The 72,089-nt window shown below is 34.7% G+C and overlaps 1 protein-coding gene, 1 non-coding gene and 2 pseudogenes across 3 annotated transcripts; 1 reads left to right on the forward strand and 3 right to left on the reverse strand.

Annotated features, from left to right (window-relative positions):
- Positions 1–13,159: 13,159 nt before the first annotated feature.
- LOC143624943 (Golgi SNAP receptor complex member 1-1-like) lies at positions 13,160–27,442 on the reverse strand (annotated as a pseudogene).
- A 1,864-nt stretch (positions 27,443–29,306) lies between these two features.
- LOC143624982 (putative CCR4-associated factor 1 homolog 10 pseudogene) lies at positions 29,307–30,489 on the reverse strand (annotated as a pseudogene). The gene is made up of 2 exons (XR_013152201.1): positions 30,433–30,489; positions 29,307–30,291 (listed from the first exon to the last, which is right to left on the reverse strand). The product of XR_013152201.1 is annotated as a putative CCR4-associated factor 1 homolog 10 pseudogene (transcript).
- A 7,277-nt stretch (positions 30,490–37,766) lies between these two features.
- On the forward strand, positions 37,767–37,848 carry TRNAS-AGA (transfer RNA serine (anticodon AGA)). The gene has a single exon. It is a non-coding gene; the product is annotated as a tRNA-Ser (tRNA).
- Positions 37,849–65,751: 27,903 nt separating this feature from the next.
- On the reverse strand, positions 65,752–68,646 carry LOC143624969 (protein DEHYDRATION-INDUCED 19 homolog 4-like). Its single transcript, XM_077095454.1, has 5 exons — positions 68,425–68,646; positions 66,634–66,773; positions 66,457–66,534; positions 66,098–66,357; positions 65,752–66,011 (listed from the first exon to the last, which is right to left on the reverse strand). Exons 1-5 carry the CDS (start codon positions 68,492–68,494, stop codon positions 65,897–65,899), a joined length of 663 nt encoding a protein of 220 aa, XP_076951569.1. The 5' UTR covers positions 68,495–68,646; the 3' UTR covers positions 65,752–65,896.
- Positions 68,647–72,089: the final 3,443 nt, after the last annotated feature.

Genomic DNA, 72,089 nt, shown 5'->3' on the forward strand with positions numbered 1-72,089 from the left:
ACTATTATACAGTAGAGATCAAATTCTAAAGTTGGGGATTGTCAGTGGCGAAGCTTGAACAAGAAGACTGGCGGCTGGACTTAAAATGCATAACAAGATTTCATAAACGAGGTTGGGGGGGTCACTTTTTTGTTCGAAAAACAGGTAAATTTACACTATGTATAAAAATTTTCGGACGAAAAATGACCAAATTTGCATGGTTGCGCAAAAAACAGGGGGGCCAGGGCCACCCCTAGCCCTCAATATACTTCGCCCCTGGGGATTGCTTAACAGAGGGGTATTTAGAGAAGATTGGTGAATATATTTAAAGGCCATGTTAAAATGGGGGCATACATGGTGACGAGAACACAACAATTTTTTCATGAAACTGTAAACAGTAACATTAAGCATTATACATGATTTAATTTATTTAAATTACCTTCATGTAAAACCTACAATACATGTTGTACAAGTACAGCATTTCGATGCATAAAAACCACCCATGTACGAATGGCGCTCGCCTTAGCTTCATCTTAGGCCGCTTTTTGCCTAAAAATTGCCCCTCGTTCTCACCTTTTGAACAATATTGGTCTCGCCTTGTAGGCAAACACAATGAGGATCTTGCCTCAGGTGTGCTTTTTTAAACCAAGATTTAAAGGAGATTGGGGCTTGGAAATAAAACCAAAATTTTGAGAGATTGGTAGCTTGGTACATATCCTCTGGTCAAGGATATGTTCCCGGACTTGTACGAGAGTGAAACCTGGATTTAGTTTCAGATAGGGCGTGGAAAGATCTTGCATGGGTTGTGTTTACAAAGTGGTGATGGGGGGTCAAAGATATTAGGAGAACGTTTAATATGGAACGGGAGGATCTTGAAAGCATGGTGAAAACTTTTTAGATATCTTAAAGGTGATAATAGTTGGATATGAAGTATAGAGGAATCAGGTAGGTTTACTGCCAAGTCTCCTAGGAAGATGCTAAATAATTGTGTCTTTCGGAATCACAATTAAAAAATTTTGAATGGGTAAAATGGGTGCCTATAAAACCCGCTTGATTTGTACGGAGGCTTGTTCAAGATCTTATACTGGTAGCTAACAATTTGAGACATAGGGGGTGTTTCGGTAAATTTTGTTGCGTTCGATTATATCTGGAAGAAGAAATTGTTGAGCATGTGTTTGGTAGATGTCTGGCGGCATCTGTCGTTTGGGATGGAATGGATAGCCAATGTGGTTTATTAGAGTCGGATTATGGGTCAAATGCTAATTCAGTAAAAGAAATAATGGAGTTGGGGTTTTCAGGCAAAGGAAAAGGGTTTAGTTAACGGTTGTAGCATGTGCTAGGCATTATGGAAAAATATAGATGAAATGCACTCATGAGATTCAAAACACCGGGTGAAAAGATTGTTGATGGCTGGTCACGCTTAATTATGTAAAAATTCGCTCAAAGTGAAAGTCAATCTCTTGGCTCTCACAAGGATCTTAAGTCAATGGCAGTTTAGTGTAATGACACCATTAATTTGATTAGATTAAAGTAGTTGAGGGTACCTTTGAAGTGGCAAAATTCATTGGTTGAATCTTAGGATAGTGAAAGGAACACCCCTTCCACCTTAAAACAACTCACTCGCACCTGACAAGGCTTGTTGAGGCTCATCAATTTACAGTTAGTCATACTCATACACATGTATTTAACTCCAAATTGACATGTTCTAACTTAAACCAATCCACTAACACATGACAAGCCCAATGTATATCCGTCAATTTATAATTAATCGTACACATGCCTTTAACGCAAAAGTAACTTGCTATGATATAATATGGTTTCGTTTAACCTTAACCAACCCACTAGTCCGTGACAATGCCCATTAAGACCCACATTATACGATTAATCATACACAAGTTTTTTATATTAAAGTAACTTATTACGCACTAATATGATTTGGTGTAAAGCAAAAGATATTTCTTTTTCTTTTGTACATTCAGATATAGGAAAAAAAAGTATAGTCGAGTAACAAAACCTTTTATGTTCAAAAATAAGTCAGGAAACCTTTGTGTCGTGTTGTTTTATTCTGTTAACATTTGGTAAAATCTTATTTTTCTTAATAATGTTGTATAAAACATTTTTCAAACAAAGTTCAAAAGAATTTGTAAAATTATTATGTAAGTTAAGTGGTTAAATTAAGCCACCGACTTTAATTTAAAATGATGTTTTGGATCTAAGTCTCACATGTGACAAAAAGTTAAAAGGTTTTAGATTGGGCCAGGGTTTTATCCATTTGTGGTGAGCTTACTCCCAAGAGTAAACCGAAAATAATCGGGTAAATGAGTAATCCGTCAATGATTAAAACAACCGTTAAAAAATGTTAATTTATGTAGAGAAACCTTTTGTTAGATAAGTTAGGCAATGAAGCATACGTGGAAGTGTGATGTAGGGTATGCCATTTTTGGTAAACTAAGAAATGGCCGACAATTACATGGTGGATGCTGATGTGGATACAAGTGTAATCATAGACTTTAAAGTTATAAAATGTGGCTTATTTTTCTAATAGACTAATACATTATTTTAAAATTAAAGTTACATCGGCAAATCTTCAAAGTAAAACCTAAGGATAAGTGTAATGTTGGCTTTTAATTAGTTTAAATTTCTTCAAACTTCCATCCTTTTCGTCAACTTTCACTTACATGGGTCTAGCTATATCGGGTACACCATACATCAGACACCCAAAATACTTTTTATTTTCGGTGTTTATGTTTATATGTCAATGTATACACGGGTTTTTAAGTGACTATTATTTTCTGCACAGTGAATCTATTAGTTTTTTTTTTAATCCCTTCACAACTTAAAGCCTATATTTCCACTTAATGTGTTAATTTTTTTTTTTTTTTTTTTTGTAAAATCCCTTCGTAACTAATAGCCCACCACTATAACCGGTTTCGGGTATAACCCAACCGGTTAACAGAAAAAAACGGTTTTTATAATAAATAATTTAAAAATCTAAAACCGGTTTCAGTTAACCTGGGGGCAAATGAAAAACCAGTTAATAATCGCCGATTTTTTTGGGATAGAAACCGGTTAAAGAAGGGCTGGTTAACCGGTTTGGATGTGCACCTCTACAACTCTACCCACCACTCCCACTAAGTAGTATATACCTGATTTACAAACCCAATACCCAGTACCCACTAAGTTAAAGAATATACCAAGGGAAGTTAAATGATGGATCATCAAAGCCAAGGCCGCGAAATAGAAGGAAATTGAGGCATTAAATAGAGTTAATTGCACTTATGGTGTCTGTGATGAAACTCAAAAAACAGCTTTTAACCCTGTGGTTAGAGGTGCACAAAAAACACGAACCCGGAACCGGACCCAAAAGGAAAACTCGGAACCGGTTTTTTTTTAACCCGGGTTTTTAATACCCGAACCCGTACGCGACCTACCCGTAAGGTACGGATAGGGCATGGCTTTTGATGCTAAAACCCGAACCCGAACCCGTACCCGATATAAACCCGACAATACCCGAAACCCGATTCTAGTTATACCCGAAACCCGGTATTAGTTATACACGAAACCGGGTTTTTTGCATACCCGAACCGGGTTTTTTGCATACCCGGATATTAGTGTTTGTGCATATGTGTCTATGTGGTACTTGGTAATGATTGTGTGGCTACCCACAGATCTATAGCCGTTCTCCAACGTATCTTTTTTGAAGCAGATATTTTATATAAATACTTATTTAGAGCAGCGTCTTTTGATATATAAAACAACAATTTAAAACACATAAAATATATGTTTTTTATATCATGTTTAGTAGTTCGCATATGTTTGAATGAACTTTAAAGTTTGTATGCAAAAAAATAGTGTTAGAATAAAAAAAACGAAGCAGACCTGTTAACAGAAGAACGCTACAGAAAAATGGTTTTTTTAGTACCCGAAAATAGGGTATTCAAATACCCGAAAAACGGGTTTTTTCAATACCCGAAAATAGGGTATTCCAATACCCGGGTATTGGAGACCCGGTTCAATACCCGACCCGGACCCGGTACATAGGGTACGGGTTTTCAAGCCAATACCCGGACCCGAACCCTACCCGGGTATTACTAATACCCGATTTTTCAATACCCGATCATACCCGAACCCGGTTCGATACCCATACCCAAGTTTTTTTAATACCATATTTGCACACCTCTACCTGTGGTGACCATCTCGCAGATAAGGCCCATGTGGTGGTTCTTTTTTTTTTTTTTTGCAATTTTGGTTTTCCATCAGCTTTCTTAGTTTGTTCTGTTAAATAGAGGGGCAAATCCTTTTTTTTGGTCAATCTTCTTTCCCCGTCGATATTAAATCCCAACCCCCCCCCCCCCAAAAAAAAAGTTAATTGTTTACAACCATAGTTGTCATCCCCCTGACCACCATCTCCAGTTCCGTCACCCCCCGTCGATCATCATCATCAACTCAATGGCATGGATACTGGAGTTGTTTGCGGATACCGCCACTCTCTCAGGTGACTGTCATTTTCATAATTGTTGGTTGATTCTTGAATCAGAAGTTGTTAATCGAATACTCTGATTATTAATCCTAGCTAAATTAGTTCTGCTTGTCATTTTGTAATGGCGATGTGGTTAACGCTTCCTGGACCGGATTCAGGGTGGATTTGGTTGTGTTAATCAAGTGATACCCACCGGATCTACGCCATCCACTTTGCTGCAGGAGGCCTTGATCAATTAGCATAGCTTTTAATTTGTTTTAAGTTGCTTTTTAGTATTAGGAATAACTAGGTATTTGCATATAGGTCTTATAAAAACTTAATAACTACTAATTAGGTGTTCTGTATTATGTTAACTAGTATTTTGGAAATATATGAACTAGTAATTGTGTAAATATACGTTTTTGGGTATAAATATTAAGCTACTTTATGATGTATATATAACTGCAATTGTTTGAATAACAATGTGTTATATATATATGTGTAAAGGTAAATGGTTATGAATCTAAATGATATGTTAGACTTTTGTAATATAAAACACTTAGTTATACATACACATAGTATGTATAAGCTAGTGTTCATACTTAGAATGAAATTCTATGAATAATTAGTAAGTATTTGTGCAGAGGAAAAAGTGTCATTTCACATTAATATGTATGTCCATGTATGCATTTGTATCTGTGTATGTATGTGTGTGTGTGTCTGTGCATATATGTATATATTTATGTATATATGTATGCATGTGTTTATGTGTATGTATCTGTGTATCTATGTCTATGTATATGTGTATGCACATATGTATGTGTCTATATGTATATCTTCGTATGCATATATGCATGTATCTGTGTATATTAGTACTTATAATCTATAATAAGTAGAAATTAGGTTTTTTGATGAACTAAGTGCAATGTCTAGTTATCTTTATAAGTGAAATGTCAATCTTTATGTTTAAGGAACAATGTTTGTGTGTGTGTGTGTGTTTATATGTGTTAAATAATCAAATGTTTGGGCATAATGGTCTGTTATGTATGTGTTTATATGTATGCATATATGTATGTATTTGTGCGTTTGCATATATGAATGCATATGTGTGTATATGTATGCATGTATGTAATATGTGTGTGTGTGTGTTAGGTGCGTGTGCGTGTGTCTATATGTTGGTATGTATTTGCGTATGTGTATGTGTTGTATGCATTTTAGTATATTCAGCTGCATTTCTTGAAAGGTATAGCTTGACTTAGGAAAGTTAAGCGTTGTGTTTCAATTGGTTAATGTTGTGCAAAAGCACATTTTAACTTAGGAAAGTCAAACCTTGTGTTTCAATTGGTTAAAGGTGTGCAAAGTCATAGTTTGACATATGAAAGTCATACCTTGTGTTTCAATTGATTAATGTTGTGCAAAGTCATAGTTTGACTTAGGAAAGTCAAACTTTGTTTTTCAATTGACTAACCATATACATAATCAAGATTAGGGGTCAAGCATTGTGTCTGAATTTGAGTCATCGGGTCACAGATGGTCAACCATAAAAAGTCAACATTCGGTTGGTTTAAACTGTTGGAGGGAAAATATTTTATCAAACCGAGGGGTCCCAATTTAATGTATTTAAAACCACAGGATTGCAAATTTCAAGGTTATAATGGTCTTTTTGTAGAAAAACAAACTTTGGGTTCACGGTGGGGTCCCGATTGAAAAAATAAAGACCACCACAAGGGCCGTATCTTCGAAATGGTCCACAGGGTTGAAAGCTGTGTTTTGAGTTTCACCACAGCTCTATTAAATATTTAGTTTTGTGTTTATTTATTTTTTTAATTATCATTATTACTATAATTTTATTTTTATTATTACTATTACCATCATCAATATTAATATTACGTTGGTTTTGTTTTAAATTTAGTGGAAGGTTGAAAGTCTTTACATCATAAGTGTAACATCTCGGATTTTTCATATTTGTATTCGTTTATGTTTAAACGGATTTGGGAATGTAATTCAAATCTTTCGAACTATTTAAAACTTGTATTTATTGGTATTTAACTTGGTTTAACTTATTTTATAATTTCATAACTTTCAGTTATGCCAAATAGTCCTTAGAAACTCTTAAAATTGCTTAAAATGGCTAAAAATGCATTTTCAGAAACTACATGGACTAATTTTGCCAATTCTTTCCTATTTTTGATTAAATTAACGAAACTTAAACTCCAAGAAATGTTATTGCAGATCCCAAGTCGTTTTCTTGTTGTCCAAGTCGAATTATTTAAGTTATTGTACCCGATTTTCTCATTAATAGCTTATTTTGTTTCCTAATCGAATAGTCTAGACTTCACTGTAGCTTAGCATAATTACATCACATGCATACATACATGAATGCATAAACGTTCTTGCATACATACATGTGTATATACAATCTATGATTGTTGTACACAAACTGATTTGTTGAAACTCGTGAAACTCACCAACTATTTATAGTTGACATGTTTTAACCTGCTTTTCAGGTGTACCAAATTTGGAATTTGAATGATGGTGTGCTACATGTTCTGGAATGCGATCGATGTTGTGTGAATAGATACGAGTATACTAATAATGTAACACCCCAGCTAAAGTGGAAATGCCTAAGTGTGACGTACAGATTGCTCAAACACACGTGACACTATTAGGTGACCATAATAACATTATTTCATTTAAATCGTCGTGTAACACAAGTTTATCAAATAATACAAGATGTAACAAATAAATAAACAAAATGATAAATTTTCTTCGAATATCCTATAAGCATGCTATGTGTCTTCTAACTTTCATCCTCGTATATCTACACCTATAACATATGTATAAAATAAAGTCAGCTACGAACATAGCTGGTGAGATTCCCACAGTTTGATATAATACGTAAAAATCATACAATTCATGGACAAGTGAGAAACGAGCAAGTAAAGTCATTTCCAGTTGGTATCAACCAATGTGCTCGGGTAATCGCGCAAGTAAGGTCCTTTCCAGTTGGTAACAACTAACGTACTCGGATAATGAGGCCCTTTTCCACTCGATACAATGGACCTGAGTGCAAAAGGGAGCGTATGATCATACTTATTGAGGGTACCACGTGCAAGTAAATATCCGAGCAAGTAATCAAGTAACACACAAGTCCATATAGTGAATTGTAGTTTGTAATCGAAATCATAATACTTGAATTTGTAATAGATACATATGTTACCCCAAAATATGAAACGTTTAAAAGGGGCTGTGAGAAACTCACCTCGAAATCAAAGATAAATATTGCAATATAAACCGAATGTGCGATAACGAAACCGAAGCAACCAAAAATGCATTAAAGAATCCGAAACGATTGAACTTCTCGAACTATAATTAAAACAAAAGGCAAAGTCTAACTATCGGGATTGAAAAAGTTATAAATATTTGGTTAACGGGGTATTACATTATTTTAATGTATTTTATTAGCATTTTATGGTATTATAGTGTTTAAGTTTTGACGGATTTTAATTGGTAATCATATCTCGAATAATATTTATGTTAACGAATTAAGGTGAAAGAAATTAAAAGCTGATGAATCATAAAGCTACCTTTAATGGTTTAATGAATTATAAGCTAATGAATTAATGTTTGATGAATTAACGAATTAATATTACTAAACTAAAGTTTAACGGGCGAAATAATATTAACGAGTTTTAAAGTTATGATGATTTATTCTAATGACCAAAGTAATGAAGTTCAAAACATTTATTAACTGAGATTTGGAAGATAAAAGCTTATTTTAACGATGCAAAGTTCACTAATTATTAATATAATATTAATCGAGTTTATAACGAAAAGAGTAAATTAATTAAAGTTTACTAACGGATTTAAGATTTACGAACTAAGGTTTAACGAAAATACAAACTAGTAAATTTTAGAGTTAGTAGGTTATGTTTGACGAAATATAAGTTAACGGATTGAAACAAAAGAGTTTAACGATGTAACGGTTTAACAAACTAATTTAAATTAACGGGTTAACGATTATAAAAGTTTGGTTTTTTTTAGATGGGAAATGAAAAATATATTTTATACTAAATTTATATAAGTTTTATTTAATTTAAACTGATTTCTATAATTTAATTATGATTTTAAAAATGATTATTAGATTTAAGATATATATATATATATATATATATATATATATAAGGAGAGAATCAAGAGAAAACTCACATTTAGAGAGAAAACTCCGAAAAACTTCTAAATAATTATTTTTAATTAAAAATAAAAAAATATTTTCAAAATTCTGTTTTAGCCATTATTCTTATATTTTCTTATATTTCACTCAAAAAATAATTAAAAAAATAAAAAAAAAACAGCTGTAATGCACATACGTATTACTGTGCGATACCGTTGTATTACACATGTGTATTACTATGTATTTTTGAGTTTAATAGTGTTTTATTGCATATATTCAATATTGTGTATTGTATATGTGTAGTAGTGTTGTATTATATGGAAAAAAAATAATAATAAAATAAAAGTCGATGTGGTGCACATGTGCGTTAATGTTGTATTACAAATACGTACTAATGTGTATTCGATGTGTGTATTGGTCTTATATTGCATATATACAATAGTGTGTATCAAATATGTGCAATAGTGTTGTATTCTATGCAATACAAACACTTTTGCATATATGCAATGCACACTATTACACATGCGCACTATACCGACGAGGTTACCGACAAGTTTTTTTTTTTTGAACCAATAACAACATATAAGATAATGGAAAAAAAACTTCAAAAAAGTTTTTTAAAAAAAGTTAAAAATAGTTTTATAGAAGTTTTTAAGTTTTCTCTTTAAGAGAAGTTTTAACTATAACCCACCCCTATATATATATATAAGATTAATTAAAAACATTTAAAAAAATAAAGGGGTTGACCCAGGGTTTCGAACCCGGGTCTGGTTGCTATAAGTCAGATGCATTAACTAGTTGAGCTAAGCTTTAAGTTTGATTAAGAACATGAAGTTAATTTATAAATATAAATATAAGACAGAAATACAAAATTTGTCCTTTAAACATAGTTAATTTATGGATCAGGTTCTTTAAAAAGTTTACTTTCATGCGGTGTCCTTTATATGACAACTTTCTTTGCTTTTCGTCCTTTACACTAACGAACGTTAAGTTTTTCTGTTAAATCACCGCATGTGCAGAGCATATGAGGGCATTTTAGTCTTTTTACTCCTATAGTATATCTATTTATTTTTAATCATAAATAAATTAATAGAGGTAAAAAGACTAAAATGCCCTCTGCACATGAGTTGATTTAACAGAAACACTTAACGTTCGTTAGTGTAAAGGACGAAAAGCAAAGAAAAGTTATCATATAAAGGACACAGCCTGAAAATAAACTTTTTAACGGATCTCATCCATAAATCAGCTATGTTTAAAGGACAAAATTTGTATTTCTGCCTAAATATAAATATATAAGCTCATCTTCATCCCTAAACAAACCCTAGATCTTTAATATTCTTAATCCGTTCTAAGTTCGATTAAATTGGTTTAGGGCTTATGCAAAGCGTAGGAAAACGATTTAAAAACATATAACAGTTACCTCTAAGGTTGCCGGAAAGAGTGAGGACGACGTGGTAGCCGGAAAACGGTCGGAAATTTCATGATTATGGCTACTGAGTGTATTAAGATGTTAATTGGTGTTTGGTGTAAGTTTAGGCTTACGGGATAATCTATTTATACTATCAATTGAGCGTTTAGGTGTTAATTACATAGTTAATGATAATTCCAGAAAATCCAGCGGGTCATACGGCTAAATCTACGGTTATTGGTTGTTAAATCACAATTAATACATTGATTATATTATAATATCAGCGGTTAAAGAAGTTATGATAATTATTTTGATTGATTAACGAGATTAACGGCCAAACTATATTATCCGGCGCCAGATTCCGGCGACCGGAACACCACCGGAAAAACGAGGGTGACGTGGGAGGGGGGTGCTGGGATGGATTTTAAGTAATATATTATATTTTGAAATACTTACAGTTTCAGCCCTTGAACTTCTAATCAGTTTATGCTTTGATTTAATAAAATAATAACGGATTATACCCTTGCACTTTATAATAATATTCAAACTGATTTAAAAGATTTTACTTTCAGTTTTACCCCTAAACTTTGAGAATATTGTAATTATGTTTTACTATTATGAGCTTTGGATAATTACGTATTTGGCCCGAAAGTTGATTAATGATAAAGCTCGAGATTTTTGTAAACGAATAAACGTACTAACCATCGAATGAACATTGAACATCGGGAATATCATATTAATAGTAGGTGATGAACTAAAATACATTGAACGATAAACCGAGTCGGAAAACATTGATGAATGCCAAACGAAACTTGGGGATTTAATTATATATGTGTGTGTGTGTGTGTGTGTGTGTGTGTGTGTGTGTGTGTGTGTAAATACTTGAAACAAAAATCCGAAAATTCAAAACGGGTCGGATTTTCGGGTTTGAAAAGTAACAAATGTTACAAATAAGGAGTGGGACAGTTAATGAATTGATTTTGTTTTGTATCACCTAGATTGTAAACGAAGATAGAACAATGTAATATAATGTAAATTAGTTTGTAGCGTTGCTTTATAAACAATGTGATTAATACCAGAGGTGTCTGTTATATTTCTGTTTTACGCTTCTGCATTTACTAGTCGGGGTGTGACATGTACGTAGAAAAATTACAACGTGTTTTACGCACCTAATCGACTTTTTACATAGGTGTAACGGACGTTTAAATTAGTGTAATCACTGTACATCTTTATTCTCTCTCCTACTTAATTTTTTTAATCAGATTTAATCTCAGCTTCATAATCTAACCTATTTAATTAAATGTGTGGTTAAGAATGAGGTTCTTAAACTCTTAAAATTCAACAAGGTTCTTAAAGTTTTGGTATTAAAATGCATACCTATCCGTACCCTACGGGTAGAGTCGGGTACAAGTTTGGGTATTAAAAACCCGGGTATAAAAAACCCAGTTCCAGTTTTTTTTTTCAACTCTACTCACCCTTTTAAATACTCTTTACTTGTTTCTTAATACTCATAAATTTTGGGACGTTACTGGTAATCCATTATTAGGGCTACAAACCTCATTCGAAACTTGTAACCTGTATTCTAGGTGGTGATAAGCGTAAGCCTAGGTGAAGATGGCCCATGCCAAAGTTTCCTTACTTTGGTGCAATGACGGCCACAGATTATTTCCATGGCCAAAAATACGAACCAGGGAGACAAGATTGAGACACAACCTTGTTCAATGTGTGGGGACAAAGGGCGATTGGTAAATTAAATGACTGGTTTAACAAATATTAATGCTAGAACCCAAGCTTGTTACAAAACAAAAAACACAAATGAAATATGCAACTTGTAAAACTTCCACTTCAAAGGTGTGACTGCTATGGGATATTTGTTTAATTCATTCAAGAAATAATTATTTAATTAGATATGAAAAAGAAAATGATTAGAAAGGAAGAAGTGTGTGGCAGGGGAGGAGTAGTTACTAAACATGGCATATGATTCCACATGATTCCATACATGTCTAATCTAATCAAAAAGTGGGTCAAATCTCTTTACAAGATTTCCATGTCCTAAAAAACAAGCCCCTGTTGTTTTCCAAAAACAGAACATAATACATATTACACCAACATCCCTCTCATCATTCTCATGCCTTAATTTCAGGGTCACATCCATTAACAACTAATCAGCCTTCTTCTTCTTTAAATTTGCACCTTCAAATAGTGTTAATTCATTATAAACACAATACCTAATTCACCTCAAGGTTAAAGTAAAATCCTTGATTATCTCCATGCTGTCAACTTGATTATACAACCTTCTTTTATTAAACACACTTTATTTTAAAACAACACGACACAAAAATATCAACTTAAAATAGAGTATAAATGACTAAACGGTTTCAAGTCATAAGTGGGTTGACCACATAGCCATCTTTATAAGTGCGCCATGTTTGGGTAGAGTTATAGAGAATCGGGTCGACCGACCAGCATGTTTTAAGATTAGAATAAAAAATATTCTAAATGATATGTGCAACCAGACAATCGATTTAACCCATTGATAACTTATTACAACGGTTGTAAACTGGTTAGCCCGCCTAGCAAGTTTATTAAGCGTGTCATGTTTTGGTTGGGTGATAAATAAACGGGTGGACCACCAACATGTTTAAAATAAGAATAAAGAATTATAGATAAATAAGTGCATCCCCCATGTAACCCGTTTAATACTTGATTATAATAATAAATTACCATAATAAACATGGCATGTTTGGGTTGGGTTATATATAAACACCTCGACCCACCAATATGTTTTTTTATTAAAATAAACAAATTGCAAAACTACAAATGCAACCTGACAGTCCGTTTAAAACTTGGTTACAACTAGGCCCGTAAACGAACCGAATAAACACGAACAAGGGCATGCTCGTGTTCGTTCAGTTAACTTTAAACGTGTAGGACATGGGTCACAATTTATTTAAAAATTAAAATAAAAGTTAACGATACTCTCGTTAGTAATGGGTAATATTCTAGTACGATACCGTTTACACAATTGAATCAAAAGAATATAAAATACGATTTTTCATATTCTAAAATTAATTGGAGCCGGTGTCTTTAGCAGGTTCTTTGACGGGTCTTCAAATAATATGTTCGTCTTGAGATTTCATCACAGTTGGTCTTCGACTAAGCTCGAATCACGTATTCTTGAACAATCTTTTATATAGTCTTCAACGAGATCTTGATCCACATCTTCTTGTATGACGAGTGCTTGAGCCGTGCCTCCTTCTTGTATGATTCGTTGCTACAAGAACGAACAAACTAATGTTGACGATAGTGACTGAGGATTCGTGTTCAACACGGGTCCCTTAAAACAGATTTCGGGCCTCTACTAAAGAACTCATCTGTCTCCCAGGATACAACAACCGCAACAGTATGTACTGCCGGGGAAGGCCATGGCCCGATGCTACACCAGATAGTTTAGTGTGTTAGAACTTGAAAATATAACGATGAAGTTTAGAGAGCACTCATTTTCAATATTTCTTGAAAAAGAAATATACTAAGGTTTCTTTTTTATGATCATCCTTTTGTTCAAAACTTTTCTTCTTTTTCTTATCCTTAACCAAGGCACAAAGCCTCTATTTATACATAAACATTAGGACACATGAAGAGTCTACAATAAAGCTCACTTATGTACATTAATTGTAACTTACTTCTCATTATGGACATAATTAAGAACATGTACATGAAAAGTCTTGCATTGATCTCACATTCATTAAAATATTTTCCAACAAAACGAACGCGAACACAAGCACGAACAAAATCGAACACATATTTTGTGTTTGTGTTCGTTTATTTAAAAAATAAACATGTTCGTGTTCGTTTATGTTCGTTTGTTTAAATTTTAAACGAACAGTTCACGAACATAAATAAACATAATTGAACAAAGATAGACAAACAAAAATAAACATATATGAACAAATGTAAATAAGCACAAGCAAACATAAGCGAACATAAATGAACAAATTTAAATGAAGAAATATAAAACCATTAACTAGATGACTCTTCAAGATAATATTTAATTGTATTCTATTAATATGTATAAACGAACATAAATAAACGAACGTAAATGAACATATATACACGAATGTTCACAAACATAAATGAACAAACGGAGCATGTGCTTATGTTCGTTTGTTTAATTAAACAAACACAAATATTTTGTTCATGCTCGTCCGTTTATTAAATAGACGAACAGCCTGCCGAACGATTCACGAACAGTTCACCGATATTTTTGGAAGTAATAATAAAAAATAAGCCTTAAATTACAAGTGATCAAGAAATATGATATGTTTACAAGAATTGATTTAGATAGTTTACTTACAGTTGAAAGGCGACTGCTAGCATTGCTAAGTTTTGAATTAACGCCTCTAAATGTTGAGCGTTGAAACACAAGTGATCCAAGGGTTTCTTGTGCTTGAGATATTACACTGTCCATCTGCATCAACATAGAAGCTTAGATGACATAATGAGGTTATTTTATAAACTATTTATATTAGAAGTTAGACAAAACTGGTAATTTTAATATAGAAGGTTAGCCTCTTTGTGACAGTTTTAGGTTTTAACCTTTGTCCAACTTTTTTAATGTAAAAAGTTGGATTTCTTTAATCCATCAACAATTTAGATTTAAAAAGCCATATGATTTACTATTTACAGGACAAAAAACTGCATCTCAATCTTTGGGCTATGATCATATTTATCACCTATTTATTTTTTACAAATGCAACAAAAATGATGTCTGTATGTGTGTGATTAGAGAAAACAAAATTTTTGTTCTATCCAAGAATATCAAAACCTGTATAATTTTAAGTCTGATTTTATTTAAAGCGAAGAATCCAATCCTAAAACCAAAACCAAAAATATCTTTAAAACAAAATTATCATCAACTCTAACAACCTTCAGATGAAGCAAACTGAATGGACTGCAACTGAATGAAAATGAAAATGAATATGGACACAAAATCGATTTACAATGATAAGAGATCGATAAAGGTATGAAAAATGCAACCAACTGATGTTGAATGACTTGAATCAAGTCATGTTGTCTCCAATCGAACAAATTAAGACACCGAGACAACCAGTAGCGAAGCTTGGACGAAAACACCATTGGGACCGAACGAAAATACTTATAAGAGAATTCATAGACTGGGGGGGGGGGGGGGGGGGGGCTTAAACTACGCATAAAAATTTTCGGACGAACACGGGTAAATTTACACTACTAAGCAAAAAAAAAATGACGGGGTGGGGCCAGCCCTGGCCCTTGATGTGCTAAAAGTAGTTAATAAATATTAACTAAAAATAAACACTAAGTAATACTCTAGACTCTCTAAAACTCGACTAAACTACTAACCGGCAAGTGAACCGATCGACTCTAGTAAAGCTAAGTAAGTCCGGATATCGAACCCACGAGAACTCTCTAAATTACGTTTATTAGCTAATTAGACTCGACTACAAACACGACTTATTAATTTATATTTATTTGAGGGGGGTTTGTTTAATGAAAACTAATTAAGAAAAACAATTAAAATAAACAAAAGGCAATTAAAGTGATTTGAAATCAGATGACGATGAAAAACCACCTAGGCTAGAATCCCCAAAGTTTCAATTATCAATTAATTGGAAAAATGCTTTGTTATGGAACCAGGATCATAAAATAATCATTTAAAAGAAAACCCGAACAGGACCCCTGACCCTTCTCAAGAATGCACCTATGGATTTCTAGTAAATTCTTAAGAACACCGGTTTTAATATTAAACTTCCTTACGGTTATCTAATTAATTATGAACGAGTACCTTTATACGAAATCCTACCTTACAGCGCAGAAATCAAAGGCAGTTTAATAAATTCATTCGACATTAATAGACAAAGTTGAAAATTCAAACCTAGACGGACTCTTTACGAAGAACTAAATATAGCAATCTTAGTCAACCAAGACCTATCAAATAACCTATCGCCTTACAGCTTTTTAGATTAGCAGCACACTTTTATTTATTTGATTAATAATATTGTTTCTATGATCTTATTATAAATCAATCACAAACTAGTCAAGAACACACAGTAAATGACCTAACAGAATCCTATTATATGACAGGCAATCACCAAAGACTTTGTGAAACAATAAAATTCACCAAATAAAACCAAGCACATATATGCATCAAATAAATAATATTAAACTCTTTACTGATTCATAAACTCATAACGAAAACCAAATCCCAAATAAAATAAAACGTCAATCAAAGGTTCATCATAAGCCTAGACGGTATAAAAGGTTTAGCCTAGCATCTTAAAATCAAACAAACCAACATAATTAAGTTCAACAACCAAGTTCATGTTTAAAATAATAAATTCAAACCAAATAATAATAATACTTGGATGAGTAGGTGTTGAACCCGAACGTTCTCCACTTGAACCGACACGTGCTTGCTTGCTTTCAATAATAGAGCGCCTAGCCTTCTGTTTTACGGCTGTCTCTTTTTCTTTTATTCGACCTCCAAGATAGAAACCTTCCAACCTCCTCTTTAAGCTTCTGCCGCCTTCTTTTATTTACGAGCCTCCACCGACTTCAAATTATGTTTGCAATATGATTTCTTTACAGCCCACTAATCAAATTGATGGCGCAAGAAAATTGTAGAGCTCTTTCTAAAACCTAACAGCTAATTATTGCGTCTTGGCTAAAACTCCAATTAAACAAGAATAAGTTACTAACATTGATATAGCCTTTTAGATTTTTGTTTATTTCTGGATCATATCTTAACTTTTGGAAGATTTATTTAATCATTAAATGTAAATTGATATTTTTGCAATCAATGCAAACGTGAACTTGCATTATAGTAGGGGTGTTCTTCGGGTTATTTATTCGGGTTTCGGGTTGTTTGGGTCGGGTTGTTCTGGTTTGAGCTCAAAACAAATTGACCCAAGAACCGACCCAAATAAGTTTGGTTTGTTTGGGTTTCGGGTTATACGGTTCGGGTAAATTCGGGTTGGGTTTCGGGTTTAACAAAGTAAAAAAAAATCACCTTTAACAATATCATAAATTAAAAAACCATATTCTAAGCCGTTATAAAACCATAATATACAACCATATTCAATAATAGCATATATTATTTAGCAAAACATTAGCCCTGCTTGCGGTGCGCACATATGATGCATATATGTGTGAACCCTCGGGTGGGCAAAAGTAAAATTGCACTAATTTTGACGTTATTTTACTAATCTCGTGAAAATAACGTTAAAAGTGACGGATGGTTAATCAGGCATCATGTAGTGGCGTTGATAGCTGAAAGATAAGGGTACATGCACCGATCAGCCGGTGTCCCGATGATTGAGTGCTATGTGCCTTATGTCCAAGGCTTGATGCAAAACTACTATCGAGCCGGGGGTCTCACCGGAAGCAGCCTCTCTATCCCTATGGGGTAGAGGTAAGGCTGCCTACATCTTACCCTCCTCAGACCCTACCATAGCTTTGCTATTGGTGGGATATACTGAGTATGATGATGATGATGATGATGATGATGATGATGATTTAGCAAAACATGAAATTTATCATACAAGAATGCATTAGACGAGATGAAGGAGTGTTGTTGCATGTGGATTAATACTTGTAAAGATTGAAGAAATATGCTCAATAAAAATTAGTTTAAATACTATACTATTTAAGTTTTTGAATTGAAGATATATTCTCCGCATGCTTTATAGTCATTAATACATTGGGATGTGATAGATCCAATATTAATTGGAGTCTTGAGAACAACCGAACTGAATACATAAGCTCATTGTGCTACTTCACCGCTAAGCTACCCTATAAAATTAGGATACATGCATCGATCTATTATACTTCGGGTTATTCGGGTCAACCCGAATCTAGGTATTTCAACCCAAACACCGACCCGAATAATTTATCTGGGGTTCGGGTTAGGAGTTTAATCGGTTCGGGTGAATTTGGGTTGGGTTATTTGGGTCTCGGGTCGCTTTGGTTTGGGTTTGTTATTCGGGTACGGTTAAAAAACAAACCCCTACATTATAGTGTGACTATTATTATTATTATTAATTAATTAATCGTTTTTAGGTCGTTGTCTCTTGAAATCTTAAAAACCCATATATGAACCAATTAATAATAACATTCAATAAAATTTGGCTCAAAAGTATCCAAAATAGTAGGGAATATTTATATAATAATATGTATATTTTAGACCACATCAAATATCCCCACACTTAAACCATTTTCGTCCCTGAAAAATCTATTTGCAATGGAATCATAATCGGAAAATATGGTCTTAAAAACATATATGTTTCTTTAAAGCTCAGATAAACGCAAAAATCGCGATTGCCGATATTGTTGTCCATTTAAACCCAGCCACCAGTCTATCAAGCCCCCACGCACATTAAGCATTTTAAGTTTAAGTGATATCAAAAACCTATAGGTCTCACACTGTTGGAGTTAAGATGTAACATCGTGAAAATACCCCATCTAATTTTGAGCTAAAAGTGCAAATTTTGGAAGTTAAAGGACTAAAAATGCCAAATCTGGAAGTAGGAGGACTGAAAATGAAAAACTTGAGTTTTAAGACTCATCGCGCTACGCAATAGCCCCTTAATTAACTCTGTCGCGCTACGCGATAGAGCATTTAGCATTTCAAGAAAAAGGGGGGCACCGCGCTACGCGACGGCCAACCTAACTGGTCCATACGCGATGACCAGGTTAAGTAACCTGGGACATGTGACCAACCACGTGTCAACACGTGGCAGCCTCTGGTAAATTGCGGCGTCGCGCTACGCGACGGTCCCTGGGAAAGGATCATCGCCCTACGCGACGACCTGGAAACTCAAGTATAAAAGGGGCGCTACGGATTCAGCCCATTCCATCACAATTTCACACTCATTTCACACACATAACCTAGGAAATCGTGTCAAGGTTGTTCCGGGGTTCCGAGGGCTGTTCTCGCAATGAAAAGGGATGTCGTTACGCTGTTTAACGAGTTGCTGATCTCGTAATCAAAACACGAGCTGAACTGCTGCTGATTTTCTTAGTTCTTGATTCCGTCTAGCCGACTAAGGTAGGATTATGGATAAGTTACTTCGTTATATAGTTATTAGAACCTATTTAAGGGTATAGTCGTGAAACTATAAACGTTTTTCAATCAATGATTTTCAAAGTAAAGATGTTACTTTCACATGAAGTAATGTTATCAAAACTATTATTTTGACAGGCATGTAATAACTGGAAGGGGGATATCATTAGTAGACTCTTCTTGTCTAAGGAAAGCAATTCGTATACATCCCAATCAACCGCGGGACCCGTTTGCTTACCTGGAGAAGTTTGCCAACGTGATATCCTCTATTATGCCAAAGCGTACTATTCCAAACGTCGTATGTAAATCCAAAGTATTTTCATAAAACGACTATAACTATACTAAGGTTAGGTCAGACCTAAGAGTCTGCTGATCAGACCTCGAGTCTGCTGAACTGAATCAAACTTCAAGTCTGCTGATCAGACCTCGAGTCTGCTGAAACTGAAACATATTTAAAGTCTATTGAATAATACCAAATAGGTACTTATGCAAACCTATTATGATATATAGGTTAATAGCATACTGAAGCCAAAGAGGTTGATATTTCCAACTGATAATATAAGGTGAACACGTTAACCTTTTACTGTCTGAACTGATTTTACTCTTATAATAGACTGGTTGTTTATTACAAAGAGTCTGGTAAATGTTTGCATGAGATATAATCTCTAAAAATTGTTATAATACAAAATAGATAATAAAAAGCAACTCAGACCGAATACACATGTGTCTTGATCCATACATAACTGATAATTGGCATTCAAAACCAAGTCAGTCACAACCAATTCTCCAACAGGGTTACATAGCCTAGGGTAAGGTTGTCTCCTAACAGGGGCTATGTAATCGGGGAACCTTTGAATTGTGTGTGTAGGGCAGTGGTACAAATCCCGGGAATGAACAGGCATTCCTGCTGAGATTGTGAACAGAAAACTATGTTTGTATTTAACGACTGTTATAAATGTTTTATCGAGTCAACGTTTCACCAGCATATAGCTGACGTGTTTTTCCCACCCTTACAGGTAATTAGATGACAATAGATGGTATACAAGGATTGGAGTCATAGAAGATCGCTCGAGATGGCTCGTTTTTTAATATTATAAATCCTTGTATTAATAATATCACTGTTTGTAAAACTGCAACTCGGGTGTTTAATTCCCGAGTAATTTTGATAATGTAAATCAATATTTTAAATCTTTAAAGACTTCCGCTAAAATAAACCCGCTATTATGATATATTTACAAAACATGTACCAACTGTTGGTCACACCTCTAGGCCCAAGATCAGGGTGTGACATAAGATCCACCTACCCCATCTCAAGCATAGTAAAGACAATTTAAAAAAATCGAGTTGAAGCAAACTAGTTCAACATATCACCATAAGATAAGAACCCCTTAATGGTAAGAAGAAAATACACTTAGATTGAATTATGGATGATAGGTCAAATGAGGCCGTACGAGCATGCCCTAAATGTTATTGGACTTTGTCCTATATATGTCCTAAGAAAATATTTATTGACTAGAAACTTTCGAGCCCCAATAGTGTATTCTCAGATTCGCCATCCCCTAGGTAACACGTAAACTCTCTATCTCATCTAGTATGTGCACTTTGGCCTCTTTTTCTATTTTTGAGAATGCTTCTTTGGCATTTTTCTTTACATAACTTTTCTCATTTTCATTTTCTTTTCTCTTTATATTTATTTATTATCTTTTTTTCATTGTGCACTTAGGCATCTTTAACCTATAAATATTAACTAAGACTAAAGCTCGTATAAAATTGGACATTTGCGGGGCGCTACCACTCTTTATTTATTTTCATAAAACAAAATGGCGTGCTAATTTTAAAGTGCATTCAATTCTCTCCACCTTAGGATAATCAGCTTATGGTAATACTCTCTATACCTTATCGAATTTCAGCTTCACTGTCCCCCCTAGGATGAGAACCCACAAAATCTAAGATTAATTAGGTTTATTAAGAATATGCAGCGGGAAACCTTTCAAGACTAGTTGGGCCTACCGACACATCCCAAGCTTAGTACGATTTCTTTAATATTATCTCATATTATTAGTAGTTTGAAAAACCAATTTCCGATTATACTATCATCTTCCATTATAGTGCAAAAAATTATTCCTTAAGTTCTTGGGACATTTTTCAAAATTTTCTTTTAGGTTTTTTTTTAATTTGTTTTAAATATGTTTTTATATATTTTTTTTATTTTTGCCGAAAAACATCAATTTCCCATCCCCACACTTAAATTTCACATTGTCCTCAATGTGAGAAAAAGGAAATTACAATTAAGATTATGCAAAAAATAAAAATGAATTAATGAATTAGAACAGACTCCCCTGGTAAATTGACGATATGCCTTGTGAGTCGTGTTCCGTGCCCTCCAATTCGAACGCGGTCAGCAAACTATCTTCAAATAATGTCATCTCTCACGACCGAAAGCGGCAATACTGAATCGAGTGCCATCCCCACACTTAATTAAAACCATATCTCGCCAACCATCTCATACACAACCGTGGAATAACCTGCAAGTAAGAGAAGAAACACCCGGCAAAGTAAAAAAATAAAACCAAAATAAAAATAAACATAAAATGAAAACACAGTACCGGGTTGCCTCCCGTGAAGCGCTAAGTTTATAAAAGAGTCTTCAGCCAGACTCGTTCCCGAAACCTCAATCAGGAGGTTTCTCCTTGATCCTCTTCCCATCAGTACTCTTCAACACTCTCCTTTTACAACTAGTTGAGAAGAAACTAGTTACCAAACTCATGTGGCCACAAAAATATGAATTCAGCTTGATCCACCTATTATTGAAATTCTGAGAATGTGACCAATTTGGCACACTTTGATTTCTGAGTCTAGATATCCTTCTTAGGGCTCTTGATTTACCTGGCGATCCACGAACAAGCATTTCTAAAAACCTGCCAGTTTTACCGCGCACACGCGGATGATGTTTCACAATGAGATGCAGCTCTTATTCTTCAATTCTTCGGATATCTCATGTGATTCATCTTTGACAATTAGCTACTCAACCGGCTCCCCAAATAACAATACTTCAAGCTCCTTAATATCTCTTTCGAGGTTAAAATCTCTCTCATCAATATCAGCTAAACCCACCAAATATTCACCAAACTCATCCCTAAACTCATCCTCCCAAGAGGGAATACACTCCTCTATCTGATTCTGCAACCCAGCATCCTCAAACTCTATCATCGGCTCACTAAATTGTATTCGACTCTTTAAGCCTGACCGAAACTCATCCATAAAATTCCAAAGCGGTGTACTTGGATTAATGCTATGGACGACACGCATGAAATCAATGAATATCTCTTCTAGATGTGGTATGTCATCCATCATTGCACCAGATGAGTCTTTACAACCAACAACATTCCCCATCCTATCATATATCGGGCAAAATTTGGCTCATAGTAGCACTCTATGAAGATCACTGCAAAGATAACTTAAACAGAAAAGGATCACGGGCACCAAATAATAGTGAAACAAACTATATATTAAAAAAAACTAAACTAATTTAAAACAATTAAACTAAACTATATTAACCTAATAAAATAAAAACTACTTAGACTCCTACGACTCAAAAACAAAACAAAATACAAATAGCACGTATATAGCAAGTAAGTCTAATCAAAGCTAATAACGCAATCGCCAAGAGGCTCCGGCAACGGCGTCAAAAACTTGATGTGCTAAAAGTAGTTTAATAATTATTAACTAAAAATAAACACTAAGTAATACTCTAGACTTTCTAAAACTCGACTAAACTACTAACCGGCAAGTGAACCGATCGACTTTAGTAAAGCTAAGTAAATCCAGATATCGAACCCACGAGACTCTCTAAATTACGTTTATTAGCTAATTAGACTCGACTACAAACACGACCTATTAACTTATATTTGTTTGTGGGGGGGGGGGGGGGTTAATGAAAACTAATTTTAAACTAATTAAGAAAAACAATTAAAATAACAAAAGACAATTAAAGTGATTTGAAATCAGATGAAGATGAAAAACCACCTAGGCTAGAATCCCTAAAATTTCAGTTATCAATTTATTGGAAAAATGCTTTGTTATGGAACCAGGATCATAAAATAATCATTTAAAAGAAAACCCGAACAGGACCCCTGACCCTTCTCAAGAAGGCACCTATGGATTTCTAGTAAATTCTTAAGAACACCGGTTTTAATATTAAACTTCATTACGGTTATCTAATTAATTATGAACGAGTACCTTTATACGAAATCCTACCTTACCACGCGGAAATCAAAGGCATTTTAATAAATTCATTCGACATTAATAGACAAAGTTGAAAAATCAAACCTAGACGGACTCCTTACGAAGAACTAAATATAGCAATCTTAGTCAACCAATACCTATCAAATAACCTATCACCTTACAGCTTTTTAGGTTAGCAGCACACTTTTATTTATTTGATTAATAATATTCTTTCTATGATCTTATTATAAATCAATCACAAACTAGTCAAGAACACACAATAAATGACCTAACAAAATCCTATTATATGACAGGCAATCACCAAAGACTCTGTGAAACAGTAAAATTCACAAAATAAAACCAAGCACGGATATGCATCAAATAAATAATATTAAACTCTTTACTGATTCATAAACCCATAACGAAAAGCAAATCCCAAATAAAATAAAACGTCAATCAAAGGTTCATCATAAGCCTAGGCAGTATAAAATGTTTAGCCTAGCATCTTAAAATCAAACAAACCAACATAATTAAGTTCAACAACCAAATTCATGTTTAAAATAATAAATTCAAACCAAATAATAATGATACTTGGATAAGTAGGTGTTGAACCCGAACGCTTTCCACTTGAACCGACACATGCTTGCTTGCTTTCAATAATAGAGCGCCTAGCCTTCTGTTTTACGGCTGTCTCTTTTTCTTTTATTCGATCTCCAAGATAGAAACCTTCCAACCTCCTCTTTAAGCTTCTGCCGCCTTCTTTTATTTACGATCCTCCACCGACTTCAAATTATGTTTGCATTATGATTTCTTTACAGCCCACTAATCAAATTGATGGCCCAAGAAAATTGTAGAGCTCGTTCTAAAACTCAACAGCCAATTATTGCGTCTTGGCTAAAACTCCAATTAAACAAGAATAAGTTACTATAACATTAATATAGCCTTTTAGATTTTTGTTTCTTTCTGGATCATATCTTAACTTTTGGAAGATTTATTTAATCACTAAATGTAAATTAATATTTTTACAATCAATGCAAACGTGAACTTGCATTATTATTATTATTATTATTATTATTATTATTATTGGTATTAATTAATCGTTTTTAGGTCGTTGTCTCTTGAAATCTTAAAAACTCATATATGAACCAATTAATAATAACATTCAATAAAAACTTGGATCAAAAGTATTCAAAATAGTAAGAAATATTTATATAATAATATGTATATTTTAGACCACATCAGTCTTGAGAAGCCTCGCCCATGGAGACAACTACAAGTATATCAGGCATTTTCTAGGTTCAATACTCCAATTTGAGAAATCCAAAAACTCATTTAACCTAATCTGAATATAATACAAAAGATCCCAAATTACAAACCTATTGTCCATAGAAATTAAAAAACTGGATCAAAGCCTGAAAGTAGAACAAGGTGGAGTCGATTTCTTGAAAACATTTTGGACACATGAGATACCTAAACCAATTGAAAACTCATGACAAAATCTCAAAACAATATCGATTTAGAGAAACCAAAAAACAATGTTCAAGTTGAAAAAATGAAACGCCCTGCTTGCGGTGCGCGCATATAATGTATATATGTGTGAACCCTCGGGTGGGCAAAAGTAAAAGTGCACTAATTTTGACGTTATTTTACTAATCTCGTGAAAATAACGTTAAAAGTGGCGGAAGGTTAATCAGGCATCATGTGGTGGCGTTGATAGCCGAAAGACAAGGGCACATGCACCAATCAGCCGGTTTCCCTGATGATTGAGTGCTATGTGCCTTATGTCCAAGGCTTGATGCAAAACTACTATCGAGCCGGGGGTCTCACCGGAAGCAGCCTCTCTATCCCTATGGGATAGAGGTAAGACTGTCTACATCTTACCCTCCTCAGACCCTACCATAGCATTGCTATTGGTGGGATATACTGAGTACGATGATGATGATGATGATGAAGTTGAAAAAATGAATTTTAGCAAAATCAAGGTTTTAACTTTTAACCAAATAGAGCAGCACTGAGGTATGTATTTAACAAAAATGATGATTAATGGTCCAGAATCAATAAACTCGAACTGCACAAAACCGATATTGACCAAAAGAAATTAATCGACGCTTTTTATTAAGATAAGCAAACCAAAATTAAACCACACGTTTTTCATAAGACAAAAGTCACATAAGGTGTTTCAAAGGCAATGTCCGAAGCGAGAGCAAATGGAAGAAGTGGCAAACTTGATTTAAGACGAGGACAATGACCGAATGGTGCTATGAGGGTTAATGCAAACAAACAATATTAGTCCAACACCTATGATGCTCACTTGCTTATATATGCATGTGTGTGTATACTGTATAATTTATCCCAAAACCAAAACTAACAATTATCTTGGAAACATATACACAAAATAATAATTTATTTGCAGTTCAGTGTAAAAGACAACCAAAACATAACTACCTACGAAACCAACAAAGCCCGAACAATTCAAGAAACAAGAAACCTATTCAGCGCACCTGTCATGTACTTCTAACGAGATTGGCACGTTCTTTTAGAAGAGACTGCTTGTGGGACCCACGGCCTTCTATATCTAATCTTGCTCTATCAACCCCACTGAAATCTTCAAGCAGTGATGCATGCTCTCTTTTAGCTCTAAGACTAGAACGAAGCCGATTAAACTCCTATCACAGCATTAATTTCATCCAAAACGCAAATCATTTTTGGATGAAGAAAGTAACAAATGAAATCAAGAACAGAAGTAGCAAAGTAAGATCACGATGAATCTCATGATGACGTATCAAAGTATGCAAAAAGACTTCTAATCCACCCGATGACACTGATACGAAACCAGTTATTCAGCAAAAATAGGAGTAGTGGAGCAATTAACTAGGATTAGTATTTATAATATGTTCTGCATTTATTTTTAGGGGACGTTGTTTATTGTTTATTAAAATTAGGGTTTGTTAACCTTATAAACTGGAGATCACCCATCTCGAATCGGGTCACTATCCATTTCAATTTCAGTAATCAAGTTCTTAATTTCGGTTCTTATCATTGGTTCCATTGCCGGGAAATCGAATGACGTATACAACCCGGAATCTAGCAGATCAATTAGCAACCATTGCAGCACAATTAGACGCCATTCTTTCATCTCTGAGGGACGATGTTGAAGAAATCAAAGTTCAGGTGAGAGGAGATGGTTGTAACAGTGAAGAATCAAACCGCAATATGAAGAATACGATGGCGGAGATACCGCAGGGGTCCGAGCATGGCCATCTTCACGTACCATCTCTAGGTATGGTCAATCGAAGAACATAGATGGTATTAGCGGAGATGTCCAATTGAAGGCAGGAGAGTTGGATCGACGTAGCCGCTCATGGGAATTTTCAAATCAGAACATTTTGGGTAATCAATGGTATGTGAATGTATTGCCCCTGAATACAAAGAACTGTGATTTGGAGAAACACCTAGAATTTGATTTAGCCAATTGCCTAGAGAATAAGCTATTGCTTGAGTTCTTAGGGCCGCCTCGCCCCATCTCTCGCTTAGATCTAGTCTTTTATGTTTCAATGTTCAATCTGGTCCATTTTCGATGTCGGCCTCACTTAGTTCGAGATAGCTGCAGGGTCTAGGAAGCGGCTCAACCTGCAATGGAATGGCTTAACAGCTTGGTACAATAATTATCAGATTTGTCGACTTGAGGGCAAGTCAATTTTCCGGGTCGGAAGTATTGATACGAAACCAGTTATTCAGCAAAAATAGGAGTAGTGGAGCAGTTTAATAATTGTTAATTAGGATTAGTATTTATAATATGTTCGGCATTTATTTTTAGGGGACCTTGTTTATTGTCTATTAAAATTAGGGTTTGTTAACCTTATAAACTGGAGATCACCCATCTCGAATCAGGTCACTATCCATTTCAATTCAGTAATCAAGTTCTTAATTTTGGTTCTTATCAGACACCCAAGCTTGCGTTTGTGAAATCACTAGTTGTAGTTGTTTAAGTAACTGTTCTATACTGAATCCAGGATTACTCTCGTTAACATCATCAACTTTTGTAGACGCAAATTTATGATCCAAATGCATTTGATCATCCAACTCTGCTTCAAGAGTCATTGCCAACAACAATACAAACTAAGTTTATTGTCACACTTAGGATCTTGTTTCAAGTTATCGGAGAAAAAAAGCGCCAATAATTTAAAGTATAACAGAAATCATCCCCACACATCATGAACAACCAGTGTTGTATAAATCGGCAATTAATCCTTAATCGGTGAGTGACCAATGCAATTTAAGCTAATCAGACCTAATAATTGATAGTTAGTCAATGGCAGTCAAATCGTTCAAATTTCGGTTAAAATTGGTCAAAATCTTGAAGTATTTGAAAAATTATACTTATGAACCCAATCCGATTAATAAGTTTTAAAAATTATGTGTATATAACTTTGTGTTTGTGTAATTTTTGAAAAAATACATATAAAAATTCTAATCCGATTAATTTGCTAGTGCCTAGCGAGTTCTACAACACAGTGAACAACTCAATAGTTTTTCCTTTTCGGGTATAAACATAGACACATTGAGAACCTAATTGTGAGATTTAATTAATAGTAGGCAAGAAAGCTATCGTCTACAAAACCTTAATTTAATCCAGCATTCACATTACCCTAAGCGTTGAAGATAATCAAATGCAAGTGACTGATACGAGAAACATGAAATGGGGAATTTGAAATTAAACGATTAGATGAATGATAAACCGACCTTTGTGTGGAATCCATGGGGAAATAAAATAAGCAATCCCAAAGTTAAGTTGTATAAATATTTATGTTTATACCAATCAATTAATTTCGGCTCAAAAACCATAAACTGCATACGAAAAATAGAATGTTTCACATGAGTACGAACAAAAGAAAAGGCAAAACTAACATCAAAAACTTGTAAAAATGTAAAAAAAAAAAAAAAAGCAATAGATACAGCATCATAAAGATGCGAAGACAAAAAGAAGAGAATACGAATACACAAAGGTCACGAAAAGTATAGAATACGCTAAGCCCCTTAAACTAAGACAAGTCAGTGACCTTCCTTAAAAGTCCTTTAACTTTAATCTTGCACGTCCACAAAGTACTATCATGAAACATACTATCATGAATCATGTTCTCAGAGACTGAAAAATCATTCCTAATCAGCAAGTCTTCCACTATTCCTCCTTCCCTCCACGGTATGGATTTCGACTGCTTAAACTAATGGCGTCTAAACCACGGTAAACATGTATATGAACAAACATAATTATTTAATGAACAAACACAAACTGTTTAAATGATTGTATTTTGTTCTATTATTTTTTAAATAAACAAACATAAGATTCAATTAGAGTATGTTTGGGTTGAGTTAGAAAACACCGTATTGGCTTATTCAGAAAAACAATAAGATAAAAGATGTTTGGCCTTTGTAAAAATAATTTTTATTTTAGCTTTTTAAAAAAGTCAAAAAGCAGTTTTCTAAAAACTCAAAATCCTAACTTTTTCAAAATGACTTTTAAAAAAAACCGATAAGTTGTTTTCAAACTAAATCCCAAATATGCTCTTAGCAATCTTGTGGTCCCCCTTTGTTTCTAATCATGGTGTGACATCTTTAACCATTTAAAACTGTTAAAAATAATTCAACGCTTCATTGTGTTTAAAGTTCAAGTATGAAGTTACCCCATCACAATTTTCTGGCTCCTCCACCAGCCACAACTATCACCATTCCTACCACCATCAAACATAGTTTAGACACCACCAACCACCGCCGACAGCCACCAATGCTGTCGCCATGATCACTCCTTCCACCACCAACCTGACCATAATCAACCACCATCACCACAACAAAAACAATAATCAAAAACCAAAAAAGAACTGAGAAGTTAAGATTGTTATTAAAACACTAACTGTAATAATTTACGGTACTCAAACTACAACCCCCTTAGAGGCATTTTGTTACATAAAACTGAAAAACGACCATCATCAAACAGGCAACAACTCTCTTGTCATTGTGTACACGCGATTTCATTTAAACACCAACCATAACTAAATCAAACAAACTCAAATCTCACAAGTTACAAATCCTACTTATTTTTCCCCATCTTCAACCCCTAATCCATACAGCACGCCCGCATACTTCTCAGTATTCCCATTAAAGTAACCTTCTTTCAACTTCTTAAACGCATGAAACGTAAGCAAACTATCCGACCCCGCTTGATGACAAACACCGATCCTTTCAACATCCAATATTTCCGCAAGTTTGTTCAATCCGCCATGAAGATGATTACAAAACCTCATCAAGTGCTTGATATCATAAACAACCGGAAAGTAAATCTTGATCAAGTCAAAGAACCCCGCTTGCGTCTTGGGCAACTCTTTACGAGTCAACAACTTAAGCAAGTACCCGAAATCATACCCGCTATGAAAAGTAACCCAACAGATATTATCATTCAACACAACACCCGACGACATCAAAAGCTCCCCAAACCGATTCACATCAATACCCATCTCACTGTTCTTCTTGAAATCAATCCCGCATTGCTTCAACATCTCGATCGAATCGTTAGCGAAGATATCTTCGTTAACGTTAAACTCCCGGAAATTAAACTGCCAAATGCAAGGCTTATCAGTCCCACAAGTGGGTAAATTCCCATTTTCATCAGAAAATGTGAGACCCAACTGAATCAATTTCAACATATCAACATTATCCTTCAAAGTCACATAATTATAGTCATTAATATTCTTGAATTGCGCCAACGGACGAAGAACAACACCCGGAAACTCGGTATCCATAGCGATATAAGGGTAATCATCAACAATTTCTCTAATTATATTAAACTCCTCTTCAAGATTATCATTCCAAACCTCTCTGATATGAACAGAGTCACTTTTGGGTAACACAATAGACATATTCAAGATTCAATTGTTTTCCCTAAAACTGAACCAGATCTGCAAGATTTCACATAAAGATTATGAAAAACCAATCTATTTAACAAACCCACAAATTAAAACACAAAAAGATCCGATCTTGATGGACAAATCTTGAATAACCCAAGGGCAAAAGCGTAATAAAGATGATAAAAATCTTACCTTTATGAACCAGGGTGAGATCTTGAGGGTTTAATTGAACAGATCTTGAAGTTTTGAGATATGGGTCAATGGATTTAAACATGAAGATGAAGATGATGATATGATAGGGTGGAGAGTAGAACTAGAAGGCTCCTTAAATCAACTTAAGAGGTAAGTGACATTGGAAGTGGTGAAAACGGGTGATACGGCGTCGTTTTATGTGTATTGGTACCCTAGAGTTGACCATGTAAAACTATATGTGACAATGGTGTTTGGAATAATTTTTTAAGTCTAGTTTTGTTGAATGGGTCTTTGGAATATGATTTACGGAGAGTTCAAATGCTAATAGAAGACTTGTGACACATCAAAGCTATTAAAATATGTATTGACCACTTGTTTTAAACAAGTTTTTAGGATTTAAAATTGTGAATGATGTATAGGTTTCTGATTCGTCTTATTAAAAACAATATCATGACACATGATGTGGTGTGTATTTTTAAGTTTATGAAGAGTCACGTCCTATTTTTCTAAGTGGTAATTGTTGTTAGGTTTATACAATATTTTAGCTACAACATGTATCTATTGGGTTGTTTTGAAAGTCAATAAACTTTAGATCAACTGGTATTGATGGAAAGTGAAGATTTAAGATGAAGGCCATAAGTAACAAATTCGAATCAGATCACAACCGTATTTTAATGCATTGGGATTTTTGGTGACAGGTTTTCCTTAGAACAGAAGATAATGGATTTGGGCTACCCAATTTGTCTGTGACCGTGTGCGTATGTGGTCGACTTTTAACATTAGATTACCCCAGATAACCAGACTTTATTCATTGGTCATAAAAAAATACATGGTAAAGACTTTATGTTACATTAAAAGAAATTCTTTTTAGCCCAAATTTTCTTTTCATAATAATTAATATAAATGCGTTTAGTTTGTTCAATTCATTTAAATTTCAATGAATAAGAAACTAGTCACACATGTAATTTTTAGCCCAAAAGATATCATTGACATAGAGGGTTATATTATTCTATAAAATATGAGAAAAATATGAATGGTGAGAATGATTTGTAGCAAAAAAATAACCACTCAAAAAAATAATAAAAAATTCATAACTAAAAATTAAATAAAAACAAAAAATGTAAAAACACAAAATTGTTTCCACCGCTTTCTCTGTTCACAAAACAAACAAAAAAATCTCGAAAAATACATAATGTTGAGGAAAAAAGATCATTGTGTCTTTTTATTTATTATTATGTTTTTTTGTTTATTTTCGTCATTGATTGCATATTTTTCCATGACATTGTGTCTTTTTTTCTTCATATTGTTATATTAGTCAGTATTGTGTTATATTTTGTTCGACATTGTGTTATATTTTACGACATATTGTGTCTTTTTTATTTTATAGATGTGTTGTTTGTTCATTTTCGGCATTGTATCTTTTAAGCGAGTTTTTTTTCTTTTTTAGGAACGGGATTGACGAGGAAACATTTTGGTTTTTTATATTTTGTTTTTTATATATATTTTCAGTTATGATTTTAGCTTTTCTCTTTACATAGAACTAGTGTTAACCCGGCGTGTTTGGCCGGGCAGGTTGATAAAACCGCGCAGTGATAAAACACAAGTGTTGTCGGTCCATAGTGTTGAGGTGTTAATTTGAGGCGAATTTGATTGGTTTCGGTTACATGCGTTATGATACCATAACTAAAACAAACACTAAAACCAAAAAGTACATGAAAATGGAGGTGGACCAATGGATGCTGTTGTCGATAAAACTCAGGAGTTGATTAGACTTGAGCGTTGTCAAACCTGGAAGTTGTGTCGGTGAGTTTACGCAAATTTGGTCGGTTTCCGTCACGTTGTTATTGTACCAGAACTAAAAAAAAAACAAATACATTTGGCATTCGGTCGGTTTCATTACATTCGTCACGGTACCAGAACTAAAACAAAGTGCGTGAGTTTACGTGAATTCAGTCGGCTTCCATCACGTTCAATACGATACCATAACTATAAAAAAATTGATATTCGATCGATCGGTTTTCGTTACAATACCGGAAGTAAAACAAAAAAAACAAAACAAAATGCCTTCACTAACATGGTGCCGCCAAGTTGCCCAATAAGGAGCTTGGGGGCACCGAAGTTCTAAATTATATCTACATATTCTAATAAAGTAAAATAAATGGAGACACTTGTCATGTTTTGGTTAATTCTCATAATTTTTCCCCCCAAGAACTAATATACCCTAATATATGTAATAAATTAATAATTATTCACTTTCATTTTACACTATGTTTATATAATATCTATATATTTTTATAAATATAAACATTAACATACTAGTTTACTATATATTTCAAAATACTTGGGGAATTCAAAAAATCAACAAAAAATCATATTTTTTAAATGAAAATTGTTTCAGGTTTTTTGTGAAAGTTAAATTTGATTTTATGGGTCAAAAGTTGGTAAATAGATTGTTTGGTACAAGTTAAGTACATTTAGGTTAAAATTTGTTACGGGTCAAAAATGAAAATTTTGAGTATTTTTAAAAGTTTGAGAATACAAAATAGATTTATCGTCAAATTTGTTATGGGTTCAAAGTGTTGACTTTAAAATGTCAAAAGTATGAAAGTTATTATTTTAAACATGATTCGGGTTTCAAGTTTATTTTTAAGGGTGTTTTTTGAAATAATCAAAAGGTTCGGGATTTGACAAATTTATTATTTTTCCCTCAACTATTAAAATTTAAGAAAAGATTGCAAACTTGCGACATGCCACCCCCATGCCTATCAATGCTTCTAATTTTTATCAAATTTGAAATATTTATATCAACATTAATTTTTCCTTCAATAGTGATCAGAACGTTGTATGGGAAGCATGTCATGCAAAACTATGCTCAAATGAAACAAAATATTCATAAAATTGAATGCGTTAACATATTATTTTTTATGTTGTCATTATGACAAAGTCGAGAAACCCTCTGAAACTTATCAAAATCTTTTTTATGATGTAGCTCAGAAACTTGAAGAACATCCATTGTTACAATTTAATACCCTACTTTCTTTTGATGGGTGGTAAATTGATAAATATATCAATAAAGGTAACGCATCTTTTGTATTTAGGCTGAGTGGTTAGAACTACTATCGTATGAGAAGTCTTATTTTCGAAATTGGTTCATAACCAAAATTCTTTCAATTATACATATATGACACCGAGAATGAATTTTTCAACAGAAAGAAGCATTCTCGGGTACAATTTTGCACGGACATTTTTTTATTAAGTTCATTAAAAAAAACCATTTTGTGATATAAATAAAATCAATTTATGAACACATTGTATAGATACAAGCATAGATGTAATACATTTTTTTTTCATATACGCCATGTAATTATTTGTTTTACTTATAATTTTATAATTTGAATTATCCCGTGTGTAACACGGGCTCTAAAACTAGTTATGAAAAAAAAATTTATAACTAGTTTTAGAGCCCGTGTTACACACGGGATAATTCAAATTATAAAATTATAAGTAAAACAAATAATTACATGGCGTATATGAAAAAAATGTATTACATCTATGCTTGTATCTATATAATGTGTACATAAATTGATTTTATTTACATCACAAAATGGTTTTTTTTAATGAACTTTAAAAAAAAATGCCTGTGCAAAATCGTACATGAGAATGCTTTTTTCTGTTGAAAAATTCATTCTCGGTGTCATATATGTATAATTGAAAGAATTCTGGTTATGAACCAATTTCGAAAATAAGACTTCTTATACGATAGTAGTTCTAACCACTCGGCCTAAATACAAAAGAGGCGTTATCTTTATTGATATATTTATCAATTTACCACCCATTAAAAGAAAGTAGGATATTAAATTGTAACAATGGATGTTCTTTAAGAACTATGTTTTTCTGAGCTACACCATAAAAAAGATTTTGATAAGCTTCAGAGGGCTTCTCAACTTTATCATAATGACAACATAAAAATAACATGTTAACCCATTCAATTTTGTGAATATTTTGTTTTATTTGAGCATAGTTTTATATGACATGCTTCCCATACAACGTTCTGATCACCATTGAAGGAAAAATTAATGTTGACATGAATATTTGAAATTTGATAAAAGTTAGAAGCATTGATAGACATGAGGGGGGCATGTCGAAAGTGTTCGCATCTTTTCTTAAGTTTTAATAATTGAGGGAAAAATAGTCTATTTGTCAAATCCCAAACCTTTTAATTATTTCAAAAAATGCCCTTAAAAATAAACTTGAAACCCGAATCATTTACTAACTATAGTTAACTTGTAACAAACAATCTATTTACTAACTTTTGACCCATAAAATCAAATTTAACTTCCACAAAAAAACCAAAACAATTTTCATTTGAGAAACATGATTTTTTGTTGATTTTTGGAATTCACCAAGTATTTTGAAATATATAGTAAAATAATATGTTAATATTTATACTTATAAAAATATATAGATATTATATAAATATAGTGTAAAAGGAAAGTGAATAATTATTGATTTATTACATATATTAGGGTATATTAGTTTTAGAGGAAAAAAAATTGTAAAAATTAATCAAAACATGACAAATGTCTCCATTTATTTTACTTTATTAGAATAGGTAGATGTATGTGTTGTATTGCTGTGTTATAATAATATATTTTCCGTATTTTAATTAAGTTAATAGTGTTGTGTCAACGTGTTATGTTGTATGCAGCATTATTTGTGTGTTTTAATATCATCGTATTCTTTTCTTCCCGAAAAAGGGAAAAAAAAAGTAAGTTGCCATAAATTAAACCATACATTTATTTAACAATGTTTGGAAATACCTCAATACCTTGGTGAACTTTCTTGAGACTGAATATCAATTGTTCATACTAATTTCGATGTTTTAGGTCTAACTCACTCAAGAACACTATCAAGATGTAAACTCACCGCTATGAGAAAACCTTTTTAAGTAAGGTTTCGAACTTGCAACAATAAAGTCCAAGTCTTAACCATAGGCATGACAGTGAAAGCCAAAACCTAACATAATTGGGACGGGTAATACCCGACCCATTAGGGGTTAGGATAGGTTTGAGATTACTTTTGAAATATACACGATTACCCGACCCAATTACCTGATAGCATTGACTCATTTACTCGATTGTATACCTGATGTATCCGACATACCTTTTGTATATATTATATATATAGTACATTCTAAATATTCTAAATATATTATTCATCGAAACTTGTTTATGACAATTATTTAAGACGTTTTTTTGTAGTAAACATTGTTCGAAATCGATTAGTTTTATTTTGTCAAAACCTAATAGAAACCCTGCAGGTTTTGGGCCAGATATATTTACCCGATTAAAACCTGGCGGGTTTGGTATAAGCTTTGGTAATTTTGGTAATTGGGTATGAATTTGAGAATACCTAAACTCGATTCAAACCCGACCTGTTGTCTATCTCTACTTAATCATCACCCCTTGCCATTAGACCAGAAGGTCAATGGCATAAATCAAACCATATATACATACACGATCAAGTTTACATAAGTGATTCTTCCTTTTCTTAAGGCATTTGCAATCGAGATGTAAGAATGCCTCCCCTTCGCGTTTTCCATTCATAGACTATCGTCATCGTGAACGAAACATCACATCTTCAAGGTCCATATGTTTTCCAAACATGCCAACACCCCAAGGGTTAGGACTTAGGACCATAGACACTCTTAGAAATTATGAATAGTGCTCAATGAGCAATCAATTTTTTATTAGAGTCGGTGCCATCCTGTAAAGAACTACATAGAGATTTTGTTTGATTCATGTATTTGGAATAATGGACTTAGGTCTAAGGATATTTGGTCGGCTACATAGCTAGCATTAACATAATTTCTTCAATAATTACAACAACCCTTCTGAAAAACTGCAAACACGAATTTAAGTAAAACTAATGCTCCACGATATGTTGTGATAAATACTAATATGCAAATTTATACGCTTTACAAAATAATTTAACCCAACAAAATGTTATATGTTATGAAACACTTCATCTTATTTCTTCCACTTGAATCGCCGATTAGTCAGGTTAACTAGGCTACACCATAATTAATTAACGTCTTATATCAAACTACTAGAAAAGCGTCTTAGATCAAACTACTAGAAAAGCAAAAAACATTTTTCGATCAGCGAAACCCGCAAAATTCCGAAAAGAAAAAAAATATTTTCTAGTTGTCGTCAGATCATCAAGGAAACCTACTATATCTAAAATGAATCGAGAACAAGTTTTTAAATGGTCCTTGGTAATCCATTGGCGATCACTGCCTCGCTGGAGGATTAAAGACGAACCCCACAAAATACCAAAGAGAAAAAAGAAAAATCAATTTTAATTGTCATTGTTTATTTGTCATCACTTGGTCAATCATAGGCTCATAGCCATAATTGGTCAAACATTGTGATAGTTGGTCGACGATGGTTATCTAGTCAAACTGGCGATCCCTCATAAAAAAAGCTGCCGGGCTACCACGAAACCAGAAGATTCATGATAAAACCCCCTATTATTGTGTGCATCTTTGGAAAATGAGTGTTATATCTATCACATATTTTGTTTAATTCTTTTTAGGTGCTAATAATTTAATAAACATGACTAAAAAATGTCTTAATTGTTGAGGAACATGAGTTGTGAACAAAAATATTAAGCCCAAAAAAATTAGGGTAACATCAGGTAAGGTTGCATGCCACAGTGGTTCAGGCGAGACCATGTATGTTCGAAGTAAAATAAGAGGTTCACTTTGATTTAGGTCAGCCAAGGTTGGTTTAGAGAAAAAAAAATTCACTTCTAATTGGATGGAAACATGTTCTAACGAAAACAGGTTCATGTAAAAGACGCCATCTAAGATTTTTAGATGAACATGATTTATATTACTATCTATATTATCAAACACTTAGCTTGGCCCAATGAACACCGCTTTGGATTTTCCTTTACATTTATTTTTAGAGTGACTTAACTTTTTCGTGATTGCAGAATATACCTCTATGTTTTGATGTCCAGAACCGAACTGCCACAACACGTGATATATTCCACTAGTTAATTAACTATTAACTATAAGTAGAACACTTGCTCACCAAAATTTAAAACTGGAGTCATTCAGTGGGACTAAACTGAACAATGGTTAGTGTGTGCAGAGTATACAAAGCTACAAACAGGCAAATACCATCTTTGGTCAACTACATCTATATAATAAATAATTTTCTCAACTACACCTATTTACAGAAAATACTCAATAAACGGATTTTTCAAGATTTCTTGATAACAGTTTACCACATTATATAAGAAAAACACAAATAAAAATCAAAGGCGTGGTCGTGCCGGAGTGGTTATCGGGCATGACTAGAAATCATGTGGGCTCTGCCCGCGCAGGTTCGAATCCTGACGATCACGTAAAACGTTTGTTTCACTTTTTAATCATTTTCTTTTTATTATTTTTTCTAGTTTTTTTTTCCTTTTTCCTTTCTCTTTTTCTTTTTTCTTTTTGTTTTTTGTTTTTTTATCCGTTAAATGCACAAGCTGGTGCGATTAAGTAATAAGTATGGTAATTGGTAAACACTATTAAAGCATAACATGGTTGGGCTTAATGCTTGAAATAGCCATCATGTAATTTTTTTTGTCAGTTCACCCGTTAATTTTTTATCTTCTTCAAACTTAAGTAATTAACTTCTATAGGTTCATGTGTTTTCACTGGCGGAGCCATCAATTCTTTTTTATAGGTTTGGTATTTTTGGGTGCTTAGTTTTATTATTATCCGGCGTCAAAGTTTTTAGGTAAGGACTGGGGGTCGGGTCACTTAAAGAACCAAACCTGGTCATTTTTCTTTTAGAAAATGGCCAACCCCTAAATGCACAAATTCAAAACAACCAACATGTAATTATAAACATAAACATGTTGGATTTTATGGACCGATTCGGTAAAGTCAGCGCGGTTGACCGAGTTTTGACCTGTTAGAGTTACACCGTAGATAACGAGCGTGAAACCCGCTTAAGTTAGTTAATCGGGTATGACATAAATTAACGAAATATTATAGAACGGGCTTTTGGAAATAAGAGATGGGTTTGGTGGCTCGTATTAGCAAGAACTCCGCACCACCACCACCGTCGGCCCCTAGCCATCGCCTGCTGCTGTTCGTGGAGCCCCCACCAGCCGCCGGCCTCCAAGCCGCTGTCGCTACTGTCCTGAGCACCTCGCCACCGCTGTTGTTGCTTCTCCGTTGTTGCCGCAGCTGCTGTCCGCGCGCTGCCACCACCACCACTGTTCACTGCCGCTTCCTTTGCCTAGTGCACCGCCACCGTCGGGTCTCGTTTGTCGCCTAGAGTTGCTCGTTAACTCTCGGTGTCTTGACCGTTTATTTATTAACCGAGGTAATATATATATATATATATATATATATATATATATATTGTCGGTTTACATTTATATATATTTAATTAGTTTTGTTTTGGTGTTGATTACTCATTTATATTTCGCTGCGCATCTATTAATTAATTGGATTAATTATTATTTGTCACATTTATTCAATCGATTTTAGTAAATAAAATTTTGACTGATCACCACTGAAACTCGACAAAACATATAATCCCAATCCAAATTAAACGTATTACAATTGCACATAAATGATAAACATATACAATCAAACAAAAATTATCCTTGATACCAAGTCATTGCATAGCTTTGACCTTGGGTTTTGTGAGTATTGTTGTTTTGGGTTAAAGTTATTATAAGAGTTTTAACCTTTGAGGTTCTTTTTAACCGATGATATGGTGTCATCTTTTTGAGTTTTTGCTAATGGCTTTCATCTCCTTTGATTACTTGAGTGCAATTGTTGAGTGAAAATGTTTAAAGAAAATGTTTTTGGGCTTTTTGTGTAAGCAAGAACGATATTTGGTTGACAAGCTGTTTGATTTATGGGTGTGGTTAATTAAAGTGTGATTAAACCCAGTTGTATCTTTACTGCAAGAGCTGTGGTCCATCACACTCAAATAAGAACAAACAAATAACTTGTATACAACCTCAAATCTTCACTACTAGAGACAGCAGCGATTACATTGAGAATTCAATCCAATAACATAGAAATGGGATGAGAATTCAAAAGTTACATAATAGGGTTGGGAAGAAGATGAACACACATACTCGTCATATTCTTTATCCCATACGCCGCCTTTTCCTTCGTTGTATTTGTTCACCTAATCACTTGATTTGTTGGGCCACTTGTGGATTGGGTTGAGCCGGCTCGTAACATTACTTCCCCCTCCCCCTCTTAATTACTCCTTGTCCTCAAGGCAAAATTTAGGATGTTACGTGGTTTATTGAAACTTGTCTGTGTGGATTGATGTACAAGATACGGAAGCCTTACAAGCTCTTCCTTGGGCAATTGAGGAGATATCGATGAGGGCTCCCTCCCTCTTCCAGCAAACCCTGAGGATGCGACGCTACCCACTTAACCATGGTGGGTTTTCAGAATACTTCGGACTTACAGAAGCACAAGCCCAACTTCACTGTCACACCCCGCCGAGCCACAAACGCGGGCGTGTGGCGTTTATGGACGATCATGGCTATTGATTAGAGCACTAGTACTAAGTGAGACGCTTCATCTTGATTAGTTACCCTGAAAAACATACTTTAAAACGTCAACATAGTGTTGATGAGCTTACATGTTTAATTGACATAATGAAAAATGCTAATTTGTTGAAAACCTTCATGGTGTTTAGTGTTTACATATTTTGTTTTTGACAGCTTTCCTCGAAAACACTGGTAATAGATGCATGCTCATAATGTTTGATAGTTTTCCTCGAAAACACTGGTAATAGATGCATGCTCATAATGTTTGATAGTTTTCCTCAAAAACACTTGTAATAGATGTTTGTTCATTGGGTAATATATTCATATGTGATAATAATAAATCATTGTGTATGTGTTGTGCTAAATATGGTCTTTTAAAATTTAAACATAACCAAGACACCCTAGTTAAACCTAGACTCTCCTAATGTTAGACCACTAGACAGGAAAGTGTACATATCGATTGTAATGAAGCCTAATGAACTCCATATATCGAGCTCACGAGACGCTAGCGACACCTAAACTAGACTCTGACTAAAAACTAATTAAACTAGCTTAATTGATGTTTGGGTTTTTTTAATTATTAAAGATTAACTTAACAATTAACTAAGAAGATAAAGAACAACTAGAAAAACCACCAAAGAAGCCTAAGGAAATCAAAACGGAGAAAATAACCACCTATGCTTTGAATCCTCTTGATTAGAACGACTAACTTGGATGACTCTACTTATGACAATTGTTCACTAAATGGAATTATCCCCCCGTTAAGGATGCAACTTAGTCCGATAAAACCTAAGGCCCTGGGTCCCACTGCTTAGTTACCCTAGATCCTACCACAATAAAGAATCAACACTCGCATGAAGTGCTAGAACAGACTTGATCACGCTAAGGCTTGTAGTCTCACGATAGAAGAAGGCTAATGCTATAGGCACACACTAACAATCTAAAACTATGAAGCAAATTCTGATTAAAACCTACTTATAAGTCAGAAGCCCTATACTGAAAAGTGACAATTTAACAACCTAAATATAACTAAAATTAATCATGGAACACAATTTCTCTCTAGACCAAAGATAGCCACACGAACTAATAATATAATCAACATAAAACGGCATATGTATGCATCATAAGAGTATAAAATCAAAATTTTACTAAAATCATGTGAACATAAGCAATAGTCAAACCAAAACATCAAACAAGAACAAGATTCATCTAAACCAAGATTATTCAAATAAACTAGCTTATCATAGTCAAGAGCATAACAAACTCTGTCTTAAACATACTATGAAATCGAATGAAAACAAAAGATGAATGGCAAACCAAGTCAAATAACGCAAATACACGTTAATCAGATGATAGTTCTTTACCCCAGGCTCTAAAATATCTTCGTTTAGCTCTGCTCCAAAATCAACTCCTCTCCAATTGAATTAACTCCTTTTGTATGGTTCTCGCGTGGACTCTTATGATTGTTTGCAAGCCTTGGAAATTTCTCTAGTATATGTGTGGACCAGCTTTATATTTCAAATGAACATTAACATCAAATTATTAAAATAATGATAAAATTATAAATTTTATCCTTTAAACATGATCAATTTATGAACCGAGTCCTTTAAAAAGTTTACTTTCATTCTTTGTCATTTAAATGACAAAGTGGCTTGTTTTTTGTCTTTAACTTAACGTCCGTCTAAAAAGTTAGTTAAGTCCAGGAATGTGAGGGTAATATGGTAATTTCAACCCTTTAATATTAAAAATATAATAATATTAATATACACATTAGAAAAATATAATAATATTAAATATAATAACATCGACAGGCTTTGAACCATCATCTTCCCTATATCCGGCAACCAGTAGCATCAACCACCACAGTCTCCGCTTATGAAGATATTATTGACAACACCACCATCTCCTGTTATCTTCTGTCTCCACCTATACCACTTGCTCTAACACTACCGATCCATCTCCGATGACAAGCTCCCTATGGAGCTCTTCCACCAAGGGTTCTGAAGATAAAAGAACACCTCACCTACTAAACTCAAAACCTAATTCTCCAGTGGCGTCTGATGTTCCGATTCATCCTCCACACCACCTATCACCCGAAGAAGAAGAACCAGAATTTGCTGTCTGAAAACATAATTCTATCATCAATCAAAAATCAATCTCTACACCAAAAACCTCGTCACAGATTTGCCACCAACCACCTAAAACATATCATCTTTCTTCACAGATCCCAAATTTCTGCAAAGAAATTCCACCTTGGAATCGTTTTCCGCTTTTTAGCGGACCAACATCACCGTGCATCACCACCACCACCGGAGAATAAGGATTTGTTTGTTTATGATTTTGACTTGTTTAGGTTTTTGTAAGAAGTAAATGAGGGTGATAGTGGTTTTCGACGAAGAGGGTTGCAAGCGGAAGAGGGCAAGAAGTTGGCGATGGTTGTTGTCGGGTGTGGGTAGTGGTGGATGGTGGTAGTCTGATGTTTGAAGATGAAAGGAGATGGTGGTTGGGTATTTAATTTATTTTGTGATATATATCTAAATAAAAAAAATAGTTATGTATTACATGAAATTACAAAATTGCGCATCACATGCATTGCACATGGTACCATTTAACTGGTTTTGTAGATGGACGTCGGGTTAAAGGACAAAAAACGAGACACTTTGTTATTTAAAGGACAAAGAATGAAAGTAAACTTTAAAAAGAATCCAGTCCCTAAATTAACCATGTTTAAAGGACAAATTTTGTAATTCTGTCTAAAATAAATTTAAAACAACTTTAAATCAATTCCACGTAGTGGAGAAAGTTAATCACTTGTTTCTATTATAAAAACAATTTATGGTTTAACTAGTCAGTTGTAACAACTAATATATACAATTAATTCTATAATTTTTGAGAAACAAAAAAGATAAAACTTGTTTAAAGTTTCTTTCTATCGTTCTCAAATTTGATATAAACACTTCATTTTAGTTCGTTGTCTCTTAAATCTTTAAAACTAAAATATGAACCATTTAAGTGTAATGTTAAAACAAAGCCAACTCAAAAGTGTAAGGAATAGTTATAATATTTATATTAATTTAGCCCTTATCAGTATGTTACAACAACCAAAACAAGTTAGCGGGATCCTTGTGGTCTAGCTCAAACTACAAGTTGCAATATACGAGTCTATAACCAAGCCTGATCGGTTCCATTTGCCCCATGGTGTGGCGGTTTACATGATTAATACTTGGACAATACACAATCACTTGACTAGGTAAGCCAATGGTTAGCATGACCGCTATGAGCTCTATTGGGTAGTTATCAAACCCAATAGTACGGGGGTGTTTGGGTTTGCTTATTTTCACCAACTTATAACTTATTAACTTTTTAAAAAGTAACTAGGTGTTTGGGATTGCTTATATTGTGAGAGGAAAAGTTTCATAAGTTACAATGTTATAACTTATTAACTTAATGAAAAGTTATAAAGAGGTAAAATCAAGAATCCCAAACACCCCCTATATTTTTTTATTTCCACAACTAATGCATTGTTAATGGCTAAAAGTAGTGTTAGGGACTTAAGACGCTCTATTGTATATGTCTCATATATCCACAAAATCCGGTTATGTCGTTTGTTTACGTGTTATAATGATAATACTAAAATAATATTTGTTGTATGTTTTCTCCCATGGTTCGTAAGACAGTACAAAGAGTAAAAAGGGGTCGTTAATTCACCTTAGTCTTGGAGTATGATAACTCAATATGCGAAGTAGTGCTTGTCTTTAATTACACAATGGACATTTAATAATCGAACACCATAGTCGATTATTACAAGTTGTTTATATGATGCTTTGGAACTTTTATAAATGTGTGCTATTGTTTAGCAATGTGATATAATTTAAAATATACATATTATTATATATATAAATATTTCCTACAATTTTAAATACTTATGAGTTAAGTTTTTATCGAATATTATTTTTAATTGGTTCATATATGAGTTTTGAAGATTTTAAAAGATACGAGCTAAAACGATAAAAGTAAGCTAAATAGGATATTAGGAAATATTAATAATTAAGTGTTCAACCTTCAAAAACATAAAATGTATTCTTATAACTGAACGTAAATTACTTCAATTTTAGATAAATGCAAAACATAAAAGAGAAAAAAATATAATAAATGAATTATAATTTAGTTATGTACATGACGCAACATTGTAAGCTCATTTTACACACTCTTGCCTAAAATTTTTGGATGTTGCTCGAGTTACTTACTTTTACATTTAGTATTGTTTTAAAGATCAGGCTTTAGTAATATGTGAACATCATAGAAAATCATATTGCACCAACTCTCTTTTAATGAGGTGGGCTTATTTTACTAAACCGCCAAGTATTATAAATCAAATTGTGTCGAGTGTAAATTTTGGTAATGTTGGTAGTTATATCCCTATGCATTGCTGTAAAGTAGGTTTGTCGATATGTGTAATTAGTAGTAGATAATATATTTTATTCCTACTAATGGTTTAGCTAATGGCAAGATGATAAGAGTATAAGCTGTATGGGATCCAAAGTTGAACAATAACCACAAAGGGAAGATCTTTCAAGCATTTGAGTTCAAGTGCTGGGACGCTTGAGTAAGATATTTGTGTTACACCGATTTATTGACCCGAAACAAAGGTAAGAGTTAGTGTACGAATTTGTATAGGTATTTTATCAAAACGGGTTTAAACCGTGCAGGTCTAGTCTATGTGTAATATGTATTAACTTATGGTGTTGTAATACCCTAGATAGGACCCTTGGAAGAAGTGAATCGATGTGGGAGGCATTGTTCATAGGATATTAGTGCTCAAAGATCAAGATTCCGAGAACAAATTGGAATGCACATCTTGTAGTGGTAGTTGGATGTAACTTATTTTAGTAGTTTAGTAAAAAAAAAATGAAAGCTTAATCAATAGTCAATGTGGATACTTGAAAGTACTTTTTACAATACGATTGGTTATTTAAAATCCTTGAAAATAGGTATTATTACAAGGAAAGGTTGGCATTTTCCGCTGCGATGTTTTGAAACTAGTTAAAAGAAAAGGTTAGTGTCTTACATTAGATGTACTCAAGTGTTGATGCATTTTTTATTTGTTTAACACCTTGTTTTACGTGACAAACTGACAATTGGCATCTACAGCCTTGAGGTTTTTCTGTGAACAAAGTATAATTATAACTAATTTTAAAACTTGATTACTATTTTTTTTTTAACTAAAAAATCTAAAAACAATAATTGTCGTATTAATTGTTTATTGGATTACATCGAAACAGAAGGCAAGCGGGCAACAAGCTGCGCCGCTATCCCTTTTTGTATAGCAAAACCCAATCTTTTAAAAACTATATAACCCAAACTCAGTAAATTTCATGACAAATTGAACTTACTGATTTAGAAGGGCCAACGTCCACCTTCTAGAATAAAGTAGAAAAATGCCGGGATTGAATTTTAAAATAGGCATCTTGAACTAACTGCTTGTCGTTGTTATTAAGGCAATTCCTACAGCGGCGACGATTTGAGTAGGGTTGTGAGGACTAAAAGCACACGCACGATCTGTCAAAGTTGGTCAAAGTATATTAAACTAAGAAAATCCCATTATCAATTCATAATACTGGGTAGCAGGGAATAGAGTCATATAATAACCTAGAATGTTATTGAATCTATTGGTTATTGTCTTTAATTTTGAATGCTTACCCTTTGTTAGCCATAAATATTCTAGACCCAAAATATTACAAAAACAATAAATAAAAAAAGTCATGAGCTCGCTCAAGCTCTTTACAGGTCGAGCTCGAGCTTAGATCTATAGCCAAGCTTGAGCTTTAATAATAATAATAATAATAATAATACATATGATTGAAGTATGAGGGTATCACTAATTGTCACTATTGGGTCCCTAAAAGCAGAAGCATGCACAAATTAGTAGTTGATCTGTAACGACTAGATCTGTGGGTGAAAAAAGGATTAATAGTTAAATCAACAACGACTAGATCGGTAACGTCAACAACATGGGAGGTAGGAGCAACAAATGTGGAGGAGCAAAAAGCACCGCTCGATGGGGTTGTCAAAGGAGATGAAGACATAGCCATTGGATAGTGGATAGTAAGAAGAGCTTCCACCAAGTTGTGTGTTGGTAGAAGCAGGACGGGTAGTTGAAACTGCTTCTTTAGTTTGATGTGGGAAAGAAGTGTCACCTTCAGCCAAGGGGTCCTCACGAGCCTTCACATCGTTGGTAGGGATGCCAAAATAACCCAAACCCAACGCGTATACCTGAAACCCGAAGCATTCGAGACGGGTATAGCCGAAGCCCGACAGGTAGTAGGCCGGGTATTTGAAAATTTTTCGCGTGTACGGGCCGGGTATGGGATTTGGTGATACCCGGCCCGATTACCCGAAAAGACATACTTGTTTACCCGAACTATATACCCGAAATAAAAACCCGAAATTTTTATTATTAATTTCATTTTTTCTTAACCTTTTATATTTAAGATATGTATTAAAAACTATTGTATGTTTTACATGTTATCAAATTTATACATAAACTTATACAAAAGTTATAGTACTATTATTTATTTATGATAACGTTTATATATATGTAATATGTCATATTTTAGTTTGTAACAGTTCATATATAAATAAAAATATATATGAAAACCATAATGGTAAAAAAAATCTACTTAAAAATCCTAACAATTTATTTAAACAATCTAATGGGTATATCCGATACCTGACTGATAATTATCTGACGGAATTACATAAATTGTCCTTTATCTTTACCCCAAATTTCACTCATGGTCCTTTAACTTCAAAATTGATCTGTTTTATCCTTTACGTTTATAAATCCAACAGCGTTTGTCCTTTGGCCCTAACCTAGTTACCTTTTCTCGTTAAGTCAGGTCATGTGCCTTACACATGAGGGCAAATTTGTCATTTTACCTATTAAATTAAATATAAAATATTTTAATAATAAACAAAAACAATAAAAAAAACTTAATATATATTTATATTCTCTCTCCCCCTTCTTCTTCTTCCTCTATAGCCACCACCAAGCTTTCCGGCGACCACCACCAAGCTCTTCGACAGCCACCATCGCCACCGTCTTCTCCGACAAAGAAAGCTCACATCCCTCTATAAAATAAATATAAACCTCACACACTAACTGTAACTCACCCTGCAACAACAACAATAATATTATTATAAACATCAACCAAACCATGGTCACCCGCAACCCCACTCAAGTTCCTGAACTATGGCCGGACCGCCTGGATCGGCGGTCTACTGGGCAAAATATGCGAATCCTAGAACATCAATTACACCTACGGCTCTGGCCGCCTCGAATCTCGCGAAACCTAATCGCTGACATCGCCGCGAGAATGCAACCCACGTGTTCAACGCCGTCGGAGTCACAGGCCGGCCAAACGTCTGCAGGGAAAAAGGGTTGATTTTGATTAATTATGCGATTGGGTGTATATTTGAGTATGATTCGTAGCATCAGCTCGGGTCAGGTGTCGTTTTTTAAGGAAGAGAATACTCTGAATTTTACTGGGGGAGTGGAGGTGGAGATGGTTTTCTTTGTTGGAGAAGACGGTGACGGCGGTGGCTGCCGGACAGCTTGGTGGTGGCCGCCGGAAAGCTTGGTGGTTGTTATGGAGGAAGAAAAAGGGGAAGAGAGAATATAAATATATATTAAGTTTTTTTATTGGTTTTGTTTATTTATTAAGATATTTTTTATTTTAACAGGTAAAATGACCAATTTGTCCTTATGTGCAAGGCATATGACCTGATTTAACGAGAAAAATTAACTGGGTAAGGGCTAAAGGACAAACGATGTTGGATTTATAAACGTAAAGGCAATGTTTTCATAACCGGATCGGACACTGAACCGGTCGGGTTACCGGTTCACCGGTTCAACCGGTCAGACCGGCCGAACTAATAAACTATGAAAAAAATGTTAAATAAAAAAATATATGAAGATTCCATAATAAACCGGTTGAACCGGTCTGGTACACTGGTCCGACCTATTGAACCGGTCCGGTTTTACGATCGGACTGGTGAACCGGTTTGGACTGGCCGGTTTTTAAGAAGCGAGTGAACTATATCGAACCGGACCGGTCGAGTGACCGAATTCCGGTCCGTGATCCTCATACACCACCCCCATATGCCTATACGGCTCGTATAGGCCTATACGGCTATATAGGCTATGCATGACTGACATGGGGACAAAAAAAAACAGCTTTTTTCAACCTATACGACCGTGTAGACCTATACGAGCCGTATAGGTGTTAAATGGCTCGTATTGCTATCAGACACACCGTTAAACCTATATGGTCATATAGGGCTATACGACCGTATAGAAAACTTTTGCAGAAAAAGTCAGCCTGCCTTTGACCACTATTAACCGCTCCCAGAAAACGACAGACGAGCCTATACGAGCTGTATAGTGCTATAATATAATCTTAAATGAATGTTCTCTTGGTACAACTACAAATTATTTAGATGAGTATATTATGTAAATGCTAATAGACAATTTATTCTATTCTAAAATATCATATTTAGGCAAGTATGTTATGTAATTAATATATTAAAATGTAAGATATTAACTTATTAATATTTAAAATTATGTACAAAAAATTGTCTATACGGCCGTATAGCCCTATACTGCACGTATAGGTCTATACGGCTGTATAGGGCTATATGAGGCACTACAAACAATGGCCGACAAGCTCCGACACAAACTGACATGATTCAGGTGCTATACGACCGTAGCCCTGTACGAGCCGTATAGGGAAAAAAAATGGTGTGTGAGGATCCCAAACCTTTTATTAAATATACGAAATTAAAACAGAGAGACACATGAAGATTAATGACCGAAAGGATTAATAAATAATTGATGAATAACAATAGTCCGAGCAATAATAATAATAATAATAACAAAAATTTTAAACGGGTTAGTTATCGGGTTTCGAAAACTTGCGATTGTTACAAGTTACATTCGTAAAGATATCATAATTAAATTCATAATATAAATTCGTCAAATCAGGGGCGGGCGGAGTATAAAAGGGACCAGAGATGACCACTTAGAGCATTCTCGTCTGGTTTCTCTAAATTTTTGTGAGGGAGGTTTGTAAATTATAGGATGGGGTTTTGAGTGGTTGTGAGTGTAAATTATAGGTTGGAGAGGGAAAACTATAATGATTAAAATACAAAAAAATATTATTTAATTAAACAGAATAGAAAAATATAATGTTTTTAGTGTAATTATAAAGATAGGGATAGAAAACCGGATGAGAATGCTCTTGCATCTCTAATTTCAACTTACATCCCTAATTTCAAACAATCGTTTTAAATTTTAAAACTTACATATTTGAAGCCCAAACATGATATACATAACCAAACCAACCAAACAGAAGTCATACCTAAGAGCATTCTCATCCCACTCACTATCTCCAAACCAAAAATTACACTAAAACTCATTTTATTTTCTCTCTCCATTTCAATTAAATAATACTTTTTATACCTTTTATCATTACATTTTCTCTTTCCTTCACTCACAACCACTTTTAAAATATATTAAAAAATTATAGGGGATGAACAGTAACTTTTCAAACATACAGAAAAATCACTACTTTTTCTAAAAGATAAAAATTCTTCACTCACAACACCCTAAATCACTATCTAAATTATAAAAACACCACTCACATATTATAATGGGTTGGATGAGAATGCTCTAAAACCAATACACCAAACCAACCAATTTAATAAAACAGAAAAAGAAAGTTAAAAATAAAAACTCTTGATTTTGATAATTTGACTGGACCCAATCTCATGACCCCTGTAGAGTTTGCGGATGGAGTTGTACTTGTATACCAACTGAAGTAAAAAACAATAATCCACCGGAACATGGCACAGTGCGCCCTCGGTTTTAATCGGCATATTCTCTTCTTTGTCTCCTAAATTCTCTCTCTTTAAAAACTATCAAAGCCATAATATTATTGTTATTATTATTGTCATTTAAGTATTTGGGCATGTCGAATTTGGGTCGGAGTCGGGTCGGAGAGGATAGGTTTTACTGCCCACCGGCTTTAAGAAAGTACAATCAGCAACAGAAGAAGCAAGTACAACAAGTGCAGCATGAAGTACAACCCAGTAATTTGGATCGGTTCATGAAATACACGACTCCAGCTGTTACAGCTCAGCATTTTCCTAAGGTAATATTGAAAAAAGATTTAAGAAAAAGTTTGTTGTGTTTCTTGATGTTTGATTACATGGATAGTTGACAAAATGTGGTTAAACTTTAATGTGTTGTTGTAAGTGTTTTTTTTTTCTTTTTTTTCTAGGGAATTGAGAAAGTTTGGTTTTTGTTTTAAAATGTTTGGTTCTTTTTGTGGGTTCTTACTTGTTTTGTACATTTAACTAGATCAGGAAACAATGCCTGTTTTTCTAGTAATGATTGATTGATCATTGTGTTTCAAGCATGTATCGGGTCAATATGTGTTTTGTACATTTAACTAGATCAGGAAACAATGCCTGTTTTTCTAGTAATGATTGATTGATCATTGTGTTTCAAGCATGTATCGGGTCAATATGCCCTTTCCTTATAGTCTTATACGGGGCATATTGGAGGGTGTTTTAGCAAAAAGTGGGATGTCCATAAAATACCCATAATCAATGGTTTTGCATGTTTATGTCTTAGCAATTTTTTACTATATATAGGGTTTTAGTTTTGTATAATTTCTTGTTTATAGATGTTGAAAAATTTTAAAATAAGCTAGGCAAATGTAAAATGTAGGAATCGTGATTGCTATCTGGTGATTATCTTGTTCCAGTTTAACTTAAGTTAAACAATTACGAAGCATGGTAATTGTTTAGTGAATCTTTTGCTTCGTTACGGTCTTATTAATTTGAAAAAAGTAATCACTGAATAGTTAATCAAGATTCATATACGTTTCATTTGTCTCACTTAGTTTTATAAAATTTTCTATATTTTTTCAATAATTTATTGGAACACCTAATGGAAGTTATGAAAGTTAAATGACTTTTTGGAGGAACAAACAACCTGAGTGGCTTTAGTGAAAAACTTGGTTACTATCTGGTTGAGCATTTGATGCTATGAAATTAAGCATTGCTCAAGTTGCATACAAGCAATTATTATATATTTAAATCCAAGTTAGTAAAATGGCGTAAAAAGTCGATATTGGTGGATAACTAGTTATCACACCCGGCGCGTTGCGCCTGGCTAATAAAAAACCTTGTGTTGTAGTGGTGCACCGAATTAAACTAGATTTAAACCCGCTGCACCGTGGCGGCTTGACACAAATTCGGTTTGTATTGGTTAAGTTCGTCACGACATCTGCACTAAATCAAAAAATTATACGTGAACGCCCAAAATAGTGTCAGCACACGTACAACTTATGATGAAAGCGACACATATATGGTCGGTATCTGATAGAAAAATAAATTAGTAAATGTATAACTTATGATACAAAAAATAATATAAGTAAAACGACGTTTATTCGGTTGGCAAATACAGGCGTTGTGACGAAAATTCGGTCGGTATCTATAGGTTTGCCACAACGCTGGAACTAAACCCAAAAAATAATTTCGAAAAATTGACATATTTAAAACAATAAAAAAAAAGCAAAAAACAAAACAAACACGGGCATTGCAGCGGCGAGTCGACATACATTCGGTCGGTAACGATTAGGTTCGTTATCGTATTAGAAATAAACATAAAAACTAATTTCGTTATTGGCTAGGTTTGTTACGGTACCGAACCGAAACTAAATAAACAATAACATGGGTGTTGCGGTGACGAGGGGTTGCGTTTTCAATTAGTGTCGCTTATATTCGTTGCTATACAGGAATTAAATCTAAAACTCAATTTCCTCAAATTATTGTAATTCAAAAAAAATTCTTTAAAAAAATCTAGATTGAAAAAAATAATGATGCATAGAAAGAGCCAAAGGGACTGGAACCCTGGTAGTTGAACCATAAAAAAATTAGTCAAACCCATTTCTGTCAACAAACCATCATTACGATCTTGTTCAAGTGCCGAAACTAAAAGAATAAATATAAAACAGCGGGTTTAGTTGTGACACCACCATTTGGTCTTTATCTATATATATATTATACATATATAACATATAATCTATTTGAGAAACGTAGACTAGCATGAAGGGATGGAGGAATCAAGAAATTGGTCACAATCCGTATTTCATACTTGGGGATCTTTGGGAATCCTTAAAGGAATGGAGCGCGAATGGAGCTGGAGTTCCTCTCGTGTTGAACGAAAGTGGCTCGGTTGTTCAATACTATGCTCCATATTTATCTGCCATTCAACTATATGTAGATCCAACAACACCCTTAACCAAATTAAGGTTGTCCTTCTGAATTATATAACTTTTGTTAAATTATATAACTTTTGACATTATGTTCTTATAATACTATGAACAGAAGTCCCGGTGAAGAAACTAATTCGAATTTATCAAGAACCACTAGTAGTGAATCCGATGGTAGGAGTTGAAGAAAATAATGTCCGTTCGATTTCCAAAAACTTTAATAATTTGGTACCGAGAGGTGATTATTATTATGTCAGAAATGGTACCGAGGAAAGTGAGATTAGAAACCCTCCCGGGCACTTAATATTCGAATACTTTGAACATGCTTTACCGTATCATCGGGCACCTATAACCGACAAGGTAATAACTTATTTATGTAACCTTTTATTTATTAAAAAAGTTATTTATTAGTTATGATTTGTTACATGTGTACGACTTAACGTTCATTGAAGTGTTCAGCCGGAAGTTTGTTCATTGGTAAATGAACGAACATGAATATTTTTATTTGTTCGTTTAGTTAAGCGAACGAACATGAACGCATGTCTTGTTCATTTACGTTCATTAAATTTATAATTCGTGTACATGAAATTATGATATCGCCCATTACAATTTAATTAAGGTTTGTTTAGGCCCAATAGATATATTTTGGTTTACTTTTAATTGGTGTTTGCTCATTTATGTTCATCAATCTATGTTTGGTCATGTTCATTCGTTTACTCTTGTAAACTGTTCGTCATTTTAAGAACGAACATAAATAAACAAGCACATGTTTATTTTCCTAACGAATGCACACAAACAAGAAAGCATGTTCGTTTAACTATTCGCGATGGATTTGTTTGGTTTAAGTTAAATGAACGAGCACAGTTCGTCTACAAGTTTGATGATTTGTCATTGATCAAAACAGAATTCAGATCTTGCGTCTAAGTTTCCGGAACTTAAAGCGTGTCGTAGCTGTGATGTTACTCCATCAAGTTGGGTTTCTATCGCTTGGTAAATATTTTTAACAATTTCATTGTTTTTTTAACATGATCTTTTTTAGCATAGCAAATTATTTATCCAAATCGTATGCGGTTTCTTGCAGGTATCCGATATATAGAATTCCGGTCGGTCCGTCTTTACAAAATCTGGATGCTAGTTTCTTGACTTTTCATTCTCTATCAACACCATTAAAAAGTAACAATCTTTATACTTCTTTTTAAGTAATTATGCATAAAGTTCATTGCCTTTTAAAGGGAAAACTTCACATAACAGCAACCCAATTTTTTTTCCTTTTAAGTCACTAAACTTTCATTAGGTGTTCTTGTGTAATCTTTTTATAATTATATCTTTCTTTTAAATTAAGTAATTAATGCAAATGAAACGTATATGAATATTGATTACTATTTAGTGGTTATTTTTTTCCAGATAGTTTGAAGTATGAGGTAATGGTGAAGAAAACGAATTCACTAAATAATAAACAAGTTTCATAATTAAATAATTCAAGTCAAGTTGGTAAAAAAACTAGTCAGTGGATAGTAATCAAGATTCACATATGTTTCATTTGCCTCAATCTAAAAAAACTAAAAAACTTTGAGCAACTTTAGCTAGTGGAACATTTGGAAAACTCGGTTAGTGTTTAGCAAAGTTGCCCCTGGTTATTTAAGATTCTCAACTTTGTGTGTAATTCAGGTATTGATGGGCCAACTTTAGTTAAGGGTGATGATGTTGGGATGCCATGTCAGCTAACATTACCAATTTTTGGACTTGCCGTTTACAACTTCAAGAAATCCGACTGGACGCAAAGCGGGACCAACAGAACGGAAATAGTGAACTCACTTATTAACTCTACTGAAAACTGGCTGCGGCGTTTGAATGTGTATCATCCGGATTTTGTGTTTTTCAAGAACCACGATTTCTGCTTCTAAAAAAGAGGGATGCGGGTGGTGAAACTGATACGTAAAACCGACCAAATCGTTTTCATTGGGGTCTGAAAATGATTTAAAAAAAAATAGCAGGAAGGGTCCGAGTTTTGGGGCTTTTTGGAGTGAAGAAACTTTGTTGATATGATGTACTTATTGTACGAACTGTGTTTTTAAGATGTCTATACTAATGGCTTTATTTTCTAAATATGAGCTAACAAAATTTTAGGTTAAACATGTTAATAGCTAAACATCCTTGTCATATGCTAAATTGGTAACATTTAAAAGTTCTTTTACCTTTGCTAAATTAGTTAGATGAAAATTACTTCTAGACATTAGGATCGTAGCAAAATGTGAGAATGCATGAACGCCAACGTTAGGTATGTATGACGGTTGAATTGAACTAGTCATTTTGTCATTGTTGTGACGAAGTATAATTCAATTATTCAAGGACAATGTTTGGCTATTTACTCCATATGATTTTGTCATTTTGTGGAGGCAGTATGAGGGCAATGAGACTTAACCATCTGTAAATGCTATAATAACGAGACGGCTCGGCTTTAAAATTATTAATTCAATAAGAAGATTCAATCCTTCATAAATGAGCATAAAGTTTGGCGAAGACAGGAGTTTTTCCGTCAGATGTCATAATACATGTAGCTACGGTGCAAGTGTGCAACTAACTCTCACCTTTCGATAAGCTAACAACGTTACATGCCACATCTCATGAACATACCACAAACGTCTATTTGTTTTGTAAGTTAAGACCTTCAGTACTTTTGGATCACAGTCATCGATAAAACACCGTTAATATATTAAGTGCTTAGGAGTGCTATCTACTAGCAATACTTGTCTAAACGTCGTGGCACACACAGCAAACTCAAGTATTGTGTATTATAAAAACAAAAAAAAAAAATAAAAAAATCTATGTGAATAATGAAACTTTTCACGCATGATTTCTAAAAAGTTGTTTGTTTTTGACATGATTTTTAGGCATGATTGAAAGGAATAAAGTTAGAAATTTACATATATCTTGACTATAGATATAACTTTTCTTTGAGAACATGATTCACGTAACCAGTCTCGAACTTGTCTCACTTTGGTTTTGCGGATTTCTACGAAGTTTTGCACTATGACTAGCTTAATAAAACTTTCAGTTTGGTTGTAAAGATGAAATGATTCTGCAGTGATTAAAGAATGTTAGATTCTAAACTGATTTATTTGAGACACAATCAAGTAGCAAATTGTTCAAATCAAGGATTAGTTGATACATTAAATCTCAGAATGAAAGCCTGTTATTATTGTTGAATATTGTTATAAGTTAAAGAACTCAAAACTTCTAATTCATTGTACAATTTCTTTAAGAAGCTAATACAATCACAATCACATGATTCATCATTATAATCAATTACTGCACAAAAACATGTTTGTGCGTAGTGCTGTAAAGTGTAAGCGAACAGAAGTTAGGCGGGAAGTCCATTTGTGTTCGTAAATAAATGAATGAACATGAACAAGGAATTTCGTTCGATTAACGAAATGAACGAATACGAACAAAGGCCATGTTCGTTCAACTATGTTCGTGAACGTTCTTTAATGTTTGTTTATGTTTTGCTCATTAAAGGTTTTAATATATTTTAATGATTTTTCTAATCTTATCATATAGATTTAAACAAAAATGTTAATCTAAATAAAAATTATATACGAGTATTATATAATTAATTTATACGTAAATTAGCATATGAATACGAGTGTTAAAAAAACACTAACACAAACTTGGTAACCAGAAATAACTGTTTGACACTGAACATTTGCAGTTAACTAAACCAAATAAAACATTGTTTGTGTTCATTTGTGTCCGTGAACCGTTAACCAACGAGTTCCTTTCCTTAATGACCGAACACAAACAGAAAATTTCGCTCGGTTAGTTGTTTGTGAACTGTCCGCTTGTCTGATAAGAGCTTAAAGAACGAACCTAAACAATGCCTTGTTCATTACAGTTCGTTTTACAGCCCTATCAGGGCTGTAGACGAACAGAGCAGAAAGAAGCTCTGTTCATGTTCGTTCATTTAGCATTAAAACTTGTTCATGAACGGTTCATGAATGCTATCCGAATAGAAAATCTTCTTCATGTCCGTTTGTTAAGAAATTGAATTTGTTCACAAACGCAAACGAACATGCACTATTTTAGAAAAAAAAAAGAAAAAAAAACAATATTCTTAATCCAAAACAGGAGACATAATCACCTTCATGAAATAAAAAGTTAAGCACTTGAGATATTGATAATAATCATAATGTAATCATCCCCCAATTGGCGCTTTTATTATGATGATGTCAACGAAGCATAAGGTTGATTCGTTGTTACAACTTGTTAGTTAAAGCAAGATTCTATAAAGCAAAGGAACAAACCATTCATCACTCATGAAACGAACTAAACATAAACAATAAAATTATAAAATTTAAATGTTAGATTTGCTATTACAAAAAAAAACATATATTAGAAAATTATAAAACAAAACTTTAACTAAAGAACATAAATAAACACATTACCGAACATTCATGAACACAACCTCTGTTCATGTTCATTCATTTAGCTTAACCTAACGAACAAAATTTCTTGCTCGTCATTTATTAAACAAACTTCCGGCTGAACGAAACGTTTACAGCCCTAAGCCCTAATTGTGCAGTTTATTTGAGCAGCTAATATAATACAATCAGAATTACATTATAATCAATGATCATGATACAAAAGTTCAATTTATAAACCCTAGAAAAATAGCAAAATTTCACGATTAATTCAATAATAAATAATAGATAATTATTCTTAAAAAAACAAGAAAACCCAGAAACCTGATCTTGATTGATAACGCCTGCAGATATTAAAACGTCTTGTAAGAATTTGTTTAGGACCCTAACTCTACAATTCCCCCAGTCCAGTGCTGCTCCTGGGCGTGCAAGTGTTTAGGTGGAGCTCTGGACGTATTATGGGTACTTAGGGGTGAAGATTAATGGTTTTTCCGACCCAGTGCTTCTTGCATATACCCTTTTGCATGTATGTTTACTTTGCTTAAGATTTATGCGAGAAGAACAAACTTATATTTCGGGTTTTAAGAGGTTTTAAATCATGATGGTAAGTATGGGTGTAGCAGAGCGTGTCCGTACTGAGCGGAGTGTGTTCCGGGGCGTGTGGAATGGATTGTCACATCATATTTTTACTCTCGAAATCCAATGACCCTTTAAAAAAGAAGAAACCGATTTGAAAGCTCCATTTCTTGGGATTTTTTACCTCCAAAATAAAATAGATCTGGAAATTATAACAGATCTAGAGGTTTTAACTGTCCAAATCAGGTAGGTTTTTTGGAAAAACCGACAGATCTGAAACGGTTTTTAACCTTATTACTTTTCTTGAGCCTCCAAGGTTCAGATCTAAGAGCCAAAGAGAAAATCCAGCTTGGTAGATCTCTTTTGAGGGCTCAATCCAACAGACCCGTTAAGACTTTTAGATCTCATGCTCTTTTGAGCTTCCAAAGAATAGACCCGGGATCCAAAAAGGAAACCGAAGATGAGGTTCGTTGTCGCGTCCCACGGATGGCGCCAATGAAGAAACATGGATTCAACCCCTCCCGGGTCGAAAGGATGTTCTCCGGTTTTGAACACGAAATAAGCCACATCTCGATCTTCTTCTCCGGTTGGTCGAGACCTGCCATGGAAAAACGGGGGAGTGGAGGTGACTGCTAGCACTTGCCTCATTTCTATAGACACAAAAAGTGGTGAAGGCAAAGAGAGTCCAAGAGGGGATCCTTCAAATGAGAGATGAAGATCCTTTATATAGGAGACTTCATGGCCACAATTGTTAAACCCTAACCTTAGTGGGCCCAGCCCGATTAGGGATTACCTTCACAACCCCCAGCCCATTGGGCTTTGGTTAGTAAACAATACTAATACAACAAATATAACACGTAATGTAATAAGTTAAAGGTTGTACCGGAGGTTTAGGACCCCACCTCTAGACAACTTTAACTTTTTTTTTCCTTTTAAGTCATTGAACTTTCATTAGGTGTTGTGTAGTCTTTTTATAATTATATCTTTCTTTTAAATTAAGTGATGCAAATGAAACATATATGAATCTCATATATTGATTACTAGTGATCATTGTTTTCCAGTTAGTGTGAAGTATGAGGAAATGGTGAAGAAAATGAATTCACTAAATAATAAACAAGTTTCATAATTAAATAATTCAAGTCAAGTTGTAAAAAACTTTGAGCAACTTTAGCTAGTGGAACATTTGAAAAACTCGGTTAGTGTTTAGCAAAGTTGCCCCTGGTTATTTAAGATTCTTAACTTTGTGTGTAATTCAGGTATTGATGGGCCAATTTTAATTAAGGGTGATGATGTTGGTGTAAAATAACATAATTCCTTGATTTCATTGAATATTGTACAAACTATAAATATACAAACTGATGAGTGAAATCAGGAGAATACTTTGGAAAGACAATCAAACATAAACTAACAAATATTCACAAAATAATTATGATATAAGTGCCAAAAATAGCCGTAGATATTTTCGGCATAACAGTCCCCGCAGTTTGAGCCGTAGAAGAGCGGAGGCATAAACTGGAACGAAATCATTGGAATAAATGCTTAGGTAGTGCCTTGGTGAAGATATCCGCATATTGGTAATCAGCTGAAACGTGTAGAACTTTAAAAGTGCCGAGGCGAACCTTTTCTCTTACAAAGTGTATGTCAAGTTCTACATGTTTGGTCCATTGATGGTTCACAGGGTTGGCGGATAAATAGACTGCTGAAATGTTATCACAGTAAACGATCGTGACATGTCTAACTGGGACATGAAGTTCAAGTAAGAGATTACGAATCCAACTTATCTCGGCTACGGTGTTGGCGACTCCTCGATACTCAGCTTTGGCACTAGACCGAGAGATTGTAGGCTGACGTTTCGAGGACCAAGAAATTAAGTTTCCACCCATATACACACAGTAACAGGAGGTTGACCTGCGGGAGTCGGGACACCCACCCCAATCGGCATCCGAATAGGCTGTCAGTTTAGTGGATGGGGAGGGTGTTATGAGGAGGCCATGCGATAATGTACCTTTAATGTAGCGAAGGATCCATTTCAAAAGCTGAAAGTGTGGCTCGCGCGGGGCATGCATGAAGAGACAAACTTGTTGAACTGCATATGAGATGTCCGGCCGGGTAATCGTTAGATATTGTAGTGCACCGGTAAGGCTCTGATATAAAGAACCATCGGTAAATAAAACACCATGAGTAGCACTCAATTTAGACCCAATTTCGACTGGAGTGCTAGAAGGTTTACATGTTGACATGTTGGCACGTGATAAAATGTCGGCCGCGTATGTTGACTGAGATAAAAACAAACCCGTTTTCTGTTGTTCGACGGTGATACCGAGGAAATGATGTAATTTACCGAGGTCGGTCATCTTGAATTCCGCGGATAATGATGTGATTATTTTTTGGAGTAGTGTGTCACTAGATGCGGTGAGTATAATATCATCCACGTATAAGAGTAAGTAAGCCATTTGGTCACCCTTTTGATAAATAAATAGCGAGGTGTCGCAAACACTACTTTTGAATCCACATGTTGAGATAAAACCTGCAAATCGTTGATACCACGCACGCGGGGCTTGCTTTAAGCCATATAGAGACTTATTAAGTTTGCAAACAAGTTAGGGTGCGTGTCGGAGGAAAACCCCGATGGTTGAAACATGTATACCGTTTCTTTCAAATGCCCATGCAAGAAAGCATTTTTAACATCCAATTGATGGATGGGCCACGCCTTGGATATCGCTAAACTTAGTACCGTACGAATCGTAGTGGGTTTAACGACGGGGCTAAATGTCTCATCACAGTCAAGACCCACGGTTTGACTTTTTCCATTGACGACAAGCCTAGCTTTATGCTGTTCCAAAGTTCCATCGGCGTTAAATTTATGTTTAAACAGCCACATACAACGAATAATTGGTGCATCGGTGGGTCTCGGTACAAGTTCCCAAGTGTTATTTTCCAATAGAGCTTCATATTCGTTAGTCATGGCAACCTTCCAGTTGGGATCAGTAAGAGCGGTAAGATGTGATTTGGGTAACGGAGATATAGACGGAGTGGGTGGGGAAGTTTGTGTGTTAAGCGACATAGGTTGGCGGGGTTTAAAAATTCCAGATTGTGATCGAGTGCGCATGGAGTGATTGGATGTAGTGGGTGGATGTGGGGGCGGGTTGGGGTCTGTGTAATTTAGAGGGTGTGAGGATTGAGAAGGGAGAGAAGGTGGGGTATTAGGAGGAGGTTGGTTATTAGGTAATGTGTTGTGAGTTTGTAGTAGAGGGATGGAAGGACCATTTGTGGGTGAATTTGCATTAGCAAAAGGATTTAGTTGGTGGAGGGGCGTGTTAACAGTGGGGAAAGACGTGAATGGGGAAAATAATATGGGTGAGGGGTCTAGGAAAGAATGTGACGGGGGAGGTTGAGAGGGAGTGGCGAAAGGGAAGTTAGTTTCGTCAAAAGTGGCGTGGCGGGAAAAAATGGTTTTTCCCGTGGAAATGTCTAAGCACCAGTATCCACGGTAGTTGGCCGGGTAGCCAAGAAATACACATGGTGCGGATCTTGGAGCAAGTTTGTGAGGGCGAGTGGGAGAGAGGTTTGGGTAGCATAAGCAACCGAACACGCGAAGGTGGTCATAAGACGGCTGGCGTAAGTATAGGAGAGATGTGGGGGTTTGGTTGTTATGTAATTTTGTGGGAAGAATGTTGTGAAGATATGAAGCCATGTGGAGTGCTTCGACCTAGAACGAGGAGGGAAGAGAGGCATGAGTAAGAAGAGCGAACATAATCTCATTTAGGCGCCGAATCATGCGCTCGGATTTCCCATTTTGTTGTGAAGTGTGTGGACACGAAAAGCGAAGTTGCATACCATGTTGGGTGGCAAAGTTCTTAAAATTAGTGTTGTCAAATTCACCCCCCATATCGCATTGAAAAGATTTAATCGGTAGGTGAAATTGGGTTGAGACGAATTGATGACAATGAGTAAATTTAGTGAACGTCTCAGATTTAAATTTTAATGGATAAACCCATGTGTATTGAGTGAAATCATCTACCAAAACCATATAATATTTATAACCTGCATGAGTCAATATCGGGGAGGTCCACAAGTCACAATGTAAAATAGAAAAAGGTAAAAAAGTGCAATTGGTAGAATCAGAAAAAGGCAAACGTTTATGTGTCGACAATTGACAAGAGTGACAAACAAATAATGAGTTTATTTTATTACAAGAAATAAAATTCTTCGAACGGAGAAACTCCATATCTGGTTGACCCGGGTGTCCAAGACGATTGTGCCAATATGGAGAATCTTGAGTTGAAGCAAGACAAGCGGTGGCGGAAGCATTTGATGTGAGCGGGTAAAGATCACTCGTACTGTTGTGACGGCTCAGGATCGTGCCATCCTTGAAATCCTTCACAGAAAATCCAAAAGGGTGAAACTCAATGGAAGTCCAATTATCAATATTGAACTTACGAACAGAAATAAGATTTTAATAAAGGTCGGGTTGTAAAGAACTGATTTTAGGTGTAATGATTTTGAGGTTGTAGGAATGGTGGAGGTTCCCGATCCTAAAATTGGAATTCGATTGCCATTTCCTACAAATATTGACGATATTGGCGAATGTGAGGAAAATGCATTAAGTTTACCTTGGTCATAAGTAACATGAGAAGATGCACCTGTGTCCATGTGCCACTGATCACCACCTGGATTCACGGATAGAGCATGAATAGCATCCGCCAACTGAGTCGGTTCGAGAGGGTCAGTTTCGGTTAAGTGAGCCTGGGCTGAGGATTGTGGTGATTGGGCTGATTGGTTTTTGTTGGGCCTTGGATTTTGGTAATTCCATGGCTGAGTCCAAGATTGAGTGGGAAAGGGACATGGAGGTGGAGCCCAATATGGCCCATAAGCAAGTGGAGGCCCATAAGTTTAAGGATGAGCCCAGAAGTGTGCAGGTTGAGATTGTTGAGGTGGGTATCCTCTGGCTTGAGACTGATTTTGACCACGATAATTGTTGAACCGGCTATTATCACGGCGGCTATTTTCACGACCGGAATCGCGACGAGGGTGACTGTCACGGGGTGGATTGCCCCGTCGACTGGTATTGTCACGAGGAGGGTTATTGTCACGCCGATTGTTAGAATCTTGGTGTGATGTGACAGTGGCGGCTACCATGGGGGTAGGAGAAAGTGTGTCACGAGCCGTGATCCGACGAGCCTCGGATTGTAATCGTTCAATGGCTTCTTCCCATGGGGGAAGAAATTGATTAAGTATTGAGGCAGCTGTATCGTATTCACGGGGTAGTCCGCGAACCAGGTAAAGGATTCGTTGGGTGTTGTTAATCGGACAATCGACCGCGGTGAGTTGATCGGAGAGTTCATGGATACGCTGACAGTAAGCTTCAAGATCCGGCATGGCGGAGAGGGTCAAGTTGGTGAGTTCATGTTGTAATGCCGCGGCTAACGGACCTTTGTTATTCAGGAACAAAGTCATGACTCGTTCCTAGGCTTCATATGCTGTTGAAGCCTAGGAGGTCCACGAACTAGCAGGTCATGTTTGAGAGTTCCATAAATCCACTGTAAAACAACCGCATCAATTTTCTTCCAAGAAGAATAATCAGTGGACGTTTTCTCAGGTGCCGGCGAACCGTCGATGTGGTTTAGCACATCGTACCCGATGGCATGAAGCTTGAAAAGTTTGACCCATGTAGGGTATGTGACTTCGGTACCGTCAAGAGGAGGAACCTTGTGTTGGATGTTCGCGACGGTGTAAACGGGGTGAAGGGGCTGTGGTTTGGGGTCAGATTTGTCTCCCATGATGGTGAGAAAGTGGCTGGAAAAGAGTGAAGGAAGGATGGAGGCGTGATCGAGATCAGGCCGTGGGGTATGATACCATTTAAAATAACATAATTCCTTGATTTTATTGAATATTGTACAAACTATAAATATACAAACTGATGAGTGAAATAAGGAGAATACTTTGGAAAGACAATCAAACATAAACTAACAAATATTCACAAAATAATTATGATATAAGTGCCAAAAATAGCCGTAGATATTTTCGGCTTAACAGTTGGGTGCCATGTCAGCTCACATTACCAATTTTTGGACTTGCTGTTACAAGTTCAAGAAATCCGACTCGACGCAAAGTGAGGGCCCACAGAACAGAAATAGTGAACTCACTTATTAACTCGACTGAAAACTGGCTGCGGCGTTTGAATGTGCATCATCCGGATTTTGTGTTTTTCAAGAACCATGATTTCTGCTTGTGAAAAAGAGGGATGCAGGTGGTGAAACTGATACGTAAAACTGACCAAATCTTTTCCGTTGGGGTCTGAAAATGATTTTAAAAAAAAAATAGCAGGAAGGGTCCAAGTTTTGGGGCTTTTTGGAGTGATGAAACTTTGTTGATATGATGTACATGTTGTACAAACTGTGTTTTTAGGATGTCTATACTAATGGCTTTATTTGCTAAATATGAGCTAACAAAATTTTAGGTTAAACATGTTAATAGCTAAACATCCTTGTCATATGCTATCTACTAGCAATTGTCTAAACGTCATGGCGCACATAGCAAACTCAAGTATTGTGTATTAAAAAAAAAAAAAATTCTATGTGAATAATGAAACTTTTCGCGCGTGATTTCTAAAATGTTGTTCGTTTTTGACATGATTTTTAGGCATGATTGAAGGGAATAAAGTTAGAAATTTACATATATCTTGACTATAGATATAACTATTCTTTGAGAACATGATTCACGTAACCGGCCAGTCTCGAACTTGTCTCACTTTGGCTTTGCGGGTTTCTACGAAGTTTTGCACTATGACTAGCTTAATAAAACTTTCAGTTTGGTTATAAAGAGGAAACCAAATAAAATATCAGTTTGAATAGATTGGTTTAAGGTTAGTATGTATGTTGTCACTGATAGTTGATCTTTTCTCCTTGGAATATTTCACTTATGACGTACTAGTAGCTTAAATAATATTCATACAAACCATAAAGACCCAAATAACCAAATTCATATATTATCAAATGGCTTACAAGTTACAACCAAAGGAACCTTCGCTTTGGAGACTCCACACCTTTTATTTTATATATGTTAGCTTGTAGTATTTATTATATGATGATTTATGAAAATAACTTGTGTACAATTGGTTAGTTTGTAGTTTCACTTAAAAGAACCAAAGTGCAACACCCCTATGCTCCTCAACTTGAAATTATTTATTTATAGTAATTAACAATTAAAAAAAAGTATACTATATGTAAAAGACTGAATTTGAACCCTTGATCTCTACTTTAGAGGGGTGAAAGTATAGAGACGTTGAACATATCACCCTGAGTAACAGGTCAATACAAGTGGTAGAGAAAATGACTTCAGGTCAAAATGAGTTCTAACTATATTAAGCTAGACAAAGTGACTTATGACTGAAGTGAACTTAAGTTGAAACTAGTAGTTTTAAGAAGAAAAATGCAGCTAGGTTTGGGTTTGTTATACTTCACATGGTGGTTAGGTGTTTGCAAAAACTGTACGATGGTGTCGGTGACATAGTGTAGCTGGCATCACAATGGTTACTGTGGGAGTGTAGGCGCCAATCAGACCAGCTTGTAATCAGACTAAAACCAAATATTAAGAACTGAGTAAGTCACCCTTGGGTCAGACCAACTTGCCAGTGGTGGTGGCGTTTGTGGCATCTATGACTATTTCTAGGGGTTATGGGAGGCAATGGCCATGGTGTTAACCGACTTCACGCCCATGTTGTGGCAATTCCACATTTCCACCCAGCAGGTAATGGGTTGCTCCTACAACACGTCCTTGTACAATGGTTGTAAAAATCGCGCCTAGGTGCCAAATACTCAACGAATAATCCCCGAATAATCCCCACCTAGGCCGAGTACTCACCGACTAAGGACAAGCACTCCCAATTCCTCTATCGGCCGCCTAGGGTCCGCCTAGCGACTTTTGCAACCTTGCCTTGTACAATGCTTAATTAGGGCCCTCGACTGGGTAGTAGGAGCTGCTGGGTGGTGGTCGTGCTTATGGGGTCAAATCAATACGCTCTAAGAAGAAATATTTGAATATTAATCTCATCGATCTCATAAGCATCGTACCAAATCCCGTCAATCGAATCACTTTTTCAAGAGATACGAGGCATCTAAGTCATACAAGTAAAGAAACCTATTCATTGATAAGAAAGGAAAAAAATAAATACCTTCGTTTAAGAGAATATTTTTGGTGTAGAAAGTCTCAAATTTAGAATCATCCGTCACGTGACCCTGTTTAAGTTAGCAGTTTTTACATGTGACCCTTTTCATGTTGTGTAATTTGTGGTGATCCAGATAAACAGAGTAGTAATTCAAAATGGGGTGTCTCAATGCAACTGGCAACTCATGTTAAGCTACCAGCCAATAACTAGTTAAACACAACAATAATTTCTATCGTCAATTAAGCATATATTATATATATAGATAAACTTTTAATACAATAAAACATATCCATCAGTTATTTAAACTTGGCTCCTCATGGTACCCCTCTTACAGATTTTTCAACTTTATTTCTTATGTAGGCTGTAACTACTTATAAATCATCATTCAGAAAAGATGACATCAGCAAACCTTGCACAAACTCACTCCTCCTAGCCTTCTCCTCCTTATCTTCACCAGAAAGTGTAACAGCCTCCTGTTTCTCACTCCTAAAATAATATTAAACAATATTGTTTTAGTAACCATAATTAATACATTAATTAGTTAACAATGAAAATAGCATGTAACTTCTAACCTTGCCAAGATATCTTTATTTAAGCTTTCTGCTACCGACATTGCTGCAACAGAAGAATCAGTTTGACCTCGTGATGGGTCAACTGCATTATTATACATGAAAGAAGACAACAACGGGTCGGGCTCTGTGTTGGCCATTGACTGGCCCGTTAACGATGAACCACCGAAAAGCAAATGCAAATTTCCTTCTCTCAACTCTTTCTTCAAAATAGAAAAAGTTGAGTTCAATCCACCCCTTCGAAACCTCCTCTTGCGTTGAACGTGATATTAATCAAGAAACAACAAAACAGGATCCACAATGCAAAACAATATCCAAAATGTTATAAAGGAAGTAACTTTAATAAAACTATAAAAGGATATCTTAAGAAGACTTCCATGTTGCATAGTAATATGGCTCACTAAATCGGTTCCCACCCGTTTTGCGCATATGGGGCATACCTAATATTATACGACATAATGGAAACACAATGGTGAATAATATTATTAAAGGTTTATTGAGATAATGAGTTATAAAGAGATAAAAGAAGATAATGATACCCCGTTCTTTGCTTGAACTGTGTGTTCTTCATCAATGTGACAGCAAAGGCCAACAATGTCAAAATCCTCCGCACAGAACGGGCATAAGTATTCGGGCCTATGGTCGTCACCATCTGTTTCTTCAACTAGATGAAATGATTCTGCAGTGATTAAAGAATGTTAGATTCTAAACTGATTTATTTGATACATAATCAAGTTGTAAATTGTTCTGAATTTGAATTTGCTCAAGGATTAGTTGATACATTAAATCTCAAATTGAAAACATGTTATTATTGTTGAATACTATTATAAGTTGAAGATCTCAATCTTCTAATTCATTGTGCAGTTTCTTTAAGCAGCTAATACAACCACAATCACACATATCATTATAATCAATTATTGTACAGAAACATGTTTCTCTGTAGAGTGTAAACAAACTGAATGTTAGGCGGGAAGTCCGTTTGTGTTCGCTAATGAATGAACGAACATAAACAAGAAATTACGTTCGATTAGCTAAATGAACGAACACGAACAGAGGCCATGTTCGTTCAACTATGTTCATGAATGTTTGTTTATGTTTGCTCATTAAAGGTTTTTATATATTTTAATGGTTTTTCTAATCTTATGATTATGAGATTATCATATAGAGTTAAGAAAAAATGTTAGCTAAAAAAAATTATATACGAGTATTATGTAATTTTTATACATAAATTAGCATATGAATATGAGTATTAGAAAAGCACTAACACAAACTTGGTAACCAGATAGAATTGTCTGACATCGAACATTCGCGGTTGGCTAAACCAAATAAGCATTGTTTGTGTTCATTTGTGTTCATGAACCGTTCACCAACGAGTTCCTTTCCTTAATGAAAGGACACAGACAGAAAATTTCGCTCGGTTAGTTGTTCATGAACCGTTCGCTTGTCGGATAAAAGCTTAACGAACGAACATAAGCAATGCATTGTTCATTTTATTTCGTTTTACAGCTCTATTAGGGCTGTAAACAAACCGAGCAAAAAGAAGCTTTATTCATGTTCATTCGTTTAGCATTAAACGTGTTCACGAACGGTTCATGAACGCTAACCAAATGGAAAATCTTGTTTGTGTCCGTTCGTTAAGGAATTGAACTTGTTTACGGACGCAACGTACATGAAATATTTAAGGAAAAAACAGCATTTTTAATCCAAAACATTAAGCATAATCACCTTAAGTAAACATAAAGTTAAGCACTTGAGATAATAATAATAATAACAATAATAATAATAATAATAATAATAATAATAATAATAATCCCCCAATCGGGCGGTTTTATTCTGATGATGTCAACGAAGCAAAAGGTTGATTTGTTGTTACAACTTGTTAGTTAAAGCAAGATTTTATAAAACAACCATTCATCACTCATGAAACGAACTAAACATAAACAATAAATTATAAAATTTAAATGCTAGGTTTGTTATTACAAAAAAACATATATTAGAAAAATATAAAGCAAACCTTTAACTCACGAACATAAATAAACACATTAGCGAACATTCATGAACACAAATGAATGACCTCTGTTCATTTCATTTAACTTCACTAAACGAACAAAATTTCTTGCTCGTGTTGGTTCATTTATTAAACGAACTTCCCGCTGAACGAAACGTTTAAAGCCCTAAGCCCTAATTGTACAGTTTATTTGAGCAGCTAATATAATACAATCACAATTACATTATAATCAATGATCACGATACAAAAGTTCAATTTATAAACCCTAGAAAAGTAGCAAAATTTCACGGTTAATTCAATAATAAATAATAAAAAAAGAAACCTGATCTTGATTGATAACGTCTTGAAGAAGAATTAGAAGCGGAAAGACGGGTCCATGAATTGGAGTCCATTTTCTTCAGATCCGAAAGCTAAACGGGCAATTTGATGAAGAAATTATTGGTGTATAGATACAGAATTGGTGTATGTATAGGTTAGAGAGAGAGAGAGAGAGTGAAGAGGAAGTAAGCCTCCACCGAACTCACCTGTTGTTGGTGTGTTGTGTTCTTATTATTATGTTGCTTGTTGTTCTGGTTCGTACAAGTCCTAAAACGTGTGAAATATGATGGATGATTAATAACATTTATTATTTGTACAAATATATTTATTACACTTAATTTATTATTAGCTGTTTAACCCCTCGTGTTATGTATAATGTACAGTTGTATGCCAGTTGGCAGTTTCTCTCTTCTCTTCAAGTATTCTAACTTTCAAAGATCATGCGCGATGATAACAAAACACATAAAGGATTGTATGATACGTGAAGTCTCACTTAGTAATTACTAGTTTTGTAAAAAGTTACCCTCTTGCCTGTAATCATTACTTAATTATTGTTTTCTATTTTCTTTTCTAATTTTTATAATAAAAATGAACAAATAATATTTCATTAAATAAAAACAAGTTACATTAAAATTAAAAAACTAAATTAAAATATTAAAAAGATAAAAAAAAACTAAATAAAATTAAAAAAAAAAAACATAAATGGGTACTTAAAAAATTCATAAATTAAATTTTAAAAAATACTAAATAAAATTAATTCCTAAGCCTGTATCTTTTTTGAACTCCTTCTATTTCATTACCACGACGACCTCCTTATTGACTTGAAGACGTTCATGCCAAGGTCGTGTATATCTTGGAGTCGATGGTTCATTTCGTCTAATTGGTCTTTGTGATCGGCACCAGCACTCACACCCGATTGCAACCCTACCCCTTTTCCCTTCCTCTTCCCCTTCACACAACTTCTTCTACCGTCCGGTCGAGTGAGCTACAAGTCCTCGTCCTCGTCGAGGTTCACGAACTCATTATCGTTTAGGTAAATGTTTCGAGCATTGGACGTTTGCTTATTTGGATTGCATGAAGACAAGGTTTTCGACTTTTTTCAGCGCCGCCAACTTTCGGACGTGACGGGGAGTATGTGGCCCATCTTAGGATGATCCCTCATAAGTATCCAACAAATCATGTAATTGAAGGACCCGTTGACACTTACATACTCTGTCAACGCCTTTTCAGTGATGCTCGCGTCACTAGCACCGCTACCACTGTACCAAATCCACATTTCACTCGTCCACAAGCCCCTTGAAAAAGTTAACATTTATAGTTTATAACGGTCCATTTTGATGTTATAAAATCTTTTGCCCGATAGTCATCCCCTTTGCACAATAATCCGTGAAAAAGTTCAATAACTTTTTTCCAAAAAAAAAAAAAAAACGCCGGCCTTTTGATAAATGGCTACAAAAATACCCAGAAAAAAATTATTACTAAAAATTTAATATTACTAATAAAAGAAAAAATAATAAAAGAAAACAAATAATATTAAACGCTTACTAGCTTCAGGATCTTCAAAGACAGTGAGTCACGCTCATGTAAGTAACTCATACTCGGGTTGTGTCTACAGTATAACATTCTTTTTTAGGAGGATAGCTCGCATCTTTCTTCTTGTGTGATCCAGAGCGACCGCCTTTCTTCTTACTTAGGCCGGTTGTGCCACCGGATCTTGTTATGTCGCCGGTACCGTCTCGTTTTCGGAAACAAAACTTGGCTAGTTATAATAATCAGGTGGGTAGTTGGGCGTCCCACCTAACATCTGAAAGCAGTTCAACATGTTTTGATCAAAGTTAACACCGACCGGCCAGTTTGGGACGGTCGAGTCGATTGGGTGGTGTTCGGGATTAGGTTGGACGAGTCGGTTTGTTCGTTCGAAAATTGGCCAAACCAAACCTTGACGGATTGAATGGATGCAAATTTGTTGGGTTTTTTAAAGATTGGGAAGAATTTTTCTAGAGTGAGACAGAGGAAAATGAGATGGTGTTATATATATATATATATATATATATATATATAGAGAGAGAGAGAGAGAGAGAGAGAGCAAAGTTAGAATAAGAAGTTAACATTTCCTAAAAAGCGTAGGAAGTGATTAAGACCATTGGATCAAATAATACACGTAGGGATAGGATCGTCCATATACATTTTCTTTTTATTGTATTGTTGGAATTACTGTAATTAGTGATAACTTCCATATATTTTTATTGTCTCCTTCCTATGTGACCTCTTTCATATTCACGGAAATAAAACACGCCGCCACCATTTATGGAACGATACCACCTCCCTAAAGTCATTGACCGGTGGTGGTCGTTGACGCGATTGCTACCGACTAGGGTTTTCAGGTCCAGATATCGTATTTTCCGACTGGGGTAAGTTCTCCGATGGCAGGCACTGTAAACATGGTTAATAATTATTCCGGCATAGCTTGTATTTCTTCTCCGGCCAATCAAACACCAGTGTCGGCAGAAAACCAAATGCAGGGGCGGCGACGGCAGAAGCGTCTTTGTCTCCCTAAAGCCATCGCCAGACCTAAGAAATTATTGACCCGTGGCGGTCGTTGGCGCGATTGCCACCGGCTAGGGTTTTTAGGTCCAGATATCGTATTTACCGACTGGGGTAAGTTTTCCGCCGGCAGACGTTGTAAACATGGTTAATAATTATTCTGGCATAGCTTGTATTTCTTCTCCGGCCAATCAAACACCGGCGTTGGAAGAAAACCAAATGCAGGGGCAGCGACGGCAGTAGCGTCTTTGTTCGTGGTTGCTGGAAGCCGTGGTGGAGAAGGAGGTGTGGGTTCCGGTCGGGGTTTCAATTCAGTGGTTGAGTAGTAATAAAAAAGTTGGTGTGCATTTTAATTTTGTGAATCAATCGTGGCGAGAATTGGGAAGTTGATAAGATAGTGCTTTAGTTTATACACATAGTGTTTTAGTTCATGCATCGGACATGTTATTTTCTTCAAAAATGAGGAGATTGTGTTCTAGTTCATAAATGTAGTGTGTTTTAGTTATTGTTGTTCTTGACGTTGTGTTTTAAATTTGAATTAAAATCTGGTGTTTTTTTGAATTTTGATCATTTTTGAAAGAGCATTCATGGATCTAGATCTATGATGACATCGATGTTATTGTTGATTATGTATACGATTAGGCGAGGATTACGTTAGTTTGTGTAGTGTGTGTGTTGAGAGACTAATTGGGCAGAGTAACGAGAGGAAAGACGAAAATGATAAGAACTATTACATTAGAATAACTTACAGGGGGTATATATAGGAGATGACCTCATTCGTTAAGATAGACTAACGAATGAGTCATTCGTTAAGATAGACTTAACGAATGAGTCATTCGTTACACTTACTTAACGAATAAACAGGCTTTTTCGTTAATACTTTAATGATAGCGAATAGCCCACATTCGTTATGTTCCATTCGTTAATCTTGGTTAATGAATAGGACTTACATTAAGACGAATGTGACACATTCGTTACGGAGTAACGGATGTGCCTTACACTTAGGCATATTTACATTAATAACCCCTATAACATTAAACTATTACATTATCAGTTAGTAAAGACCGAGACAGACAAAACATGTATCAACAAACTCCCCTCGTCTCGAGCTCTTTATCTTTCATC

This window comes from Bidens hawaiensis, unplaced genomic scaffold (genome assembly GCF_021521415.1).
Source record: "Bidens hawaiensis isolate Kalapana, Puna unplaced genomic scaffold, B.hawaiensis_p1.1 tig00004003_1, whole genome shotgun sequence".
NCBI classification, from domain to species: Eukaryota; Viridiplantae; Streptophyta; class Magnoliopsida; order Asterales; family Asteraceae; genus Bidens; species Bidens hawaiensis.

Coding starts and splice junctions, on each gene's coding strand:
- LOC143624969 (XM_077095454.1), bottom strand. CDS start 68,494: ATGGACTCCAATTCATGGACCCGTCTTTCCGCTTCTAATTCTTCTTCA. Junction 66,358..66,456: donor AACATGGAAGTCTTCTTAAG/ATATCCTTTTAT, acceptor GATTAATATCAC/GTTCAACGCAAGAGGAGGTT. Junction 66,012..66,097: donor AATAAAGATATCTTGGCAAG/GTTAGAAGTTAC, acceptor ATATTATTTTAG/GAGTGAGAAACAGGAGGCTG.